The sequence below is a fragment of the Eschrichtius robustus genome, chromosome 3 (genome assembly GCF_028021215.1).
Source record: "Eschrichtius robustus isolate mEscRob2 chromosome 3, mEscRob2.pri, whole genome shotgun sequence".
In the NCBI taxonomy this organism is placed as follows: Eukaryota; Metazoa; Chordata; class Mammalia; order Artiodactyla; family Eschrichtiidae; genus Eschrichtius; species Eschrichtius robustus.
In genome coordinates this window covers 19,921,129-19,982,076 of record NC_090826.1, presented here as the reverse complement: position 1 = coordinate 19,982,076, position 60,948 = coordinate 19,921,129, and the positions used below count along the sequence as shown (strand labels likewise).

Here is a 60,948-nt window from a genome sequence, read left to right as displayed (position 1 = left end):
CTCTGTGCCATCATTGTCTCCCCGCCTCTGTCTCTCTTGGTTTCTGGGCCTCCGTTTCTCTCTCTCTCTCAACGTGGCATGAGCTGGAACCAAATTGGAATGTGTACTTGGGCAGCCTCTGTCCTGCGTGACCATATGCTGGCATGTCTTGGCACAGGTGCCCTGGCAGAGCCAAACAGATGAATAGGTAATTAAACAGAGTGTTTCTTTACTGATGCTCATTTCCCTGGTTCCAAATTTATTGCTTAATTAAAGGGCGTTCACAGCCAGCCAGAGATGCTAGCTCTTTCTTTCCTTGTGCCAATGGATAGTTCATATAATACCCCCTTTTGCCTTTAATTCCCTCTCTCTCTCTCACACACACAGACACACATACACACACACACACACACACACACACTCACGGAGTCTTAGATGAAATAAAAGCACTGGCTTTTGGTAATTTGAGATTACTCCCTGGATAAGACCTGGATATTCTTTGCCCCAGCACAAGGCAAGAAGACTAGCGCTAGCTCCTTCTTTCAATGGCCATTTAATGGGCTGGCAGTTGGGTCCAGGGAGAGAGGTGTCAAGGGGAGGTAGCCCAGACCACACTGTGGCTGGCAGGGCCGGTGGAGACACGGAGGACTCGACTTCCCGGAGGTTGCCCCCAGATCTGCATTGCCCCACTGGCTGCTCTCTGCTGCTGCCTTGGACGCCCTCCTGCCCCCGCCACACCCCCCAGTGCCCTCATTCCTTCTGCTGCCCCACGCAAGATGAGCCTGTGTGCTTTGGAACACAGCAGACTATTGTTCCAAAGACAATAAAAAAGATTGGGAAATGCAGTGGCTCCGCTGTGCCCCCAAGTTAGAATTCGACGTGTGTGTTCGAAATGCTGTGGCCATCTCGTGGGCCAAGGTAGGACAAACGAGAAGGAACAAGAGAGAAAAAGGAAAAAGGGCTGCAATCGGGCACCCCAAAAATAAGATGAAAAGAGGCAGCTGCTCCCTTAACCTCCTGTGACTGATTTAAAGCTTCAGTAGTGGCCCGCGTGGAGTTCTCGAACAGCGCCTGCCTCATCATCGTGGCCATTAAGTCGAGCGCAAATGACCCGGGAGGGCCCTCAACCCGTCAGGCCGCTGTCACCAGCGTGGTTTATGGCTTCTGAGCACCAGGTCCCCCATGGGCAACACGATCCCTTTTTCCCTCGCCGGTGAATCTGGACTTGTGAGCTCGTAAATTCAGCAGGGTTTCCCAGGGGCTGACGGACATCTCCGTGGTACAGGGTGAGGATTTACGGCTGAGTTACCGGGAGCCAGAGGTGACCAGTGGAAACACTGGAGGATGCTGAGTCACCTACCCAAGGCAGCAAAGGGCGCCCACACTGGTGGCTCCAAAAGAGTGATGCTTTGTCGGCGTGATTCATTACTGGGCCCAGTGGCAGCTGACATTTATGGAGGCGCTCAGCACCTCCAGTCAGGGGGTCGAGTCAGGATTCAACCTCAGCCTGACTCCCAGGCCTGCCTCTCCCCACTGGGGCGGATGGCTTGTCACCGCTCACCGTCGGCCCTTTCCCCGCTGCTTCACGCCCTGGGCTGCCTCTGCTCTGCCTGGGGCTGGCTTTGCCCATTTAGGACAACCTGGGGCTGAATGTATCAACACAGAGGTGGATGCCTAGGGTTCCTGATGGGCAGCTCACAGGCAGGGGCAGGGCATTGCCTCCTCTCCTCCCACCTAGATTGCTCCTGCTCTGTGTGAACGACCCCAGTGTCCCCTGAGTGGTCCCCATCTCCAGTCCTCTGAATTCCTATCTTTGCTTGTATTCATTTTCTGGAGCCACGCTTCGAGGTTCAAATCCTCTCTCTGTCCTTACCAGCTGCGTGAACTTGGATATATTACTTAACCTCTCTGGGCCTCAGTTTTTCATCTGTAAAATAGGAGTTTTTACAGAGTGCCTTCGTCGTAGGGTTGTTGGGAGAATTACAAGAGATAATCCCCACGTGTCTGGCCCATAGTCCATGGTTGATAAATGTTAGCTTTTTATTGATGTTCTCATCACCAACTCACCCAACACACACCTGCCAGACGTAGTGGTGAGACCACCTGCCTGGTGTCACTTTGAGTGTGTGTGTCTCATTCTTGGAAGCCCCTCGAAGACTGGATCCCACCTCTGTAGCCCTAGACAGGCCCCCCCCCCCCACCCCGTGTCAGAGGAACCACAGACAAACTTTGATTGCAGACTGACCAGGGCGGGGCCAGGTCCCTGAGTCTTGTATCCTGGGAGGTGTGTTGATCTGGCTTCTCAGGAGACTTGAGGCCACCTAGGAAACCTACGTCCTGATAGTGACTCCAGAGCTGTTTAGGGGGGAGGGCGTGGTGATCTGAAAGGCTTCTTTCCAGCCTGTCCTGGTGCTCTGGGGCCTCCCCAGTGCCAGTTCCCCAGGGTTGTCGTGCTGCCTGTTCCCCACCTCCGTGATTTCACCATCTGGACCCTGTGTACACCTGCCCCTCCTGTGTCTCCCGCTCCTCCCGGGCAGGGGGTGCCCACATGGCCCGGAGGTATGCCAAGCTCCCCTGCGGGGTGGGGTGGACCGCTTGTGCTTCCTGCCACCCCTCGCACACATTGTTGGTGTAGACAAAGGGAATGGAGTTTTGGTTTCAAGGTGTGATCCAGCCCGGCACATCCATCAGGCCCTGCTGTCGCCCTCTTTCTTTTTCTCCCCTTCTCATTTCCGCTTTGGGCTGTGGAGGGGAAATAGCAATTGTGAAAAGGCCACTTGTCAAGATAAAAATCACAGTGCTCGACAGTGCTGCTGCCCCGGGCCCCGGCAGCCCAGCCAAGTGCCAGGGGGCAGCGCTAAGGGTCGCCGCCCAAGGTGGAGGTGGAGCTGCCCCGCCTGGCTCGCAATCCCTGCCTCTTCCTGGCTGTGCCTCCTAATGGCTCTGTGCCTGTTTCCTCATCGGTCTAATGGGGATAATAATTCCTGTATCACAGGACTGGAAAGACTGGAAGGGAGAATTCAACGAGTCCCTTCATGTAAAGTCCCCGGAGCAGTGCCTGGCGAAGAGTAAGCTCTCCATACAGGAGGCTATTTTATCAGGAAGCAGAAAGAGGGCACAATTTTTGTGGGAAAGTCCAGCATCCACTGGGAGTTTGGTTGGGAGCATTTGCACCCGGGATGGATGCTTCCAAACCCAGCTGTTCATCAGGATCACCCAGGGAACTTTAAAAAATTCATCCCACCAGAGTGTCTACTATTTCATTCATGGGCATGATGTTTAGAAGCTCAGGCTCAGGGGGGTGACTGGCCTGGGTTCCACTTTGGGCTCCTACCACTCAGAGGCTGATCACTGGACAAGTAATCTGACTTCAATGAGACTCAGTTTGCTCATCTGCAAGATGGGTACCCTTGGGGCTGCAGCCAGGATCCAATGGGATGAGGTAGCTAATTCTGTGGTGACTCAGTTCTTCACTTGGTTCCTGGGCAAGGTGCTGGACTGCAACCGTGAGAGGCAAACCCCCGGACCCCCAGGACAGCAGACAGAACAGAGGCTGGGATGGTCGTGTTTCTCAGGAGGCCTAACTAGTCATGAGTTTAAAACATCTCATGGATGCCGGCACTCCTTTTGAGTTGCTGTGACCTGAAGACTGAAAGAAACTGAGGTCTTGGCACTTCCCCCTGGTGGCCTTGCATCTGTCACACGCCAGAGGCGCCACTTTGGCCTGTGTTGCTCATGGGCCCAGCAGCTCGAGGGCTGCGCTGGACGGCGGTGGAGGCCCGGCAGGCACTGCTCTGTTCCCTGCGCACTTCCCTTTGTTCCGCCACCAGACCAGATGCCGCAATGATTACAGAGAGCAAATCCTCCTTAGGTTCTGTATCACCCAAGCAGGGTCTGTGTCTGAGGAACAGGAAGGCTGGTTCCCTAATCCAAATTAGATCAGGGTGGGGAGGGGGGCTGGGCAGGGCTGGGTGCAGGCCCCGCGCCTGGGGGTCCTCGGCGCTATGGCTCAAAGATGGGTCCCAGGGACCACCTGCGGAAGGGGGCGTGTGAGTGCATGTGAGAGGGTGTGAGTGTGTGTGAGGGTGTGAGGGTACGAGGCCATGTGGGGCTGTGTGAGAGGGTGTGAGTGTGTGAGGGTGTGTGAGAAGGTGTGGAGGTGAGAGTGTGAGTGTGCTTTAGTGAGTGTGAGTGTATGAAAGAGTGTGGCTCCCTGTTTGTGCATGCGAGCTGTGTGATAAAATGTGTGAGTATGTGTGAGTGTGCACTGAGGGTGTGAGAGGGAGGAGGGGAGCTTGGTCAGAGCCCTCCATTGGGGATGGGGGCCAGAGAGGCCCTCTGTGGATTTTACCCACGATTCCTGCAGGTCCCCAGAGTTGCTCCCCTGCTCCCGCCGGCATCTGAGGTCTGGCAGCAGGGCTCCCTTTGTCCCCTCCTCCTGCCCCCTGCCCTGTAGGCTGGCGACGGAGCTTCTCACGCTAAGCTCTCAGGACCATCCCTCCTGTCCCCTCTAGGGGTGAAGTGTTACATCTGCTCCCACCTGCAGGGGCTCCTCATGGCCAACCTGTCACCTCTGCCCTCAGTGCCCACTGGTGAGTGGGTGAAGCCACCAGATCATTTTGCAAGTGGGTCAGGCAGTGGTGGTGTGGGTGCGTCTCTCTGGAATTCATCGGGGGGCCACCCCCAGGTAGACAAGGGAGAGGCAGGCGTGGTGCCTGGCGGGGGCCGGGAGAGCGGCGGAGCATCGGGACGTGGGGAATGTGCGGGGGTGGGTGTCTGGCTGAAGGGGAGCAACCAAGCCCCCCAGACTTCGGGCCTTGTGGATTGGTAAGGGCCACCTCTCTCAATCTTGGGACCATTTGGGGTGACAAACTTCTTATTTTGCCAGTTGAGGATGTTAAAACTGTGGCCAAAAATAGACCACCATTATCATATCATAAAAGGAAGGACATTTTAAAAAAGGGAAGTGACATAGTCTCATGTTAAAGAACAGTATTTTCCAAGAAAGAACAGTTAGTGACTTTCCTAGAACATGCTTTACCTTGGACCAATGAGAGACCAAGCGGGCAGAGAGTGGGGGGGAGGCAGGTTCTGGGACCCAGGGGGTGGAAACCACTGATGGGGTGAGTGCAACAATGAGGAGGGACCACCAGCCCTGCTCCTTCTGCCCTGGGTGCTGGGACATTGTGTGTAGCAGTGAGTCCGGGTCTGAGTCTATGGAACTAGGGGGCGAAAACAGGGTGGTGTGATACCTGCAACCACCTCAGGGGGTGGGGATGTCCAGCTTGAGGATGTTTTCCCTGCTCAAGTCCTATGCCATGACTTACTAGCTGTGTGACTTTGAGAAGTAACTAAACCTCTCTGGGCCCCCATTTTTTCATTTGCATGATGGAAGTGCCCATCTTCCATGGTTGTTGAAAGGATTAAATGAATTAATACACAGAGAGCCTCAGAATAGTCCCTGAGGTACAGAATTCAATCTGTGTCAGTTATGATTATTATTATTATTATTATTGGGGCTCATTCCACCTTTTTGGATGAATCTCATGTGCAGAAGGACCCAGACATTCTCTGTGTGGCTCTGGAGGACGAAGCCCACATGATTACATGCTGTGAGCCAGGCTATGTATCAGATAATTTTACCCATGATCTTACAGGGGGCTCTCAGTCCCATTTTTTGGGTGAGGAATCCGAGTCTCAGAGGGCGAACAACTTCCCAAGGTCACATAGCTAGGACGATGCAGAGCTGAGAGAGGGCCCAGGGTGGTCAGACTCCAAAGCCCCCGGTGTCATTTTGTAATGAGTGGTTGGAGCACACTTTAGGTTTCACCTTATCGGGAATCACCAATGTCCTGTTCAGGGCTGTCTGGTCAGCACCTTCCATAGTGCCTGGCACAGAGTGGGCACTCAGTCAATCTTCGGTGAATGAATGATGGGAGGTCATGAGTTCCCCAATGGCAGAAGTCTTCAAGCAAAGAGCTACCAAAGATGCCATACGTGCATTAGGGACCCGCTGGGCGTCCAGCCCTGGATTCTGTGAGTCTGTGGCCAGACACTCAGGGCATGAGGGCCTTTCTGAAGTGTGTGCACAGCCAGAAGCCCCCTCACTTAATATTCAGAGGTGCTCAATCCCTCCGAGGCCTCCAGGGAGTAGCTGACTAGCTCCTTGTTAGGGACCCCAACCTTAGCTCCACCTGTATTGCCACCTACATCCGTGTCTGATAGGTGGATTCAGTCACCCTCTCCTGCTACCCAGCTCTGGTCCCACATCCAACCATGGGGCCTTGGGTCACGTGGGGACTTTGTCTTCAGTGGCATCCTCCAGCTTCTGCCCAGTGGTGTGCTAGAGCTGGCCGGTACCAGATCGAGATCCACTCCTTAAATCATCAGGAATTTTATGAGCCAGCCATCATTATAAATTACATTATATAAGCTTACAATTAAATTATATTAAAAACAAGGACCAGAAGTATTCAAAACTCACCACCTCCTAATTATTTCCCTATATTTTGTTATTATCTATGGTCTTGAGGTTATTTACAGCTGTTGTATCTGTGGTGGAAACACTATACGATGCTACTGTGCATCTCTTCCCGAGCCTGTGCCCAAAGGCTTCACATTAGTAGTTTGATGTTGGCTGTGGTGAGAGTATTTATACCCCAGAAATCGGCGAACACTGCAACCAGGATGGTCCCACCCCAGGAGCCGGTTGTTAAGCACTTACCAGCACACCACTGCTTCTACCTGTACCAACAGGAATTTAGGGTTTAGGAATCTTATCGACAGTGGGGGTGGATGACTAGGCTCCAGAGAAGCGCTCAGGATTGGGAACCTACTGGGCTTTACCCAAACATTTTTATTTCTCGCTTCCTGGACACTATTTTATTGTGTTAAAATCATTTTTCCCCCTCCTTGCCTTCACTTAGAAATAAATTTGAGTTGGGCCTCTAGCAGGCAGCATGCCTTACATTCTGCACTCTGATTTCATTTCTAGCATTTTTAATTTTTCTACTTGTACTTCCTCTTTGCTTTGTCTCCCCTTCTCCTTTTACCAGTAAATTGTTTCACAGCTTTTTTGCGGTATAATTGACAGAGTGAGCCGCACGTATTTAAAGTGTACAGTTTGACTTCTAACATATGAATGCATCAGTTAAACCATCGCCACAATCAAGATACTGATTATATCCATCACCTCTGAAAGTTCCCTTGGTAATCCATCCCTCCCATTTGCCGGGTTACCACTGACTTGCTTTCTATTACTATTGATTAGTTTGCATTTTTAGAATTTTGTATAAGTGGAATCTATAGTATGTACTTTTTTTCTTTTTGAGTCTGATTTTTTTCACTTAGTATAATGTTTTTTTGAGATTTATCTATGTTGTTCATGTACCAGTAGTTTCTTGCTTCTTATTGCTGAGTAATATTCCATTGTAGGGATATACCACACTTTGTTTATCCATTTACCTGTTGATGGACATGTGAGTTTTTTCCAGTTGGGAGCTGTTATGAATAAAGCTACTATAAATATTTGGGTACAAGTCTTTACGTGGACATATGCTTTCATTTTTCTTGGGTAAATATCCAGGGGTAGGATGGCAGGGTTGTATGTTAAATGTCTGTTTAACTTTTAAGAAACTGTCAATTTCAGGTTTTTTTTTTTTTAATCATGCTGTGTGACCTTGGACAAGTGACTTAACCTCTCTGGGCCCCAACTTTGTTGTAGAACTCCATGATGCAATTCCTGTCCATTTCTACCTTCACAGAACTCTTTAGGACAGACACGACTGTCTTTCTGAAAATGCTTATAGGGCTCTCAGGAAGAAAAGTGAGCCTGAGAGAGCCAGGGTGTTACTTCCACCATCCTCAAACTCTCAGGACTCTTTAATTAGATTGCTCATCTCCCCTGTGGACCTGGAGGGGATGCTGGGTTGGGGTGGGGGGCACTTTAGATTCTTATCAAATTCAACACTGCCCAACTCTTCCCCCAGCCTCTGGGCAGTGTTGATGCTGTCATAGATCACAGACCTGTGAGCTGCCAGCTGAGAAGGCCCTGGTCAAGGTGATGGGTTCCTCCTGTGATGTGTGAAATGTCCTAACAGGTTTCTATACCCCCCAAGTCAGCTGGTGACCCTTGTCCTCAGACTCAACAGCCACGTTAAATTACGAAACACACCCTCCACCCAGCCTAACAAACTCCAACATCCAGACAACTTGGTTAGAGGGGGAGCACTTTTGCAGAGGACTTGGAAGGGTGCTGCGGGCCTGTGGCTGTGCTCTGAGGCCTTGTAGTGCTGACATTTCTGTGCTGTGCTTGATGGTGAGACTGTGTGTGTGTGTGTGTGTGTGTGTGTGTGTGTTGCAGGGGATGGGCAGTCAAGAGGACTTTCCTGTTTGGAGTGACCAAATACATCTGATTCGGACATGGTGGGGTTTCAGGAGAATGGGTCGGGAGGGAGTGGGGAGATGGGTGAGGATTCCGTGGGCAGGCTGGTTGAAGGAACTCCACTGCATGGCTCCAGCCCCTCGGGATGAGTGCGGGGACTACGGATTCTCCAACTCTGCTGAACCCTGAAGTGTGCGGTCCCTCCGGGTGCCTAACAAACAAGCCAGGGCCAGCGAACGCCCCCTCCTGCCCTTGACGTGTGATAACAGATGTGTGTTCCCGGAGACATGCAGACTCAGAAGGAAGCTGATTTTCAAGATGAGTCAGTTTGTCCAGTCTCCCTGCCTCTGCAACTGCAGCTTTTCATTTATGTGTTGGTGACTGGGGCAGAGGTGGGAGGTGAGGGAGGACACTGGGGAGGGAGGAATAATAGAAAAAAGAAGATTTGTGTCAGCAAATGAAAGAGCCAAGTTTTTCATGTGTTTCTGGGGAAATAGAATTTGCAGCGCTTATGCTTGACTGTAAATCAAGGCGGCTGCTTTGGGCAGCTGTTGGCGCTGGGTTTGCTCTGGGGGCTGGGATGTAGGTGGGGTACAGAGCCAGGCAGAGCACGTCCTGGCTGTAGATGTGAAAAACAGTCCCAGGTATGGGGTCTAAGAGAAAACAGAAGCTGGATAATGAAGGTCAGGTGGTGGGCAGTGGAGGGTGAGGGGCAAGGACATCTGTTAACCCACGGTGGTTCCCTGCTTGTTACCTCTCACACCACATCCAAACCCAAGTTCAAGTTCTTTGCTGTGGGCAGCAAATGTTTGAGCCCTCCTTTTGCCAGGTGATGTGGGAAGAGGTTGGAGAGATCCTGGGGGACAGATGGAATGAAAAGGGGAGCAGTTGTACAGAGTGTTGGTAGGGCCAGGGGAAATTTTGCAAGCAAAACTGGACTTCTGCAGGGCTAGCGAGTTTGGAAAATGTTTTTGCAGAACTGCTCCAGCTCAAAAGGCTCTCTGGGAACTAGACAGCATCTTGCTTAGTTTTCCAATTTGAGGAGTTATTTTGTAAAGTAGAACTGATGGAACTCTAGGCCCCCTCCTACCTGGAGAACCTCCTCTGGCTTGATCCAAACCCTGCCCATCCCATCCCTCAGAGGACGCCCCCCATTCCCATCTCAAGGATGTTTGTTGTCTATGTCAGGGCCTGCTTATTGTTATCTGAGTTTGACTTTCTTCACTGGGTTGGAAGGGCTCTGTGAGGAGTCCCAGCCCCTAGCCTGTTGAACAGACTCAATAGAAGTCATTTATCACATATGTGCTTGTGTCCAAAAGCTGAGGTACACCTTCTGTGTCTGTGTGTGTGTGTGTGTGTTTGTGTGTGCATGCGAGGGGGAGGGGGTAAGCTGTCTGTCACCTGGGGAGCTTGGGACACCTTGGCTGAGCACCTGGATGTCTCTTGGGACCCCTGAGACCTCTGCCAGAATTGGTGAAGGGATTGCCTTTGGAATTGCAGGTCAGGCCCCCAGAATGGTGGAAATGAGATTTTCAAACAAAGAGGGAAATTAGTTGGTAGGAGCACAGATTGGTACCACACTTATGGAGGGTCACTGGTAAGATGAATTAGAAGCCTTCATTTTGTCTGCCCTTCAGGCCCAGCCTTTCCACGTCCATGATTTTATCTTAAGGAGACAACCACAGATGTGTGTAAAAGTTAGTTACTTAATCTCTCAGGGCCTCAGATGCTTCATCTGTACAATGGGGATGCTCAGCTCTCAGATCCTCTCCGCAGAGGGCTGTCATGAGGATAACGTGCTTGGTGCCCAGTTAGCTGTTGGCTGTCACTAAGACTAAGGACAGAGAGCCTGAGTGCCTTGCTCTGGGACAGGGAGTCAACCCGCGGTGCCCAGGCAGTGGAGGATGGGGGTGGGGGAGCATCAGGAGTGCTGGGTGTGGAAAAGAGGCCAGGATGTCGGCCCACACACCTTCCCACAGTTTCTCAGTTTGCCAAATGAAGACAATGGTCCACCCCACTCCTCTGCCTGCTCAGGTAGGCAAGCAGAGGCTTTCAGGTTTGGGGTCTCTCAGGTGGTCCTGGAGCCTTCCAGAGCAGTAAGTAGTGGCAGGAGCCCTTGCCCATCCCCACCATATCCCTCAGCTCAGTTCCTCTGGGCACAGCACCAGGAGGCCTTGGGAAGCACACATACACACATCCATGTACACACACACTCACATACTTACACACACACACACACACTTACTTTCCCCCCTTCCCCGTCTCCATGAAACACATCTGTAACAGCGTGGTCGGCTGAGGTGAGTGGTTCCATTCCCGGGTCTGCCTCAGTAAGTGAAACTGACAGGTGAGGGAACGTGGCTGAGAGGCCCTAAGAGGCTGATGGAGAGCGAAAAGCTTTTTATTTGCTGGTTAGTTCTGAAATGCTGGCAGCACATTAGCTGGGGTGGGAATTAGTAGCTGGGTTACGGGCGAGAAGAGGTTCAGCAGAGCCTCCGTCCATGGGCAGAGATGCAGAGCCTGGCCTGGGCTGGAGCAGGAGGCCCTGGGGACCAGGCTGTGGCTCAGGCTGGGGGAGCCCTGCCCACACAAAGATCCCTTGTGGGGGCCGCTGGCCTGGAAGTTGCCCCCAGTAGAGCTGCCTTTGTGACCCTTAGGGGCCTATCAGGTTTTGAGGCTGTGTGACCGTGGCCAAAGCCACTTTACCTGGCTGGGCCTCAGTTTCCTCTTCTGTAAAAGGGAAAAATAAAATACCTACCTCATTTGGTGCCATGATGGTTTAATGAAACAGTGAAGGCCAAGGCTTACGTGGTGCCTGGAGCAGGTGAATATACTACAAATAAGTCCTGTGTGTGGACCCTTTGCCTTGAGCCAAATACCCTCACCAAGAACGCCATACCTGGGTAATCACCTTAAATCCTCACAACAACCCAGGAAGAAGGATATGATTATTATCGTCTACGTTTTACCCACGAGGAAAATGAGGCGCAGGGAGCTTGCCCAGCGAGCATGCGCTCCCGAGCCCTGGGCTTAGTCACCTGCTCCCCTGCCTCCCTGGTAGGTGGTGAGGGATGAAAACGATTCTTGTTGTTTTTAGGAAGGTGAGAGATGGAGAATCAGCTGGAATTGGCTCTTTGGCTTATGTAGCTGTTCATCTATCTTCCTCATGTCCCATTCTCATTAGATGGCATATTCGACCACCTTCTGGAAATGCAACGAGGGCCTGAGTCCTGACTCCTTCTGCATGTGAGCTCGGCTTGCAGAGGGAAGGGTGGGCAGTCAACCCATATTTTAAACCAAGAGATTGTGGTTTGATCTCAGCTGTGCCTAAAACTGTATAATGTTCCCATCCAGACCTTTCCACTCATGGCACATCCTTCAATAGACACTCCACTGTGGTTCATAAAAACGACTCCTTACATCCTGCTTTCATGCTGCAGACTGGGAAAAACAAATCTGTTCTAGAACTTCCCAAGACCAGTAAGGAAGCTGCCGCAGTGGAATGCTACGGTGAATCCAGATGCAGACAATTGAGCATTCGTGTCCCTGCAGACGACTCAGCCCCCAGGAACGAAGCGCCCTCCTCATACCAAGTGTGTATCTGCTTTGGGGAGCACCTGGCCCCTGCAGGTATTAGTCATCTGTCACCTGCCTTTTTCCTGCACAATTACCAAAGGACAGTAGTGACGTAATGAAGTCTTTCTTTTCTCAAATGATTTTTGTGGCCAAGCGGGGATCCCAAATGGTTAGGTATTATATTCTAAATATAATTTAGAAAACTATAGTGTCTAAATATTTCTAAAATTTATTTCTAATGTTTCTAAATATTCCAGGCTCGGTAAGGCTATCCTAGGATGAACAGGACTGACTCTCTTCTTGATGCTGAAGTGTCCTTTTGAACCCTGATTCAGAAGGAGAGGACCACATGCACCAGTGATTTACCCTGGAAGTTGTTTTTATAAAACAAGTAACAAGTAACCTTGTTCTCATAAGTGACGAGTAACATTTTGAGCCACAGAACACTGCTGCTTTTTGGTCAGTTGCCCCATTGAACCGAATGAAAAGCTGCTTTCCTTGGATGTTTGATCACCTTCATGAAAAGCTTTTGTTTTTCCCTATTGGAAACTTTTTTTAAAAAAATTTTATTTATTTATTTATTTATTTTTGGCTGTGTTGGGTCTTCGTTTCTGTGCGAGGGCTTTCTCTAGTTGTGGCGAGAGGGGGCCACTCTTCATCACGGTGCGCAGGCCTCTCACTATCGCGGCCTCTCTTGTTGCGGAGCACAAGCTCCAGATGCGCAGGCTCAGTAGTTGTGGCGCACGGGCCTAGTTGCTCCACGGCATGTGGGATCTTCCCAGACCAGGGCTCGAACCCGTGTCCCCTGCATTGGCAGGCAGATTCTCAACCACTGCGCCACCAGGGAAGCCCACCTATTGGAAACTTTTGATTTTTCTGACTTTCAGGACGTCGCTATTCTCGTGACATCTCCATCCCCACCAGCCCCTTCATCTTCCTTGTCCACCGTAGCCATCTCTCCTTCTTTAAACTTTTTGAGTGGGTGGGTTCCGGATGGGAAGAAGTGGTACACTGTGTTCCCTGGGCTCTCAGCTGCTGTGTTCACTGGACAACCTCTCAGCAGACGCAAAGCCAGGCCAAAATTTCCCCTACATTCTGGACAATTTTCAGTGCTCAGCTGAATTTAGAAATGAAAAATACCACCTTGCAGCTCTCTTGTGAAGACTGGAGATGATACACATAAAGCACACCTGGCATCTAATAACTGTACTAACGTTACTATTTTTTCCAGGCAAACTAGATGTTCAGAACAGCATTTTCTTCCCCTTTCAGTTTGATTGCGATGTAATTGGCATACAGCACTGTACAGATTTAAGATGTACTGCATAATGACTTGACTTACATATATAGTGAAATGATGACCACAATAAATTTAGTTAACATGAATCATCTCATATAGATACTTATAATAGCATTTATGTGCATATATTAATGGAATTAAAAGTCCTATATAGGACTGCCTGACAAATCAATTTCTCTTGAGTGAGCCAAGAGCTTTTTAAAAAAAAGTTTTTATTTTGAGATAATTATAGATTCACATGCAGTCGCAGGAAATAATACAAGAAGATCGCATATACTCCTCACCCGGTTTCCCCAAAGGGTAACATCTTGTATAACTATAGTATAATATCACAATCAGGAAATTAGCATTGATCCAATCCGTTGAAAATTAACATTAGTACAATTCATTGACCTTATTCAGATGTCACAAGTATTACATGCACTCATTTGTGTGTGTATTTAATTTGATTAGCATTTCTATTGTAAATAATGTCAAGATCTTATTGATCAAGGAGGCACTTTTTCACTTTCTAAAGAATGACTGGGTTATGATGGCTTATTGGTCTGTTTCCCCTAGTAGCCAAAGGGTTCTTTTGGGGAAAGCCTGTGTCTTCTGCATCTTTATGTTCCCATAGCCCAGTGAGGGCCTGCCTCAAGCAGATAACAATATAACAAACACTTATTGAGCCCCTACTATGTGCAAGCCTGTGTTCTGAGTACCTATCCAACAAGGCACGTTCCATTACTATTATTCCTACTTTACAGATGAGGAAACAGAGGGTAAGATGCTCAGTAAACACTTACTGAATGAGTGAGAGTCTGTGAGGGATCTGCCAGCATCAGTCATTGGGGGTGGCCCTTTTTCTTATGGCGGATCCTAAGCTCCATAGTGTCAGAAAAGAAATGTTGCTCATTCATTCTTTAAACACTTCCTCCTCTTCTGGAAACACCATGTAGGATTTAAGGGCACAGTTTCTGAGTCAAATTTTGTGAGTCCAAAGCTGGCTCTGCCACTTAGCTGTATGGCCTCAGGTGAGTTACTAAAACCCTTTGGGCCTCTGTCCTCTCATCTGTTAAATGGGATAGTGGTAGTACCTGCCGCAGAGGGTTGTTGTGAGGATTAAATAATAAGCATAAAGGGCTTAGAGTAGGGCCTGGCAGTATTCAGAGTAATGCATGTCAGGATCTATACTTTCTGTACTTTTAACACCACCAATGCTACTGAACTCCAGAAAGCTGACATACAGAGTATATGGTACCAATTTGTGGGTCGTTCCCCCATCATGATTAAAATTCCTATTTCCCTGCCCCCTCCTCACCCCCCATGCTTCCAGGCACTGGACTGGAAGACCCTGGGCTTAGGATTGAAGATTTGCTTGGTAATAATGACATTTATCTTGGGAGGACTGTTGCTACCAATGCTAGTGGCTCCTTCCTCCTTCTCTCCCTCACCCCTTCATCTTCCGTTTTAATTCCTTCCATAAGTAATTATTGTGAGCTTGTTAACTCCTGTATTAGGCAGATGGGGACACAGTAGTAAGCAGAAACTGGCCTGGTCCCTGCCCAGATGAAGCTTGCATTCCAGTGGGAGAGAGAGGGCCATTGCCTAAATGATGACACAAGGGCAGTGACATCACAGATGCAGTAAGTACGGCTACAAAGGACAGGTGTGAGGGCATGTGAGGTGCACAGCCTGAAAGTCAGCAGCAGTAGCCACTGATTAGCCAGGCCGCTCTTGAAGCTAGGCTGGGGAGAAGGTCCTGGTTTAAAAAGTAACAATCATAGCTGACACTTGCTATGTGCCCAAGCACTTTTCATATATTAATTCAAGCAATCCTTACATTAAGCCTATCAGCCCATTTTACAGATGAAGAAACTGAGGCCCAGATTCAGTAACTTGTGCGTGTGGAAGACGATCAATAAACAATGTACGCATGGTTGAATATCTAATTGGTTCCCACGGACAATGGACTTTCATAGGCATTTCATGCGCTCAACATCCAGAGGGCAGGTAGTGACTACAAAAGGTCAACTGTATCCCCTTAAATCTTTCCTCTTCTAGGAGACCTTTCCAATTAAAAAGAGCTCATAGATTATAAATGATGCCTGCTGTCATTTCCAACATTGTGCTGGGCCCTGCACTAGGAAATTTAATTCAGTATCTCATATAACGACACATATATGAGCTTTTTCAGTCCCAACAAAAGCTTGTTACCTTGTTTTGGCAAAACAAACAAGCAAAGAACAAACAAACCCAAATCAAATTAAGGTAGCAACCTTCATTACAAGTGACAGGTACCAGCTGCTCTCATCCTCTCTTTTTAAACAACTTTATGAGGCATAATTTACATTCCATAAAATTTACTCATTTTAAGTGTATAGTTCAATGCTTTTTAGTAAAGTCACTGAGTTGTGCATCCATCACCACAATTGAGTTTTAGACATTTTGCCACCTCAATAAGATCCCTAGTGCCCATTTACAGCTAATCCTTGCTCTACTTCTGAGCTCCAGGCAACCACTAATCTAATTTCTGTCTCTATAGATTTGCCTTTTCTGGACATTTCATATGTGTGGAATCATACACTATGTGGTCTTTTGTGTATACTTTTTTTCAGTTGGCATAATGATTTTGTGGATTATCCATGTCGTAGCAGGTCTCAGTTCTTCATTCTTTTTTATGGCGGAATAATACTCCACTGTGTGGATAGACCACACTCAGTTTATCCATTCATCTGCTGATGGGCATCTGGGTTGTTCCCAATTTTGTGGTATTACGAATGAAGCTGTTGTGATAATTTGTGCACAAGTCTTTGTGTGGACACCTGTTTTCATTCCTCTCGGGAGTGAAAAAAACCTAGGAGTGAACATTGCTGGGTCATACGGTAAGTGCACATTTAACTTTTTAGGAAACTGCCAAACTGTTTCCGCGGGGGCTGTACCATTTACATTCCCATCAGCGCGGGAGGAGGGCTCCAGTTTCTCCCCATCCTCACCAGTGCCGGTTCTCGTCTGTCCTTTCCAGCTTCTCTTCTTAGGGGAAGTGACGGCACCTGACATTGACGGAAGTCTCACCGTGCTGCGCCAGGCGCCGGGCGGGCTACTCCCCAGGCTTTGTCTCCATGACCCTACAAGCAGATGTCCTCGTCACGCCCCAGTTGAGGGGCCTGGGAAGTGGACACGTGAGGCGAGTGGCTCAGGCCACAGGTGAAGCAATCACAAAGCAGGATGGGAGCACGTGGGAGTTGGGCCCAAAGAGAGCAGAGGGGAGAGAAGCTGGGAGAAGGTGGGGTCCGAGGTGAGAGCACTGGGCCTGTCCCGCTGAGGCCTGTGGTCCAGAGGAGACTGGCAAGTACGGCTGGGAATGTTCCTTGTATGACAGGAGGGTCTCACTCCACCGAGGAATGGGCATGACTTGGAATGACCCGTACCCGAAGCCCAGCCCCTCCCGCGTTCCCGTTCCATGGAACAAAGAGGCCCTCGTGCCAATTCCCACCCTCCCCCTCCCCAGGCTTGGAGAGAAGCACAGAGTGTGTGTCCAAAAGAAGCAGCATCCTGTTCTCCCCAGGGACAGCCTCTCACGTGACACCTCGTTCCGGGCCCTCGGCCGTTAATCATGACAAGACTCAAGGAAGAAAGTTCCCGTCCAGCGGCCAGCAGGTAGGAGGCCGGCCTGGGCTCCGTGGGCCTCAGTAAATCACCCTGTTGAGTTGGCGTCTCACTGGATTGCAATTACAATCCTTCAGGCCTGACACAAAATCACTGGGCTGGTAAGAGGAGAGTACCTGGGTAATGTGTTTAACAGAAATTAACCTGGTTAAGCCCTGACTCTATTGAAAATGAGAAAGTGTGGATGGGCCTGATCAATGCATCCGCAGCCCAATTGACTCCAGAGCTGGCTTTGGATTTCAGTTAAGTGGACCGACCCGAAAACGGGGATACTCATTTTATTAAATTACCTCTTTGTCATAGAGTTCAGATCATGGTGGAGTTTGCTTTGTCAGCTGTGGGGGCTGGTGGCTGGAAGGGTCTTTGGTGCCCACGTGTGCACCCATCTGCAGCCCTGCAGACCCCCGGCCCGCACAGATGTGCACACAAACCTTGCCAGAGCAAGAAGGGTTAGTAAATATCTATCCCCCTCCTCAGGGAGTTGAGAGTATGGATTTGATCAAATACTCATTTACTCCCTGCCCACCATCGCTTCCCACCCCCTTGGCCTTTTGGCAGATAAATGATGTTATTTGAAGGTATTCTTGAAATTTCTGATGGAGACTGTTTCTTAAGTGCTTTTAGAGCAGGCCTATACTTTGTAATACTTGTCATATTCTGGCTAGTAAACTCCTGGCCTTTAAAAGCCGGAACCTTACTCTGTTTCCTGAATCCGAGGGAATAGGTCATTAACTGTGAATTTCAAATGAAGCAGATTTACAGTATATATCACAGAAATATGTTTATGAGAGACAGTGAATACCAAGGAATCCATGGAGCAGGAAAAAACCGAGAACCCAGAGACAGATCAGCTGATCTGGGGAGCAGGTTTTTTCTTTTCTTTTTCAGGTTTTTTTGGCTGATTTGGCCAAGTCCGGGTCTCTTGTTCCAAGTTCCTGATAGAAATATCTTTCTGGTTCTGTTCAGCTCCCATCCTAATACAGTACCCTACTGCGTGAGGCCCCTGGAGATCCTGACTGTGGAAATGCCACAGACTGGAAGTTAATTCTTTGAGATAAGGATGGGAAGTTGGGTTCGGCTGGGTTGGGGAAATAGGAGAGAGGTTAAGGGAAACACAGTTGAGGCTGGGTCAGCTGGGGTGATGGTCAATGTTATGTGTCAACTTGGCTAGGCTATAGTACCTAATTGTTTAATCAAACGCTAATCTAGGTGTTGCTCTGAAGGGATTGCAGTTGACACCTACAATCAGTTGCCTTTAAGTAAAGGAGGTTACCCTTGATACTGTGGGTGGGCCCCATCCAATCAATTGAAGGCCTTAAGAGCAAAAACTGAGGTTTCCAAGAGAAGAAATTCTACTTCAAGGCTGTTACATCAACTTCTGCCTGAGTTTCTAGCTGCTGGAAGATTCCAGCCTGCTGCTTACAGGATTTTGGAGTTGCTGGCCGTCACAGTTGTGTAAGCCAATTCCTTAAGATAAATCCATCCATCCACCCATCCATCCACTCACCCATCTATTCACCCATCCATCCATCCATCCCCCCATCCATCCACCCACCTACCCATCCATCCATCCATCCATCCATCCTATTGGTTCTGTTTCTCTGGAGAACCTTGATTGATATAGCTGGTTTCTGGCAGTAATTTTGGACCTTTTCTCCTCATCATTTCTGAAGAATTTCTTCACTTGCCACCATCTCGAAGAGGCAGGAGAGCCCCACGTAAGTGCTTTGAACAACACATGGCATGTGGGAGGGCGCAGTGAGCAGTAGCTAGTTCCCTTCCCCCCTCTTTCTCTCTCTTTCTTTCTCTCCCCCTTCCTTCCTCCCTCCCTTCCTTCTTCCTTCCCTTCTTTTCTTCTTTCCTTTCTTCCTTGCTTGAGTCAGCCTTAAAAGAAGGTAATAACCAACCAGTTTTTATCTATCTTTCATCCACCTCCCCCATCCGCACACCCATCCATCCATATTTATCTACCTATCCATTTTAGAAGGAATTTGGAAATAAAATACATTCACAGGACCTTAGTTTTGAGGGGCCTTTCTTGATGTCCAGACTCTTCATTTTACTGATGAAAAAAAGCCATGAGGCTCAGAGAGGAAGTGACTTGCCAAGAGTAACACAGCACATTATGATCAGTGTGGAGACTGGACCCCTCAGGTCTCCTGGTTCCCACCGCCTCTTCTGTGACTCTGATTGCATTTAATCTCAGCAAAGCTGGTGAGCCTGGGTGTGGGGCAGGGGGTCTATCTGGCAGGCAGGTGCTCTGTCCCTGGGTGCCCTCACCCCTCCTCCTATTTCAGCCCATGCGATGGCCTCTGGAGTAGATGAGTTGGTTGTTAGTGACAGCTCTCTAGTGGGTAGTTTCTGGGACATCACGGTTAGAAGAGCCACCTACTGCTGAATATTTACCACATGCCAGGCACTGCACTTGGCACCCTAGGGAGGTCACGATCTGCCCAAGATCCCAGCTACTAAGTGGTGCCGTTGGGAGGCCTCGCCCGGTGTCTTCGCTGTCAGACTGTCCCTCCTGGGGTGGAAACCTCCTGTGCTCCTGGAAGCTGGAGGGTCTGGACCCTCTGGCCAGCTGTGACTTCAGTACAATCGATTCCTTTTCCTGACCTGTCACAAGCATGCCAGTACCCACCATGCCTCCTTCACGGTGTGCTGAGCACTGTAAAGTGCCGTGCGCGTGGAAGATGCTGTGCTCCATGGCTTGACTTTTCTCCTGGGCACAGCAGTGCCAACCCGCTACTGTTGTGTCCTGCCTCAACCTCCTTCCTCCTATCCGAGGGGTGGAAAGTACCCCAAGAGAGCCACCCGGGACCAGGGCTGGGCTGAGTGCTGTGGGCGGCTAGCGGGGGTTTAGATGTCTCCTCTTTGATGTGGAGGCTGGAAGATCAGGCGAGGATCCTGCTCTGCAGGGCCAGGATGGTGCCTGAGACAGTCGCGTCTTTGTGTGAACCCTGCCCTGCGGCATCCGCTCACAGAAACCTGTTGGCTCAGAACTGTCTCTTGTGGGGTAAAGCAGCCTAGAGGGGATGGGGAAACATGAGCTTGTCCTGTTCAGGGCGGAGCTGGGGGCTGGGCCGGGGCTGGCACTATGTGATTTGGGAAGCAGACTCAGGAGCCCTGTTAGTGCTAGGGAGCAGACCTGACTTCTAGGCTGGCACAGGTGGGAGCCTCTGGAATGTGTGGGAAGGACGTTGTCTCCGGTGGCTGTGTGACTGAGTCCCCACCGACTTCTCTCATCCTGTGCCACCTTGTCCTTTGCTCCCTGCTCTCCAGCCCACACTGGCTATGCTTCATCCTGCCGCAGGCCCTTTGCACACGCAGAACCCTGGCCTGAGATTTAAAATTTTCAAATATGAAGAAAATTACAGAACATAATTAGGAAGATAAACTGGATACCCATCTCTGAACAGATTGTCACTTTTGCTTTAGAACACTCTATTTTTTAAATTGTGGTGAAGCCACATAGATTAAATTTGCCATCTTAACCATTTCTAAGTGTACAGTTCAGTAGTGTTAAGTATATTTACATTGTTGAGCAACAAATCTCTAGAACTTTTTCATCTTACAAAATTGAAACTCTGTGCACACTAAACACTAAAGAATATGGAACAGTTCATGAGTTTGTGTGTCATCCTTGCACTGGGCCAGGTTCATCTTCTCCATACCATTCTAATTTTAGTCTGTGCTGAAGCCAACACAGAACACTTTTTTTTGGCTGCACCAAGTGGCTTTCGGGATCTTAATTCCCTGACCAGGGATTGAACCCGCACCCCTGGCAGTGAAAGCACCGAGTCCTAACCACTGGACCACCAGGAAATTCCCAGAACACTCATTTTTTAACCATTCGTATCAAAATTCAAAAGGTAGAAAAAGTATGCTGTGTCCTCCTTTCCCTGTCCTCCAAGCACCTTGTTCCTCTCAGAGGCCTCTGGTGTTATTGGTTTCTAGAGTATGCTTTCTGAAATATTCAGTGCATGTGCAAACGTGTGTGTATTACACATGCATATGTATGTGTATATGATGGCACTAATATTTACTGTTCTGTCCCTTGCCTTTTTTTTTTAAATAAAGCTTTTAGTTTAGAATAGTTTTATTGATAGATTTACAGAAAAGTTGCAAGGATAGTACAAAGAGTTCCTGTATACCCTCCATTCAGTTTTCCCCAGTGTTAACATCTTACATTCGTGTGGTCCATGTTTCACTACTAAGGAACCAGCTCTGGTACACTACTATTTACTAAGCTCCATGGTTGACTCTAAGTTCCCCAGTTTCCCCCTAAGGTCTATTTCCTGTTTTCGCCCACCATCCAGGTCACCCCATTGTGTTCAGTTGTCAGGTCTCCTTGGCCTCCTCTGGTCTGTGATGGTTTCTCAGACTTTCCTTGTTTCTGATGACCTGGACAGTCCTTTTTAAAAAATATTTATTTATTTATTTGGCTGTGCTGGGTCTTAGTTGCAGCACGCGGGCTCTTTGTTGCCACGTGCGGGATCTTTGCTGTGGCATGCAGGGTCTTTACTTGTGGCATGCAGGCTCCTTTAGTTGCGGCATGCAGGATCTAGTTCCCTGACCAAGGACTGACCCCGGGCCCCCTGCACTGGGAGCTTGGAGTCCTAACCACCGGACCACCAGGGAAGTCTGAACTTGACAGTATTGAGGAGCATTCATTGGTCAGGTATTTTGTAGAATGTCCCTCAGTTAGGGATTATCTGATGTTTTCTCCATGCCTACACTGGGGTTATGGGTTTTGGGAGGAAGACTGCAGAGATGAAGTTGCTTTCTCATCACTTCACACGATGGGGGGGCACATGTCACCAATATGACTTCTCACTGTGATGTTCCCTTGATCCTTTGGTTAAGGTCATGTTTCCAGATTTCTCCACTGTAAAGTTGCTCCCTCCGACCCCTTTTGATATTCTATTCTTTGGAAGGAAGTCGTGATGTGCAGCCCATACTTAAGGAGAGGGGGGCTGAGCTCCACCTCTCTGAGGTGGGTGAGTGTCTACATAAATTCTTTGGAATTCTTTTGCATAGGAGACATATCTCTTCTCCACTAATTATTAATTTTTAATCCAATCACTTATTTGTATCAGTATGGACACATGGATATTATTTTATACTATGGGTTATAATCCAAAAGCTTATAGGGATTTTTATCTCTATAGGGTGAGAAGAAGAGGTTCAGGGAAGGAAGGTAGTACTTTTTTTTTTCTTTTAAATTAAGGCAAAATTCACATAATATAAAACCAATCATTTTAAAGCGAATGATTCAGTGGCATTTAGTTCATTTACAGTGTTATGCAAGCATCACTTCCACCTAGTTCCAGAACATTTTCATCATCCCCCAAGGAAATCTCGTGCCTATTAAACAGTCACTCTCCATTCCCCTTCCCCGCAGGCCCTAGCGACCACCAATCTGTTTTCTGTCTCTATAGATTTGCCTGTTCTGGACTCTTCATATAAATGGAACCATATAACATGTGGCCTTTTGTGTCTTCTTTGTTTCACTTAGCATTATGTTTGGTGGTTCACTCATGCTACAATGTGCTCCATTCCCTTTTATGGACGGATAATATGCCACTGTTTGTACATACTACAATTTGTGTATCTGTTCATCCTTTGTTGGACGTCAGATTGTTTTCCATATGTCCTTTGGCTCTTGTGAATAATGCTGCTATGAACATGTCTTTGCTTGCAATTCTTTTGGGTATATACCTAGGAGTGGAATTGATGGGCCATCTTGAGGAACTGCCAAACTGTTTTCCAAAATAGCTGTACCATTTTATATTCCCACCAGCAACACATGAGGTTTCCAATTTCTCCACATCCTTGTCATCACTTGTTATTTTCCATTAAAAAAATAGAGCCATTCTAGTGAGTGTGAAGAGGTACCTCAGTGTGGTTTTTTTTTTTTTTAATTCATTTTTATTTATTTATTTTTGGCTGTGTTGGGTCTTCGTTTCCGTGCGAGGGCTTTCTCTAGTTGCGGCAAGCAGGGGCCACTCTTCATCGCGGTGCGCGGGCCTCTCACTATCGCGGCCTCTCTTGTTGCGGAGCACAGGCTCCAGACGCGCAGGCTCAGTAGTTGTGGCTCATGGGCCTAGTTGCTCCGCGGCATGTGGGATCTTCCCAGACCAGGGCTCGAACCTGTGTCCCCTGCATTAGCAGGCAGATTCTCAACCACTGAGCCACCAGGGAAGCCCTCAGTGTGGTTTTGATTTGCATTTCCCTAAAGATTTGTGATGTTGAGCGTCTTGTCATGTGCTTATTGGCCACTTGTATATCTTCTTCATCATTTTTTTCCCAAACATGAGAAGGTTAAAATAAACTATTCATTCATTTATTTCAGCTTTGTTGAGGTATAACTGACATATATAATTGTAAGGTATATGAAGTGTACATCATGGTAATTTGATACACGTATACATTGTGAAAGGATTTTCCCCCATTTAGGTAATTAATACATCCATCGCCTTATTTATTTATTTATTTATTTATAGTGAAAACGTTTAAGCTCTACTCTCTTAGCAGATTTCAATTATACCATGCAGTGTTATCAACTAGAGTCACGATGTTTACATTAGATCCTCAGAACTTATTCATCTTACAGCTGAAAGTTTGTAGCTTTTTACCAACTTTTCCCTTTCCCCCACCCCTCAGCCCCTGGCAATCACTTTTCTACTCTCTGTTTCTGAGTTTGACATTTTTTAAAAAGATTTCACATATAAGTGATACCATGTAGTATTTATCTTTCTCTGTCTGGCTTATTTCACTCAGCATAAATGCCCTCAAGGGCCATCGATGTTGTCCCAAATGGCAGGATTTCCTTTTTTCTCATGGCTGAATAATATTCCACTATACACACACACACACACACACACACACACACACATATATGCCACATCTTCTTTTTTTAAAAAATATCTTTGTTGGAGTATAATTGCTTTACAATGGTGTGTTACTTTCTGCTTTAGAACAAAGTGAATCAGCTATAATATATATATATACATCTGCTCCTGCCTCTTGCGTCTCCCTCCCACCCTCCCTATCTCACCCCTCTAGGTGGACACAAAGCACCAAGCTGATCTCCCTGTGCTATGCGGCTGCTTCCCACTAGCTACCTATTTTACATTTGGTAGTGTATATATGTCCATGCCACTCTCTCACTTCAACCCAGCTTACCCTTCCCCCTCCCCGTGTCCTCAAGTCCATTCTCTACGTCTGCGTCTTTATTCCTGTCCTGCCCCTAGGTTCTTCAGAACCATTTTTTTTTTTTTTTTAGATTCCATATATATGTGTTAGCATACTGTATTTGTTTTTCTCTTTCTGACTTACTTCACTCTGTATGACAGACTCTAGGTCCATCCACCTCACTACAAATAACTCAATTTCATTTCCTTTTATGGCTGAGTAATATTCCATTGTATATATGTGCCACATCTTTTTTATCCATTTATTTTTTGATGGACACTTAGGTTGTTTCCATATCTTGGCTATTGTGAATAATGCTGGAATGAACATGGGAGTGTACATATCTCTTTTCTGTCCTGCTTTCATTTCCTTTGGATATATACCCAGAAGTGGGATTGCTGGATCATATGCTGGATCATAAAGTTCCATTTTTTAACTTTTTGGGGAACCGCCATACTGTGGTTTTCCATGGTGGCTGCACCAATTTATATTCCCAGCAACAGTGTACAAGGGTTCCCTTTTCTCCACATCCCCGCCAACACTTGTTATCTCTTGTCTTTTTGATGATAGCCACTCTAACAGGTTTGAAGTGATATCTTATTTTAGTTTTGATTTGCCTTTCCCTGATGATTAGTGATGTTGACCAGTTTTTCATGTGCCTACTGGCTATTCATAGGTCTTCTTTGGAAAAATCCATATTGTATATATTTTTAATAAATGTCTATTCAAGTACTTTGCCCATTTTTAAATTTGGGCTTTCTTTTTATTGTTGATTTGCAACAGTTCTTTATATATTCTGGATACTAGACCCTTATCAGATGTCTAATTTGCAAATATTTTATCCGATTCTGTAGGTTGCCTTTTCACCCTCTTGGTAATGTCCTTTGATGCACAAAGGTTTTAAATTTGATGAAGTCCACTTTATTTTTATTTTTGCTGCTTGTTCTTTTGGTGTCATGTCTAAGAATCCATTGCCAAATCTAAGGTCATGAAAATTCACTGCTATGTTACCTTCTAAAAGTTTATGATTTTAGCGCTTATATTTAAGTCATTGATCTATTTTGAATTAATTTTTGTATATGGTGTGAGGTAGGGGGCCAGCTTCATTCTACAGCATACAGATATCATATAAAATAAACTTCAATTTAAAAAATTTGAAAAACCTCAAAGTTGCAAGAATAGTACAAAAAAGCTTTTTCTTGTAATCATTTGAGAGTAGGCTGCCAATATGGTGCCCCATTATCCCCCTGATACTTTAGTGTGTATTTCCTACAAACAAGCTAGTTCTATAGAACCACAATACAACCATCAAAATCAGGAAAAAAACATTGACTTGTTACTACTGTCTAGTCTTCAGACTCCATTCAAGTTTTCCCAGTGGTCCCAACAATATCTTTTATAGTAAAGGATACAATTCGGAATCATTTAGTATCATGTCTTTTTTCTTTCATTCTGGAAAATTCCTCAGACTTTCCTTAACTTTCATGATCTTGACATTTTTGAAGATTGCAGGTCAGCTATTTTGTAGCCCACCTCTCAGTTTGGCTTTTTCTGGTGTTTCCTCAAGGTTAGACTCAGATTTTGCATATTTGGCTGGAATATCACAGAAGCAATGCTGGGGTTCTTCTCAGTGCATCCTGTCAGGTGGTGTGATTTGGATTTTTTCCATTACCAATGAAGTGCACTTTGAACCCTTGATTCAGGTGGTGTCAGCCACTTTTCTACTTCTCCACTGTCAGGTTATTCTTTTTCTCCTTGGAATTAATACGTATTTTTTTTAGGGGGGAGGTACTTGGAAACTGTAAATATCCCAATCCTTGTCAAAATTTCAATTTATTAATTTATATCATGATTTCCTATTTTATTTGATGGGTCATAATATGTTTTTATTTTTTAATATTTTTAGAGCACTTTCAGGTTCACAGCAAAATTGAGTGGAAGGTACAGAGATTTCCCATATGCCTCCTGTCCCCACATACACACATCCTCCCTGACTATCAACATCCTGCACCACAGTGGTGCATTTGTTACAGTTGATGAAGCTACACTGACATCATTATCACCCAAAGTCCATAATTTACATTGAGATTTACTCTTGGTGTTGTGCAGTCTATGGTTTCAACAAATGTATAATGACATATACCCACTATTGTAGTATCATACAGAATACAGAATAGTTTCACTATCCTAAAAATCTTCTGTGTTAAACCTATTCATCCACCTCTCCCCGCTAAGCCTTGGAAACCACTGATCCTTTTCCTGTCTCTGAAGTTTTGCCTTTTCTATGTCACATATTCCAAATGTCATATATTTGGAATCATACAGGATATAGCCTTCTCAGATTGGCTTCTTTCAGTTAGTAATACTAAAGGTTCCTCTATGTCTTTTCATGGCTTGATCATTTGTTTTTAGTGCTAATGGTCCATTGTCTGGATGTACCACAGTTTATTGAATCTTTCACTTACTGAAGAACATGTTGGTTGCTTCCAAGTTTCAGCAATTATGGATAAAGTTGCTATAAACATTTCTGTTCAGATTTTTGTGTGAATATAAGTCTTCAGTTCATTTGAGTAAATACCAAGGAGTGTGATTGCTGAATCATACGGTAAGAGCATGTTTAGTTTTGTAAGAAACTGCCAAACTGTCTTACAAAGTGGCGGCACCATTTTGCATTCTTACCAGCAATATATGGGAGTTCCTATTGCTCCACATCCTTGCCAGTATTTGGTGGTGTTAAGAGTTTTGGATTTTGGCCATTTGAATAGGTGTGTAGTGGTATCTTGTTGTTTTAATTTACATTTCCCTAATGACACATTATGTTGAGCATCTTTTCATGTGCTTATTTGCCATCTATAAATCTTCTTTGGTGAGATGTCTGTTTAGGTCTTTTGTCCAGTTTTAGTTAAGTCATTTGTTTTCTTATTATTTTTTTTTTATTATTGGGTTTCTTATTATTCTTTGTATATTTTGGGTAACAGTCCTTTATCAGATGTGTCTTTTGCAAATACTTTCTCCCAGTATGTGGCTTGTCTTCTTATTCTCTTGATAGTCTTTTCCAGAGCAGAAGTTTTTAATTTTAATGAGCTCCAGCTTGTCAATTATTTTTTTCATGGATCACGCTATGCCCAAGGTCAATTAGATTTTCTTCTATGTTATCTTCTAGGAGTTTTATAGTTTTGCATTTTACATTTAAGCCTATGATGCATTTTGAGTTAATTTTTGTGAAGGGTATAAAGTCTGTGTCTAGATTAATTTTTTTTGCAGATGGATGTTCAGTTGTTCTAGCACCATTTTAAAAAAATATTTATTTATTTATTTATTTTTGGCTGCGCTGAGTCTTCATTGCTGCACGCAGGCTTTCTTTAGTTGTGGTGAGCGGGGACTACTCTTCTTTGAAGTGTGTGGGCTTCTCATTGTGGTGGCTTCCCTTGTTGCGGAGCATGGGCTCTAGGCGCACGGGCTTCAGTAGTTGTGGCATGCGGGCTCAGTAGCTGTGGCTCACGAGCTCTAGAGCACAGGCTCAGTAGTTGTGGCGCACAGGCTTAGTTGCTCTGCGGCATGTGGGATCTTCCTGGACCAGGGCTCGAACTCGTGTCCCGTGCATTGGCAGGCAGACACTTAACCACTGCTCCACCAGGGAAGCCCCAGCACCACTTTTTAAGAAAACGAATCTGTTTAATTGCCTCCCCTACCAACAGTGAGGCCCTCGGGTGCACAGTTATTGTTTTATTCATGTAGTTCATATTTAATATTCAATGAATGTTTGTAGAATCAATGAATAAATCATTCACTGTTTCCATGTTCTTATTGTCTATTCTTATGTCTTCTTTTTTTGAAGTGATGCTTTTGTCTTTTAAAAATTGGATTAGTTGTCTTCTATTATTGAATTTTAGGAATTCTTTACATACTCTAGATAGACGTCCTTTGTCAGGTAGATGTTTTGCAAATATTTTCTCCCAGTCTGTAGCTTGCTTATGTATTTTCTTAATTGCAGCAACATTTGTTGAAAAGACTGTCATTGCTCCATCATTATTGCCTTTGCTCCATTGTCAACAATCACTTGACTACATTTATGTGGGTTTATCTCTGGACTCTATATCCTGTCCCATTGATCTATTTGTCTATCCCTTTGCCAATACCGCACTGCGTCTTGATTGCTGTAGCTTTACAGTAAGTCCTGAAGTCAGGTAGTGTCAGTCCTCCAACTTTATTCTCCTTCAAAATTATGTTGGCTATTCTGTGTCTTTCACTTCTCCACATAAACTTTAGAATCACTTTGTAGATATCCACAAAATAACTTGCTAGGATTTTGATTGGGATTACATTGAATCTATAGATCAAGTTGGGAAGAACTGATATCTTGACAATATTGGGTCTTACTACCTTCAATATTAAACAAACAGTATCTCTCTAATTATTTAGTTTTCTGATTCTTTTCAACAGAGTTTTGTAGTTTTTCTCCCACAGATACTGTTTATATTTTGTTATATTTAACCTATTTCATTTTGGGGGATGGTGCTAATGTAAATGGTATATTGCTTTTAATTTCAAATTGCACTTGTTCATTGCTGGTATATAGGAAAGTGATTAACTTTAGTATGTTAACCTTGTATCCTGCATTTTTGCTATAATTGCTTATAGTTCCAGGAGTTCGTTTGTTTGTTTGTTTGGCTGTGCCGCAGAGCTTGTGGGTTCTTAGTTACCTGACCAGGGATCAAACCCTGGCCCATGGCATTGAAAGCACCAAGTCCTAACCGCTGGTCTGCCAGGGAAGTCCCCAGGAATTTTTTTAAGACAATTTTTTGCTGTATACCTGAAACTAACACAACATTGTAAATCAACGGTACTCCAATAAAAATTTTAAAAAAAAGGAAACGCAAAAAAAGAAAAGACTCTAACAGATAAGTTAACATTGACTTTTCCATTCCCCACCCTCCCGCCCACCACCTGCCTTCTGGACTTTTGGTCGCCCCGGACTCTTCTATCTCTCTCACTTCCTCTGCATCTCTCTCCCAATTTTCCTCATCTCTGTCTCCCAACACACTTGGGGAAGGAAACATGTGACCCCTCTCCCCTCCTCTCAGTGGGGACTGACTTGCAACCCCTCCGACAATGAGCTAACATCGCCTCCTCTCTCCCTCCCCATCACCTACCACCCAGTTTAAGAAAAATAACTACCATTATTTTTGAAGTCCTTTGTGTGCCACCCTCTCAGTTTTATTCCTTCACCTCCCTCCTTGAGGTAGTTTAACAAGATGAATGTGTTTCTAAGAATGAATATTGTCTGCTTTTCACATTTTAAACTTCATGAAAATGGAATCTTGTATTCTTCTGTGACTTGCTTTTAGTACTCAACATTTTGTTCCCGAGATACAGCCATGTAGCTGCATGTACTCGTAATCCATTTATTTTCCCTGCCATACGGATACTCCACAGTTCATGCATTCTGCAGTTGATCGACTTTCTGGTTGTTTCCATATGATTAGACTTTTTGACTTTGTGAATATGGTAACACATTACAGTTTTAATCTGCATTTCCTGACTACCAATGAGGTTGGATGTCTATGTGTTTATTAGTCATTTGGTTTCTTCGTCTGTGAAATGCTTGCTTTAAACCTTTTGCCTATTAGTTTGTTTTGTCTTTTACTTCCTGGTTTGTAGGAGTTCTTTATGTGGTTCTGACTATGGATGGCTCTCTTCCTACTTTGTGGCTTGTTTTTTCACTCTCTTTATGATGTGCTTTGATGAAAAAAGTTCTTATTTTAATGTAATTAAGTTTACCGTTCTTTTCCTTTAGGGTAAGTTTTTATGTCTAGTTTACGAAGTCCTCCCCCTATCCCAAAGTCATAAAAAGTTATTCTTTTTTGTCTATTTAAAAGCTTTCTAGGTCTTTAATCTACCTGGGACTGATTTCAGTATATGGTGTGAGATTAGGATTCAATTTTATACCCCCACCTGTATGTTTAACCAAGTGACCCAGCAACAAGTATTGAAGAGTCCATCCTTTTCTCATCTACAATGCTAAGTTGGTTATAACTCATACGTCAATATATTTGTGTGTCTATATCTAGGCTTTCTATTCTTTCCATTGATCATTTTGTCTATTCCCATGCCAATACATCATTGTCGTAATAATGAATAGCTTTAAAATACTTTTTGATATCTTTAAAGACAAGCTCCCATTTTGTTCTTCTTTTGAAGTGTCATTGTGTTTTGTACTTCCACATATGTTTTATTTTTAAAATTTATTTATTTTTGGCTGTGTTGGGTCTTCGTTGCTGTGTGTGGGCTTTCTCTAGTTGCGGTGAGAGGGAGCTACTCTTCACTGCGGTGCGCAGGCTTCTCATTGCGGTGGCTTCTCTTGTTGCAGAGCATGGTCTCTAGGCGCACGGGCTTCAGTAGTTGTGGCTTGCGGGCCCTAGAGTGCAGGCTCAGTAGCTGTGGCGCACAGGCTTAGTTGCTCCGCGGCATGTGGGATCTTCCTGGACCAGGGCTCAAACCTGTGTCCCCCGCATTGGCAGGCGGATTCTTAACCACTGTGCCACCAGGGAAGCCCCACATATGTTTTAGAATCAGATCGTATGTTCCACAAGAAGAATTTTACTGAGGGTTTGATCAATTGAGGAAAAACTTATACACACACACACACACACACACACACACACACACACATATATTTAAATTGTGTCTTTCTATCCATGGTAGTATCTCTCTCCACTTATTTATACAAAGGGCCTTATCTAGCTCATGATCTTAAAGCAAATGCTTTCAGTGTTTCACCATTCAGTATGATATTTGATATAATGTGGGTTTATTTCTTCTCTTCCTCTTTTTCTTTCTCTCCCAGATACTCTTTAACAAACTGAGAAATTTCTCTTTTACTTATAGTTTGCTAACTTAAAAAAATGATAAATGGATGTTGAATCATATCAAATGATTTTTCTGTATTACTGAAATAACCATATTATTTTTCTTCTTTAATCTGTTAAAGTAATGAAGCATATTAAGTGATTTTCTAATGTTATACCAATCTTGGATTCCTGAAATAAATACAAGTTGATTCTGATGTATTTATTACCCTTTTTATTACTCATTGCTCATTCCTAGTATTTTTAAAAAAATATTTATTTATTTATTTTGGCTGCACCAGGTCTTAGTTGTGGCATGCAGGATCTTCGTTGCAGCATGCGGCCTTCTTCTTAGTTGCAGCATACGAACTCTTAGTTGCGGCATGCATTAGCGATCTAGTTCCCGACCAGGGATCGAACCCGGGCCGCCTGCATTGGGAGCATGGATTCTTACCCACTGGACCACCAGGGAAGTCCCTGGTTTGCTAGTATTTTATTTAGGATTTTTCATCTATGTTTATGAGTGACATTGGCATGTAATTTTTATTTCTCATACTGTCCTTAATGGGTTTTAGAGTCAAGGTTATGCATAATGAAATGAGTTGGGAAGTGTTCCTTCTTTTTCATTATTCTGGAATATAAATCCTTAAAAGTAGAAAATGTTTATTGACTGAGTCAGAGAGAGATGAGACGAAAGAAGAAAAAGGAGAGATTCAAAGCATGAGAGTGACTCAACCTGCTATTGCTGGCTTTGAAGGAAGACAGAGATATGAGCCAAAAAATGCAGGAAATGGTCCTAAGCTGGAAATGGAAGCTGACAGCTAGCAAGGCAACAGGGATCTCAGTCTTGCAACCACAGGGAACTAATTCTGCCAACAACCTGAATAAGCAAGAAAATGGACCCTTCCGTAGAGCCTCCAGAAAGGAATGCAGCCCTGCTGACACCTTGATTTTAGCCTGTTGAGACCCATATCAGAATACTGACTTACAGAATTGTAAAATAATAAATTTGTGTTGTTTTAAGCCACTAAGTTTGTGTTGATTTGTTACAGCAGCAGTAGAAAACTAATACACTCTTAAATTTCGATTTGTTTGATTGTTTCTTCATGATTAGATTCAGGCTTATTGGTCTTTTCAAATAATCAACTTTCGGGTTTATTGATCTTCTAAAATGTATGTTCTCTATTTCAGTAATTTCTACTCTGTATTGTTTCCTTCATTCTATTGTCTTTGATGTTATTTAAATAGAATATTTAACTCAGTTTTCATCCTTCATTCTTCATAATATAACCTTTAAAGGCTAAAAATCTGCTTCTTGGTATTGCTATAGCTGCATCCCACAAGTTTTAGTATGAAATATTTTCATTATCATTCAATTCTAAATATTTTCTAATTTCCATTGTGAGTCCTTTTTTTTGATCCATGAGTCATTTAGAAATGTTTTAAAATTTGGAGATATATGGGGTTTCTCCATTATGTGTTTGTTATTGATTTTCTAACTTATTTGCATTGTGCTTAGAGAATGTTATCTGTATGACACCCAGCCTTTGAAATATTCATGAAAATTGATTCATGTACTCTTGAAAGTATACTGAGTACAATGTTCTATATATGTCCATAAGATCAAGCTTATTAGTTGTGTCAGTCAAATTTTTCTATATGCTTACTGATTTTTTTTTGCTCTGTGTTGTCAATTACTGAGAAAAGTATGTTAAAATCTCTTCTATATGGTGGATTTGTCAATTTCTCCTGTAGCTCAGTCAATTTTTCCTTAAAATTTTTAATATTATTAGTTGCATACAGGTTTAGAATTGTTGTATCTTCTTGGTGAATTGGACCTTTTGTCATTAGTTTGTGACACTCTTTATTCCTAATAATACATTTTTCAGTAAAGTCTATTTTTCTGATGTTAATATAACTACCTTATCTTTCTCATTTAATTAGTGTTTGCCTAGAGTATCTTTTTTCATTCTTTCACTTTTAACCCTCTTGGGTACTTATGCTTTAGTTTTTACTTTCATAAATGATACTTACTTGGATTTTTTAAAAATCCACCCTGATAACTGGGATTTTAGGTAATCAATGATTTATTTAAAAAACTTTTTTTTTTTAAACTATTTTTTGCCTTTTCTGTTTTTCCCCCCTGTATTTTCTAACCATTTTGGGCAGATTTTTTTTTTTTTTTGCATTCCATCCTAATCCTCTGTTTGGAAGTTATATACTTTATTGCTATTCTTTTAGTCATTACTCTAGAAATATCAACATACCATTTACATAATGAAATACTAAAATTAATTACCATTATTCTTTTCACCCAAATGCAAGCTAAAACTCTACCACCACTCTTCTTTTTTTTAAAAAATTTTATTTATTTTTGGCTGCGTTGTGTCTTCATTGCTGTGCGCAGGCTTTCTCTAGTTGTGGAGAACAGAGGCTACTCTTTGCTATGGTGCACAGGCTTCTCATTGCAGTGGCTTCTCTTGTTGGGGAGCACGGGTTCTAGGTGCACAGGGCTTCAGTAGTTGTGGTGCATGGGGCTTCAGTAGTTGTGGCACACAGGCTCAGTAGTTGTGGCTCACAGGCTCAGTAGTTGTGGCTTGTGGGCCCTAGAGCGCAGGCTCAGTAGCTGTGGCGCATGGGCTTAGTTGCTCTGAGGAATGTGGGATCCTCCTGGACCAGGGATTGAACCCATGTCCCCTGCCTTGGTAGGCAGACTTTTAACCACTGCACCACCAGGGAAGTCCCCACCACCACTCTTCAATTCCACTGTTGTTACATATTTTAATTCTACTTTAGTTTTTAAATCTTGCATGGTATTAATGGTTTGGTCAATCTGTGTTGCTTAGAAATACCCACATATTCACTCACCATCTTCCTTGCTTTCCATTCCTTCTTGCTTCTCTAAGCTTCCATCTGGTATTACTTTTCTCCTGACTGAAGAAATCCTTTATCATTAAAAAAAACGAGGATCTGTTTATGGCAAACCTGTTTAGTTTTTATTTGTTTAAAAATGTCTTTATTTTAGTCTCATTTTTAAAGATATTTTCTCTAGACGTAAAATTCTAGTTATGTTTTTTGAGTACATTGAAGACATTACTCCACTGAATTTTGGCATCTCTTGTTGCGGTTGAGAAGTCAGCTGTCAGTCTAACTGTCATCGACTTAGAGGCCGTCTGTCATCGACTTAGAGGCCATTTGGCTGCTTTTTTGAACTTCTCTTTTTCTTTGGTGTTTTGCAGTTTCATTATAATGTGTTTAGGTGTTAGAGTTGCCAGAAAAAAAATATAGGATGCCCAGTTAAATTAAAATTTCAGGTAAACAACAAGTACATTAAAAAAAAAAAATTATTTATTTATTTATTTTGGCTGCTCTGGGTCTTAGTTGCAGCCTGAGGGATCTTTGTTGTGGCACGTGGGATCTTTAGTTGCGGCAGGCGTGTGGGATCTAGTTCCCAGACCAGGAATCAAACCCAGACTCCCTGCATTGGGAGCTCTCAGTCTTACCCACTGGACCACCAGGGAAGTCTCAACAAGTACATTTTTGGTATAAGTATGTTCCAAATATTGCATGGGACATGCTTATACTAAAAAAAAAAAAAAAAAATTCATTGTTTATCTGAAATTCAAACTTAACTAGGAGTCTTGTATTTTTACTTGCTAAATCTGGTAACACTATTAGGTGTTAATTCCTTTATTTACCCTGCTTGGGCTTTTTTAGATTCTTAAATCTGTGGCTATTTATCTTCATTATTTATAGAAACTTCTCAGAGATAATGATTGATTCAATGGCCATTATCTCTTCAAATATTGCCTCTGCCATATTCTTTCTCCGCCCTCATTCTGTAACCATGATTAGGTATATGTTACAACTTGTCATACTATTCTCCATGTATCTTAATCTCTCTTTGATTTTTTCAACTTCTATAATTTCTGTTTTATTCTTCTTCAACTGGTTCTAATTCACTGTTAAAGACAATTACTGAGTTTTAAATTTCAGTCATTATATTTTTCATTTCTAGAAGTTCTTTTTTAAATCTATGAAGTTGGGACTTCCCTGGTGGCAGTGGCTGAGAATCTGTCTGCCAGTGCAGGGGACATGGGTTCGATCCCTGGTCTAGGAAGATCCCACATGCCACAGAGCAACTAAGCCCGTGTGCCACAACTACTGAGCCTGCGCTCTAGAGCCTGTGAGCCACAGCTACTGAAGCCCACATACCTAGAGCTCATGCTCCGCAACAAGAGAAGTCACTGCAATGAGAAGGCCGTGCACTGCTATGAAGAGTAGCCCACTCTCACCACAACTAGAGAAAGCCGCACATAGCAACGAAGACCCAACGCAGCCAAAAATAAGTAAATAAATAAATCTATGTAGTCATTTTTATAGACACTCACTCTTTACTTATATTTTCAAATGCCCTTTTAAAAATGTCTTTAAATATGTTAAAATTATTTTAAATTCTATGTCTGATAATTCCAGTGTTTGAGGTCTTTGTGGGTCTGAGTCTACTACCTGTTGTTTCTGCTGAGTCTTGTTCAGGATGCTTGGTTTCCTTGTGTGTTTTGTGATTGCAACCATGAGCTCATATATCAGAATTTTACCTTTGGGTAATTTTTGGGACTGTGTTGGAGGTCGGTTCCTACAGGGGATGTGCATTGACTTCTGCCAGGAGCCTGTGGTCATTACCGGCTTGAGACCATTTTAAACTAAATTCTTGGCTTGGTATTTTTTGGACCACCCAAGTAGACTGAATTCAGGCTGCAAACCTTCTTATTGGTGTTGGCTTGTAGTTACGAATTTTGAGAGAGATTTTTTTCCCCCCTCTTCTACTCATTGCCAGTGTTCAGTATGAGCAATTTGCCTGTAGTCCCCAGGGAGTAGAGGGTAGGGTGGTTTTGGTCTAGTTCACCTTGATACCAATGTGTAACTTTTTGGGCTTTATGCTGAGGGGCTTTTCTCTTAGAGTCCTCACCTTGGGTGGGCTCTGGGTTTTGTCCCCAGTCTGTATCCCATGTAGCTTTGGAACAACATTAACCTCTCTGAGTTCCACTGTTCAGTTAGTTTTTGGTTCTGATAGGCATTACCTTTTGGAGACTTAATTGGTGCAGTTAAAGCTTTTTTTTTTTTTTTTTTTCTAGCTGGCATGTTTGGCTGGTTTTGGTTGGAGGGTCTAAAGAGTGTTTAGTGCAGCATCCTGCTGGAAACACAAGACCCTCATTTACCCTGCTAGCAATTTTTTTAAGTGAAAACCTGTGAAATCAGCTTCTGGTTGGTTTTCTCTTCCTAATATGTTATTGTTTTTGGACATGCAAGTAGAGAACATGGTCAGATGTAATAATCACAGCATTGAATTTTTAATGTGGGCTAGCATGTTTATTCATTCATTCACTAATCATATTTTTAAGCCTCTGTTAAAGGCCAGGCTTTTTTTTTTTTTTTAAAGAATGTACAGTCAAGGTACTTTTTTTTTTTATAGAATGAATTTAAATTTATTTATTTATTTATTTTTGGCTGTGTTGGGTCTTCGTTTCTGTGCGAGGGCTTTCTCTAGTTGTGGCAAGCAGGGGTCACTCCTCATCGCGGTGCGTGGGCCTCTCACTGTCGCGCCTCTCTTGTTGCGGAGCACAGGCTCCAGACGCGCAGGCTCAGTAGTTGTGGCTCACGGGCCTAGTTGCTCCGCAGCATGTGGGATCTTCCCAGACCAGGGCTCGAACCGGTGTCCCCTGCATTGGCAGGCAGATTCTCAACCACTGCACCACCAGGGAAGCCCAGGCCAGGCTTTTGGTTAGGTCCTGGGGATTCAGGCGGACAGGGCAGACTCAACCCCTGTCTGCTCTCACGAGGCTCACAGTTCAGTGACTTGAATTTACAGTACTGTGCTAAGCACTTTATGTACATTATTTCATTTAATCCTCATAACCACCCTGCGGGTTGTATACAACCATTTTATCGCTTAGGAAAAGAAGGCACAGAAAAATCATGTAAATTACCCAAGGTCAGACAGCTATTAAGAGGTGGATCAGGGACTTGAGCCCAGGTCTGCCTGGCTGCAAAGCCTTTGTCCTTAACATTATGCTCCTTGTTATGCCAAAAGAGGGCACTGTTGGGTATGCCCGGAAGAGAGGGCACTTTCTTTCTTACATGTGTGGAGGGATATGCAGGTAGAAGACATTGTTAGCTTTCTTAGGATGAATTTGGGTAATAGGTCAGGCTAATCCATGATCAGAGCTTAGAGTTCCAAGGAACAGGACCGAGCAGATGAAGGCGCATGTTCAGGACCTCCGAAGCCATTTGTATCACACAGTGCTGTTGTTGGATGTGGAAAACAACTAGGAAGATGAAATTAGTAGCATCCAGAGTAGGATCTTGGGGTTGTGGTGCTGCTATTGTCACTTACTTCTGGAAAATGCACCCTGCATAGCAGTGGTTTCAGAAGCCAAGTCTGTCCTTGGATGTGAGTCTAGCTGGTTCCCTGGATGGAAAATTAAGAGGCCTTGGGGACAAGACTCTTCCCCTCACTGGGCTTTAATATCCTTGTATATATAATAAGGATATTTGACTCCATCATCTCTAAGGGACCCTTCCATATCCAAAAGACTATGGTCCTGTGATTCTGTGAGATGCCCAGAGAGGGATCATTTTCTGTGCTGTGTCCAGGGAGGTGCAGGTGTAGAAAATTAAGGGGGCAGGAGACCTATTTTTCCTGCCCCCAACTGATGTCCCAGGTATGGGTACAGTGGGGTGAAATATAACCATGTGTCTCAACCTTACAATTCCATCCTTCCCAAACCTGTCTGGATGGCATCTCTTCTAAGTGGCCCTCCTTGATCTCCCTGCTGCCTGGACTTCTTCAATAACACCTGAGTTTCCTTGTTTGTTAGACTGTCAAGCTTCCTGAGGGTTGGGCCTGGGTCTTTCACACCCCTGAACCCCTGCAGCATCCAGAGTAATGCTAGCTGAATGCACAATGAAAGGAAATCAGCTCTTTTGGCCTCAAAAATTCTTTTTTTTTAAAAAATTTTTTAATTTTATTTTATTTATTTTTTTATACAGCAGGTTCTTATTAGTTATCCATTTTATACATATTAGTGTATATATGTCAATCCCAATGTCCCATGCCACACCCCTGCCACTTTCCCCTCTTGGTGGCCATACATTTGTTCTCTACATCTGTGTCTCTATTTCTGCCCTGCAAACCAGTTCACCTGTACCATTTTTCTAGGTTCCACATATGTGTTAATATACGATATTTGTTTTTCTCTTTCTGACTTACTTCACTCTGTATGACAGTCTCTAGATCCATCCACGTCTCTACAAATGACCCAATTTCATTCCTTTTTATGGCTGAGTAATATTCCATTGTATATACGTACCACATCTTCTGTATCCATTCGTCTGTCGATGGGCATTTAGGTTGCTTCCATGACCTGGCTATTGTAAATAGTGCTGCAATGAACATTGGGGTGCATGTGTCTTTTTGAATTATGGTTTTCTCTGGGTATATGCCCAGTAGTGGGATTGCTGGGTCATATAGTAATTCTATGTTTAGTTTTTTAAGGAACCTCCATGCTGTTCTCCATAGTGGCTGTATCATTTTACGTTCCCACCAACAGTGCAAGAGGGTTCCCTTTTCTCCACACCCTCTACAGCATTTGTTGTTTGTAGATTTTCTGATGATGTCCATTCTAACAGGCGTGAGATGGTACCTCATTGTAGTTTTGATTTGCATTTCTCTAATAATTAGTGATGTTGAGCAGGTTTTCATGTGCTTCTTGGCCATCTGTATGTCTTCTTTGGAGAAATGTCTATTTAGGTCTTCTGCCCATTTTTGGATTTGGTTTTTTGTTTTTTTAATATTGAGCTGCATGAGATGTTTATATATTTTGGAGGTTAATCTTCTGTACGTCGATTCATTTGCAAATATTTTCTCCCATTCTGAGGGTTGTCTTTTCGTCTTGTCTGTAGTTTCCTTTGCTTTGCAAAAGCTTTTATGTTTCATTAGGTCCCATTTGTTTATATTTGTTTTTATTTCCTTTACTCTAGGAGGTGGATCAAAAAAGATCTTGCTGTGATTTATGTCAAAGAGTGTTCTTCCTATGTTTTCCTCTAAGAGTTTTATAGTGTCCAGTCTTACATTTAGGTCTTGAATCCATTTTGAGTTTATTTTTGTGTATGGTGTTGGGGAGTGTTCTAATTTCATTCTTTTACATGGAGTTGTCCAGTTTTCCCAGCACCACTTATTGAAGAGACTCTCTTTTCTCCGTTGTATATCCTTGCCTCCTTTGTCATAGATTAGTTGACCATAGGTGCGTGGGTTTATCTCTGGGCTTTCTATCCTGTTCCATTGATCTATATTTCTGTTTTTGTGCCAGTACCATATTGTCTTGATTACTGTAGCTTTGTAGTATAGTCTGAAGTCAGGGAGTCTGATTCCTCCAGCTCCATTTTTTTTCCCTCAAGACTGCTTTGGTTATTCGGGGTCTTTTGTGTCTCCATACAAAGTTTAAGATTCTTTGTTCTAGTTCTGTAAAAAATGCCATTGGTAATTTGATAGGGATTGCATTAAATCTGTAGATTGCTTTGGGGAGTATAGTCATTTTCACAATATTGATTCTTCCAATCCAAGAACATGGTATATCTCTCCATCTGTTTGTATCATCTTTAATTTCTTTCATCAGTGTCTTATAATTTTCTGCATACAGGCCTTTTGTCTCCCTAGGTAGATTTATACCTTATTTATACCTTATTTAAAAGGTATTTTATTCTTTTTGTTGCAATGGTAAATGGGAGTGTTTCCTTAATTTCTCTTTCAGATTTTTCATCATTTGTGTATAGGAGTGCAAGAGATTTCTGTGCATTAATTTTGTGTCCTGCAACTTTACCAAATTCATTGATTAGCTCTAGTAGTTTTCTGGTGACATCTTTAGGATTCTCTATGTATAGTATCATGTCATCTGCAAACAGTGGCCATTTTACTTCTTCTTTTCCAACTTGTATTCCTTTTATTTCTTTTTCTTCTCTGATTGCCATGGCTAGGACTTCCAAAACTATGTTGAATAATAGTGGTGAGAGTGGACATCCTTGTCTTTTTCCTGATCTTAGAGGAAATGTTTTCAGTTTTTCACCATTGAGAATGATGTTTGCTGTGGGTTGGTCATACATGGCTTTTATTATGTTGAGGTAGTTTCCCTCTATGCCCACTTTCTGGAGAGTTTTTATCATAAATGGGTGTTGAATTTTTTTTTTTAATTAATTAATTAATTAATTTATTTTTGGCTGTGTTGGGTCTTCGTTTCTGTGCGAGGGCTTTCTCCAGTTGCGGCGAGCGGGGGCCACTCTTCATCGCGGCGCGCGGGCCTCTCACTGTTGCGGCCTCTCCCGTTGCGGAGCACAGGCTCCAGATGCGCAAGCTCAGTAGTTGTGGCTCACGGGCTTAGTTGCTCCGCGGCATGTGGGATCTTCCCAGACCAGGGCTCGAACCCGTGTTCCCTGCATTGGCAGGCAGATTCTTAACCACTGCGCCACCAGGGAAGCCCATGGGTGTTGAATTTTGTCAAAAGCTTTTTCTGCTTCTATTGAGATGATCATATGGTTTTTCTTCTTCAATTTGTTAATATGGTATATCGCATTGATTGATTTGTGTATATTGAAGAATCCCTGCATCCCTGGGATAAATCCCACTTGATCATGGTGTATGATCCTTTTAATGTGTTGTTGGATTCTGTTTGCTAGTATTTTGTTGAGGATTTTTGCATGTATATTCATCAGTGATATTTGTCTGTAATTTTCTTTTTTTGTAGTATCTTTGTCTGGTTTTGGTATCAGGGTGATGGTGGCCTCACAGAATGTGTTTGGGAGTGTTCCTTCCTCTGCAATTTTTTGGAAGAGTTTGAGAAGGATGGGTGTTAGCTCTTCTCTAAATGTTTGATAGAATTCACCGGTGAAGCCATCTGGTCCTGGACTTTTGTTTGTTGGAAGATTTTTAGTCACAGTTTCAATTTCATTACTTGTGATTGGTCTGTTCATATTTTCTATTTCTTCCTGGTTCAGTCTTGGAAGATTATACCTTTCTAAGAATTTGTCCATTTCTTCCAGGTTGTCCATTTTATTGGCATAGAGTTGCTGTAGTAGTCTCTTAGGATGCTTTGTATTTCTGTGGTGTCTGTTGTAACTTCTCCTTTTTCATTTCTAATTTTATTGATTTGAGTCCTCTCCCTCTTTTTCTTGATGAGTCTGGCTAATGGCTTATCAATTTTGTGTATCTTCTCAAAGAAGCAGCTTTCAGTTTTATTGATCTTTGCTATTGTTTTCTTTGTTTCTATTTCATTTATTTCTGCTGTGATCTGTATGATTTCTTTCCTTCTGCTAACTTTGGGTTTTGTTTGTTCTTCTTTCTCTAGTTCCTTTAGGTGTAAAGTTATATTGCTTATTTGAGATTTTTCTTGTTTCTTGAGGTAGGCTCGTATAGCTATAAACTTCCCTCTTAGAACTGCTTTTGTTGCATCCCATAGGTTTTGGATCATCGTGTTTTCGTTGTCATTTGCCTCTAGGTATTTTTTGATTTCCTCTTTGATTTCTTCAGTGATCTCTTGGTTATTTAGTAACATATTGTTTAGCCCCATGTGTTTGTGTTTTTTATGTTTTTTTTCCATGTAATTGATTTCTAATCTCATAGCATTGTGGTCAGAAAAGATGCTTGATATGATTTCAATTTTCTTATATTTACCGAGGCTTGATTTGTGACCCATGATGTGATCTATCCTGGAGAATGTTCCGTGCGCACTTGAGAAGAAAGTGTAATCTGCTGTTTTTGGATGGAATGTTCTATAAATATCAATTAAATCTATCTGGTCTATTGTGTCATTTAAAGCTTCTGTTTCCTTATTTATTTTCAGTTTGGATGATCTGTCCATTGGTGTAAGTGAGGTGTTAAAGTCCCCCACTATTATTGTGTTACTGTCGATTTCTTCTTTTATAGCTGTTAGCAGTTGCCTTATGTATTGAGGTGCTCCGATGTTGGGTGCATATATATTTATAATTGTTATATCTTCTTCTTGGATTGATCCCTTGATCATTATGTAGTGTCCTTCCTTGTCTCTTGTAACATTCTTTATTTTAAAGTCTATTTTATCTGATATGAATATTGCTACTCCAGCTTTCTTTTGATTTCCATTTGTATGGAATATCTTTTTCCATCCCCTCACTTTCATTCTGTATGTGTCCCTAGGTCTGAAGTGGGTCTCTTGTAGACAGCATATATATGGATCTTGTTTTTGTATCCATTCAGCAAGCCTATGTCTTTTGGTTTGAGCATTTAATCCATTCACGTTTAAGGTAATTATCGATATGTATGTTCCTATTACCATTTTCTTAATTGTTATGGGTTTGTTTTTGTAGGTCCTTTTCTTCTCTTGTGTTTCCCACTTAGAGAAGTTCCTTTAGCGTTTGTTGTCTAGCTGGTTTGGTGGTGCTGAATTCTCTCAGCTTTTGCTTGTCTGTAAAGCTTTTGATTTCTCCATCGAATCTGAATGAGATCCTTGCTGGGTAGAGTAATCTCGGTTCTAGGTTCTTCCCTTTCATCACTTTAAATATATCATGCCACTCCCTTCTGGCTTATAGCGTTTCTGCTGAGAAATCAGCTGTTAACCTTATGGGAGTTCCTTTGTATGTTATTTGTCGTTTTTCCCTTGCTGCTTTCAATAATTTTTCTTTGTCTTTAATTTTTGTCAACTTGATTACTATGTGTCTCGGCATGTTTCTCCTTGGGTCTATCCTGCCTGGGACTCTCTGCGCTTCCTGTACTTAGGTAGCTACTTCCTTTCCCATGTTAGGGAAGTTTTTGACTACAGTCTCTTCAAATATTTTCTCAGGTTCTTTCTTTCTCTCTTCTCCTTCTGGGACCCCTATAATGAGAATGTTGTTGCATTTAATGTTGTCCCAGAGGTCTCTTAGGCTGTCTTCATTTCTTTTTATTCTTTTTTCTTTATTCTGTTCTGCAGCATTGAATTCCACCATTCTGTCTTCCAGGTCACTTATCCGTTCTTCTGCTTCAGTTATTCTGCTATTGATTCCTTCTAGTTTATTTTTCATTTCAGTTATTATATTGTTCATCTCTGTTTGTTTGTTCTTTACTTCTTCTAGGTATTTGTTCTTTAATTCTTCTAGGTCTTTGTTAAACATTTCTTGCATCTTCTCGATCTTTGCCTCCATTCTTTTTCCGAGGTCCTCTATCATCTTCACTATCATTATTCTGAATTCTTTTTCTAGATGGTTGCCTATCTCCAATTCATTTAGTTGTTTTTCTGGGCTTTTATCTTGTTCCTTCATCTGGTGCATAGCCCTCTGCCTTTTCATCTTGTCTATTTTTCTGTGAATGTGGTTTTTGTTCCACAGGCTGCAGGATTGTAGTTCTCCTTGCTTCTGCTGTCTGCCCTCTGGTGGATGAGGCTATCTAAGAGGCTTGTGCAAGTTTCCTGATGGGAGGGACTGGTGGTGGGTAGAGCTGGCTGTTGCTCTGGTTGGAAGAGCTCAGTAAAACTTTAATCCACTTGTCTGCTGATGGGTGGGGCTGGGTTCCCTCCCTGTTGATTGTTTGGCCTGAGGCGACCCAACACTGGAGCCTACCCGGCTTTTTGGTGGGGCTAATGGCGGACTCTGGGAGGGCTCACACCAAGGAATACTTCCCAGAACTTCTGCTGCCAGTTTCCTTGTCCCCACAGTGAGCCACAGCCACCCCCTGCCTCTGCAGGAGACCCTCCAACACTAGCAGGAAGGTCTGGTTCAGTCTCCTATGGGGTCACGGCTCCTTCCCCTGGGTCCCGATGCACACACTACTTTGTGTGTGCCCTCCAAGAGTGGAGTCTCTGTTTCCCTCAGTCCTGTCAAAGTCCTGCGATCAAATCCCGCTAGCCTTCAAAGTCTGATTCTCTAGGAATTCCTCCTACTGTTGCTGGACCCCCAGGTTGGGAAGCCTGACGTGGCGTGGGGCTCAGAACCTTCACTCCAGTGGGTGGACTTCTGTGGTATAAGTGTTCTCCAGTTTGTGAGTCACCCACCCAGCAGTTATGGGATTTGATTTTATGGTGATTGCGCCCCTCCTACCGTCTCATTGTGGCTTCTGCTTTGTCTTTGGATGTGGTGTATCTTTTTTGGTGAGTTCCAGTGTCTTCCTGTCTATGATTGTTCAGCAGTTAGTTGTAATTCCGGCGCTCTTGCAAGAGGGAGTGAATGCACATCCTTCTACTCTGCCATCTTGAACCAATCTCCACCCTCAACAATTCTATTGAAAGGTTTTTTTTTTCTTTTTTTTTAAATGGTAGCTTTTCTATAGTGTATATAATGTAAAATCATTGTATATAGCATATAAACATAAAACAGTATTTCTGTGAGTTTTAAATGTTCATGGTAGAAATTTCATAAATGTTAGACGTATAATGAAGAAAAGACCATCTCCTGCAGTGCCCCCACACCCCAGGAAAGCCATTGCTAATATTTTGGTGGATTTCATTACAGTTTTTTTTCTACCTGTGACAATACTGTCATCCTGGTGCCTATATATTTGCTACTCTGTGCTTATCATTCAGGAGTCTTTGGGAGCCTTTCCCCATATCCTTAAATATTCTTCAAGAACACAATCTTGAATGGCTGTTGGATGTTTCAGACCTTTTGAGGTCCAAGCTGGGAAAAGCTGGACTGCACAGAGGACCTACCAAGGGGCTTGTGGAGTCTGGGAGGTTGGAAGTAGAGCATTTCCCTCTCTTCTGTGGCCATCACCGCTCATGGAGCACCCACTGTGTGCCCAGGCTCTGGGTGGCAGGCACCCACCCCCACCCCCATAGCTCTCTGAAGAAGGTTCCTTGGAAATAGAAACTCTGGAAGGTGCAGAGAGGTGAAGTGACTTGCTGAGAGTCAGACAGCTAGGAAACGGTGGATGAAGATGCCTATTTCCAAGCCTCCTGCAGTGATTTGTAACACCATCGCTGGCACTTGAAGGAGCTGCTGGACACACCAGGAAGAAGGAAATAATAGCATCTGAAGCAGTACCCCGAGAGCTCGCGGCCCAGCCCAACCCCCTGTGCTGCATGTTAGCTGTGAGGCTCAGTGGCTCCGGATCACAAGCTCATGGCTGGCTCTCTGCTCGGGGTGGCAGAGGAGACCCCGGTGGGAGCCAGGGAGAAAGGAGGAGGGAGGCTGTGGGGCCCCAGACAGAGAAACCTTTCTGATTACTCTTCTTCCTGAAAGAGTCTTTGGTGATTCATTAGCATGGAGAAGAGGATAATTAGCTGACTAATTATGAAGCGGGAAGGACTACCCCTCTCCCCGCCCCAGGAATCCAGTTACATCCAGGGACACAGAGTGCTGTCCTCCCCAAGACCTTTCCCACTATTGTTCTTCTCCAGAGACTGGGGGTTTCTCCCCTTTGTGATAAAGGCTCCTATCTGTGCCAATGGGGACACCATTTGTCACCCTCAAAAACTGCGCCGCCAAGAACACTTGGTGGGGGGGTATTGTGCGCGGTAACGGCTATTACATGAATCGGCATTCCTTTCCAGCCACAGGCTTAAAAACTTCCTGGTTATAATTGGAACCATTTCTAACTGTTCTGACACGTTCGGGGGGGCTGCCCAGAGCTCGCTGAGCTGCGGGGAGCAGAGCCAGAAAGGTGGGTTCTAATCCCGCCCTCAGCCACTGTGGCTATTAGCTCTGCTTCATTTAGAGTCTCATGGTTGGGAGTCCTTGGACCATGAAAGAGAGAGCTGCCCCCTCCCCGGTCACCCTCCCTTGCGTCCTGATTCCGTCTTTCAGGGCTTCCTCTCCCTTTCTGCTGGGGAGACGGGGGCTGGGGGAGGGGGGTGGTGTTGGAGGGTGTAGTGCCAGCCTGACTTCATAAGATGTTTGGATTATGATATATTTTCACATAAAAATGTTACATTTTTAGATGAAAGGATTTTAGCAATCATTTAATTGTGTGGTTTTCAACTCTTGGGGAGACTTTCAAAAAACACATGTGAACCAGTCTTCCAGCTCAGATGGGGGCTCTGAAAAGGGGTCTCAGGTGGTTTCTGTTTTTTAAATTAAACTCTTAATTTTGAGCTGTAGATTCACATGCATTTGCAAGAAATAAGACAGAGCCACTGTACCGTTCACCCAGTTTCCCCCAAAGGTAACAGCTTGTAAAACTGTACAGGCAGACCTCGCTTTAGTGTTCTTCACTTTATTGCGCTTTGCAGATATTTTGGTTTTTATAAATCAAAGGCTTGTGGCAACCCTGCATTGTCAGATGATGGGTAACATTTTTTAGCAATAATGTATCTTAAAATTAAGGTATGTACGTTGTTGTTTTAGACACAGTGTTATTGTGTGCTTAATAGAGTACAGTATAGTGTAAGTATCACTTTTATATGCACTGGGAAACCAGAATATTCGTGTGACTCGCCTTAGTGCGATATTTGCTTTATTGCGGTGCTCTGGAACCCAACCCGCAATCTCTCCGAAGTGTGCCTGTAGTCACAACCCAGATACTGGCATTAACACAGTTAAGATACAGAACATTTCCGTCCCCACAAGCCTACATCATGCTGCTCTTTTCTAGCCTCACTCACTTCCCTCCTCTCCCCACCCCCTCCTTAACTCCTCTCAACCACAAATCTGTTCTCCATGTCTATAGCTTTGTGGTTTCAAGAGTATTACATACATGGAATCATGCAGTATTTAACCTTTTGAGATTGATTTGTTTCGCTCAGCATAATTCTCTGGAGATTGATCCAGGTTGTCGTGTGTATCAATAATTCTTTTGTATCAATCGTTGTGTATACTATTGTGTATCAATATTTCCTTTTTACTGGTGTGTAGTATTCCATGGTATGAATATACTGAAGTTTGTTTAACTGTTTACCCATTAAAGGACATCTGGGTTGTTTCCAGTTTTTGGTTGTTACAAGTAAAAATGCTATAGACATTGAGGTACAGCTCTTTTGTGTGTGAGTATAAGTTTTCATTTCTCTGGGATAAATGCCCAGGAGTGCATTTGCTGGGTCATATGATAATTGCATGTTCAGTTCTTAAAGAAGCCGCCAAACTGTTTTCCACAGCAGCTGTACCATTTTACATTCCTACCAGCAATGTATGAGGGATCCAGTTCCTCTACATCCTCATCAGCATTTGGTGTTGTCACTTTTTAAAATTTTGGCCATTCGGATAGGTGTGTAGTGGTATCTCATTGTGGTTAGTAAGTTGCATTTCCCTAATGGTTAGTGATGTTGAAGATCTTTTCATGTGCTGATCTGCTGTCTGTTTATCCTCTTTGGTGAAATCCCAGGCAGGTTTTTTTTTTTTTTTTCAGGGGAGTGGCACCGCGTGGCATGCTGGATCTTAGTTCCCTGAACAGGGATCAAACCTGTGCCCCCTGAAGCACGGAGCCCTAACCTCTGGACCGTGAGGGAATTCCCATCCCAGGCAGTTTTGATGGGCAGTGCTGGTCACACAGCAGGCCTGGTCCACCCCACTGGGCTTAGTTCTCTGCCCAAGAGAGCAGTCTCTCTCTCTCTCTCTGGACAGTCCTGCTTAGGTCAAACTGATGCCTTGGGATCATACCCTCTGCCCATAGACACAAGTCCTTTTGTTTTTTGCAGCCTCTACAGTAACTTACACTATGCGGTGTAATATGACGACTGTGTCCATCAAGAGCACTCTGGCTGGTGCTGGTGTCTCTGGGCTCGTAGGCCCCATGGGACTGGGACCCAGGCCTCTGGGGGTGGGGGTGGGCACTGGCTGGCTAGTGTTGGAATCTGGGGGTGAGGTGGGGGCAATGAAGCGGTTCCGCAGTTGCTGGAAAAACTGCAAAGTGGATTCACCTTCTGCTGCAAGAAGCAATTGCTGCTGCCGGGGTGAAGGGACATTGCTAGGATGACCTCACAGGAGCAAAACCAATCTCCAAATTCCACCCTTGGGGATCTGTTTCCCGGGACCACTCCTGGTTCAGTCAAGTCCAGTCAGGAGACAGAAACCACATCACTTCTTTAAACAGACAGGGTTTAATATAAAGAATTGTTAACCAGGTATAAAGCTGTTAACTAAGAAACTGAAAAGGTCAAAATAGAACAGTGAGGTATTGCAGAAGGGATGGGAGAACAAAAGGAGGAAGTTGGAATTATGAAGACAGGAATTTAGAGGAGCAATTCTGTGGAGAGGAAACACAGACCTCTGAGGACGGGATGCAGCTCAGCTGGGGTTGGTGTTTCTGAGACCAGATGAGGGGCCTCGTGGGCCCGGGACCCAACTCTTAAGGAAGAGGTGCAATCAGGCTGGTTCTGGTGTCTCTGAGTGGGGCTGTGAAGGAGCAGGAAGAGAGTAGGGAGGAGAAGGTCCCTCCTTCCTCCTCCAGCCTTGCAGTCTCCCTTTACCCCCTTCATGGCAGAACCAGCTGGCAGAACCAGAGAAGATGCAGTGTGCTGAGTCCCCGCCCGCATCACAGAGTAGATAGAGAAGGCGGGGTTTGAGGTGAGAGACATTAGCTCCGTGACTGGCATCACAGCCAAGAATCCTGGCTCTGGAATCAGACTTGCCTGGGTTGCACTCCCAGCTCGCTCCAGCTGTGTAGCTTTGAGTGGTCACTTTACCTCGCTGAGGCTCAGTTGTCCTAGAGGTGAAATGAGGATAAAATGCCCACAATCAACTGTTCACAGGGCTTAAATGAAAGAATGTATGTGAAGCAGTTAGCACTATGCCTGGTACATAGAGTATTCAATAGATAAAACTTTGTAACTCATACCCTACTAATTGGCGCATACACATGAGTGGTCCTGTGGGATTGGAAGAGGGGCCTGTCACCATGGAAATGGTGGTGGCTAAGAGACCAGAGACTTGACTATAGTCTGCACTCTGGTTGCTTGCTGTGTGACCTTGGACAAATCACATACCCTCTCTGGGTCTCAGCTTCTTAGCTGTGAAGAGAGAGCTTAAATGCTCCAAGGCACCTTTCTGGTAGATCAGACATGGCCCCCTCTATCCAGTGTACACAAGTCACATTTGTAGCAAACCTTTATTTGCACAGGGGATGGAAAACGAACTGCTCAAGGACATTTAGTGGGTGTGAAACAAGACTAAGTGTACTCAGGGTTCACATGGTCAGAAGGTCTACTGGGAGTTCTTCTGGAGTAAAGCTCAAAATACTGATGAAAAAAAGGCTGGGAGGGAGGGAGGGAGAGACCCCTCCCCACTTTGGAATCCCAGGAGAGCCCACTCCTCCACTTGCTCAAGAAACAGCTGGTCTAGCCCAGTGGGTCCCAAACCTGGCTGACTATTGTCATCATCTGGACAGGTTGTAAAAATATACATTCCTAAAAAAAAAAAAAAAATATATATATATATATATATATATATATATATATATATATATATATATACATCCCTGGGCTCCACCTCCGAGACTCAAAGTCAGTAGGTCCAGGAGCAAGACCTGGGACTCTGTCTCTAACAAATGCCCCAGGGAGGTCCTCTGGAGGCTGTTTCACAGACCAGTGTTTGGGAATCTCAGCTTGATTCATAAAAGGCATTTTCCTCTGTCATTGCAAAGGATGCCTCTCCCTGGCCTATTTCCTTAATCATATTGACATTAATAAGAACAGACGATGTTTATTAAACACTTACTATATGCCAAGAGTTGTTCCAAGCATTTACACACTCACACATGCATCTATATAGCCATCTATGTAATCACATTATCTATAGTAATCTATATGAGTATATACACACACACTCCTTCCAACAGCCCCAGGGGTAGGTGATATTAACAGCCGCATTTTACAGATGAGGTAAAGCGAGCAATTAAAAGCTGCTTGTAGCTGGGTCACAAGGTACACAAAAGGTCAGGACGGGACCATAGTACAGGTACCAGCAGAGGGATCCGGGGGCTCAAGCAACACTTGTTCACAAATGTGGAATCAAGAAATCAAGGAAGACTGCGTGGGGGAGGCAGCCTTGACTAGCTCCTGTTGTCCTCGGACAGGAGAATACCTAACTTGTGATGACACTCTGCTTGCTACTGGCTTCCTTCCCTGTCTCTGAGACTTCTACTTTACCGACACGAGGCGTGTGGCAGCAGGGGCCAGAAGGCACCATCAGACCCAGGGGACCAAGCCCTGCTTCGGGCCAGCGGTCACTTCCTCCTGCTCTCTGTCCACGGGGACTTCCATGTTCCCAGGGCTCTGCTGGGCTTCAGCTCTGTGACTGGGGATGAGATAAATGTCACTCAGACCCCATCTGGGCTTGAGATGTGAGAAGAGGAGATGGGCTGACTTTGCCGCAGGCACGGTTTAGAGTTACACACAAGAGGCTTTCTGAGGTGGGTTTCAAGGGGAGAGGCTGGGGTGCCTTGGCAACTGCTTGGGCTCGGCGATCAGCCAGGCCCACAGTCAAGTCAAGGATCTGTGATCTCGGGCAAGTTACTCAGCCACTCTGTTCATTTCTCTGTCCTGGAGGTAGAGATAATGACAGCAACCCCTGGCTTATGGAGTTGTGTGCACTTAGCTGAGTCAGGGAGTGTAAAGCACCCTGCATGGGGCACAGCACATTAGAAGCACTTAATAAATATCTGTTTTGTTATTATTTAGAGACCTGTTAAGGCACATTCGATACCAATTTCTCATTATTTTCAGCCTCAAAAATTGAAGCAGTGGGCCACGCTATGGGAAATTAGCATTCATGTCTTTTTTTATCCACCGAATATTTATGAAGCATCTACTATTTGGGGCTCCATCTGGGAGATACAGCTGTGAAAAGGTGACCACGGTCCCTGCTGGCTGGGAACCTCCAGCCTAGTGGGGAGCCTCAGTGGCATGCCCTGGGCCGGGGTGGGTGGGCACAGGGAGTTTCCCAGGCACTTGGAGTCCATGCCTTTATAGGGTGGGGATGGTAAATGGCCTCCCTCGGACCTCCAGGAAGGATGGGAGCTGGGGAGCTAGCATCCGGGGTGGGAAGTGGGGTGAGGGAACGGTGTTCCAGGCCCAGGGAACAGCAGTTGCAAAGGCTGAGAAGGGAAAGTGCAGTGCATTCCAAGAACTGAAAGCGAGGAGGGAGATGAGGCTGGAGGAGCATCGACAGGAGGACCGGTAGGGAGAGACCGGCAACCTGGCTGAGAAGTGGAGGGGCCCAGGCCAAAGCTCTCCCTGGCTTGTGAGGCTCTGTGCCTGCATCTTTGCCTTCAGCCCCTTGTGGGGGAAACAAGCCCCTACCTGTATCCCGGCTTCCTTTGTGCGTGCTTAAGTCATTCTTTGTTGTCACCACTATTTTCTCTGGACTGTGTTTCTGTTCAGATTGTCCTTGGCTCCCTTCTCCCTACCCATCCCCCATTATGTAATTTAAAACCATTCATCCAATTAACATCTGTCCGGATGGTTTTGGTGTGGTTTTGCCTGGAAGGACTGGGCTACATTGGGCGACATCTTGGATTTTCTTCCAGCTCAAAGACTCCACCGTCAGGTTTTCACGTTTGTTTTGGCCCGAGAATGTTCCAAGGCAGAGATGAGACACCAGGAGTTTGGGAGCCTCTGTTGTCTCTGGGGCTGACCATTTCTGGCAGCAGGGCTGAATCTTTTGCCTCTGTCACTGCCATTTCTCCATCCAGAAAGGGGCCAGACCCGGATGCCCATCTGACCTAGGGAGGAGCATTGAAGGGGGCAGTGAATTTGTGATGCATTTGGCGTTAAATTTTCCAGCTCCCTTCCTCAGACACTGAGCCTCCTCTCCTTCTATGTCCCTGTTCCTGTCTTTTTCTTCCCCCTTAATATTCTTTTGCACTTTTGTGTTTCTCTACATCAATAAGGAGACATGGTAGGAATCAGTGAGGATCTCCGTCTTTACCTGGGTCCTTTGTGCTGTCCTCTTGCTGTGACTTGATCCTATTTGATCTTTTCTGAGCCTACATAAGGTGCCTTTATTCTCAAATTCAGTCTAAAGGCTGAACTCTGCTGTTGAATAAAAAGGGCCCAGAATGTAGAATCGGGAGATGTGTTTGCCTCCTGGACCCCTCATGTATCTGTGTGTCTCTTGAGAAACCATTTACCCTCTCTTGAACTTCAATTTCCTCATATGTAAAATGGAAAATAAAAAAAATAATAATATAGAACATTCGTTGTACTCACTTTCTTCCAGGCACTGTGATAAGCCTTTTGATCTCAGTAGAGCCTTACAGTAAACCTGTTGGCATTATCATTCGCATTTTACACACACAGAAACTGAAGCTTGGAGCGTATATGACTTGTCCAAGGTCACAGAGTGGCAGAGCCAGGACTAGAACCCAAGTCTACATGGTGCCAAGGCCCATATGATATTCTGCCCTATGGTTGTTGCAGGATGAAGGGGTCACAAGTGATTGAACCTACTTTGGCAAGTCTATAGTTAAAGGTCAGTGGAAGGGATTTGGAAGACTGGAGAAAGCAGTTCTGAGTCATGAGTCTCTGGCACTGCAGTACTCATGTCCTACAGCAGAGTGCAGTGTGGGCAGAGTTAATTAAGAGTATGAATGAGAGACCAGAAGAAGGAAGCAGGGAGGTCTGCAAAGTTGTACCCTGTGGTTGTTTTGCTGCAAGCTGTTGGGTTTGCCAGCCTTTGACATCATCTGTAATGTCAAAGCAGGGGTATTCTCTGCAAGCTAATGCAAAGGTTGGATTTATTCCATTTCAGGATGAGACTAATGGCAGATGATGGAAACATTTTCTGGAAATCAGATATTTGGATTTGTTCTTCTCTTTAGGGTCTCGGGAATGGGGAGGTAAAGGATAAACAGTCACTGGCAAGGCACTGTTGCTGGTAGCTCATTACGTCCTACACTGTGGAGACCCTGCCCTCAGGTCAGGAAGGCAAGCGGATGTGACTAGGAGACACGAGAGAAGCTCTATTGAGTAAAGAGGACCATTGAAACCGAGTCACTTTTCTGACCACAATTCTCTTCCGAAATACTGTGGTTCTTTCCTAAGACTGGCAGGTGCATGGAGCCCTGTCCAGGCCGCACTCCCTGCAGCCAACCCTGCGGGAAGAGAGAAGCCACGTGGAACCTCCTCAAATGTGTCTGTTGGGCAGGAAATAGTCACTCAGGAGGGAAGGAGGCCCGGCGTTAACTTGCTTGATCAGAGGGAACAAGAAGCCACCTTCTGGGTGGATGAAGGACGGGGTCAAGAGCGAGGTCTCGGCGCTGTGCCATCTTGCTTGGGGCTCAGGCTCCTCTTCTTGAAAGAGGGAAGGATGGGACCTGGTCCCTGAGCTTCCTTTGTCTCCAGGGGATCCCCCAAGGGATGACCGGTCAGATATTTGAGAAACTGGCCTGGGCTTGCTTTAGAGAGATCCATTCACTATATCCAGTGTGCTTTATAAACCGATGGCTGGCTCCGGATCCCCAGAGCCCCACGAACGGGTACAGATCAGGGAGAGCGGGAAGTAGTAAGGAGCGCAGCACCTGGCCGCATGGTGACCTGGGGGCCAATCCAGAAAATAAGGGCTGTGGAGACCAGGTCAGGGCTGGAGTACTTGGAGGATTTGGCAGTCTTTTTTAGAGGAGGTGAGACGTGAACTAGGTCAGGTAAGATGGGCAGACATCAGAATCCCCCAAAACACATTCCTTTAAAAATGTTCAGAGAGGGGGCTTCCCTGGTGGCGCAGTGGTTGAGAATCTGCCTGCCGATGCAGGGGACGCAGGTTCGAGCCCTGGTCTGGGAAGATCCCACATGCCGCGGAGCGGCTAGGCCCGTGCTCCACAACTACTGAGCCTGCGTGTCTGGAGCCTGTGCTCCGCAACAAGAGAGGCCGCGATAGTGAGAGGCCCGCGCACCGCGATGAAGAGTGGCCCCCGCTTGCCGCAACTGGAGAAAGCCCTCGCACAGAAACGAAGACCCAACACAGCCATAAAGAAATAAATGAACAAATAAATAAATAAATAAATAAATAAAAAATTAAAAAAAAAAATGTTCAGAGAAAACATTACCTCTTGTTTCTGTCCTCAATAAAGGGTACAAAAATATCCTTGGTGAAACAGAGGTGTCAGGTGTTCTCCAAGGACACCAAGACTGGCAGCCATGGGTCTTGCTCTCTAAGACTCCAGGGAAAGAAAGGGAGTTGGCCACCAGTGCTGACCCTCTTAGCATTTTGCCAGCCCAGGGGTACTGGAATCCCCTTCTGTAACAGTAATGAGATTCCGGGGTGGTGGATGGGCACTGGATCTCAGGTACCACAGAAGGATCCCCAGTGACGCCGGGCCAGCAGGGCCCAAACCTGGCTGCACCTCAGATTCACTCTGGGAGCCTTAAATTAGATTAGGGGACCCCTCTGCAGACCCGAAGAGTCAGAATCTCTGGGGGTGGGACCCTGGAGCCTGCAGCCAGGTGGTTTTGATACATGCCCAGGGGATCCCTCTTCTGGGCCATTTACCACACGAAGTGTTTGGCCCAGACCTTCTAAATTTCCCCTCCAGCCTGCCTGTCCCAGTGTGACCCTCTGATTGGGGTCTATGGCTATGATGTTGTAGGAAACCTGGGCGGCCCCTCTCACCACGTTTTTGTGGGGTCCCCAACACTGCATCTCAGCAGCTCTGGCCTACAGGGAAGCAGGCCCCCTGGATATTCCCCAAGCTCTTCTCTGAAGCAGGAACCACTTGGCATCCCCAGCGATCCTTTGTCCCAGTGGAGAGAGACCAGGACATGGATAAATGCAATTGTGAAAGCAATTTGCCTCGGACCAGGATCATAGAAGACAATTCCTCAGCATTCAAATTATTATAATGAGTCAAGTTCCACTTCAAAGGGGGCTAATTTAATAATAGGAAGAGCTGGGGCTCCAAGGGATTCTAATTAGATTTCTTTCCACACCGCCCCTTGAGTTTTTTTTCTGAAGAGCATCCAGGGCTGCTAGATTGTGTTATGTTTGGGTCCAGCGTGAAGAAACTTGGAAGCTGGGCCTGGCTGGGGAGGATCATCCATCTGACTCAAGCCTGACAGCCCAGGTCCTGCTCCCAGCAGGAGAGGGGCCTGGCTACCATGAACGTCAATAGGATTTGGGGTGGCAGGAGTGGGAAGGGGTGGGGGTGGATTTTGGGTAGCAGAGGGCTTCCTGTGCCAGTTTGGTGAAGTGGGAAGATGGGATGGGTTAGGAGAGTGAGATCTGGAGCCAGACTGCTCTTCCCTTTCCCAGCAATGTGACCTGAGTACGTGACATTACCTCTCTGCATCTCAGTCTCCTCATCTGTGAAATGGGGCTAATGATAGAGCCTACCCTATAAGGCAGATGGGAACATTGAATGCGCTAGGACACATACAGTGGCTAGTACAGTACCTGGCACAGAGTACAATTACTATTATGACTCTCTAATGTAAGGAAATCAGAAGATGGGAAAGGCTTCCCAAGGTCAGAGCTGACTTAATTTGGCATAAATCCATTGGGCTCAGAAGGTAGCTTGGAGGAAATACCCAGGAGAGGGTCTATCTCTGCTATTGTGACAAGATCAAAGAGACCACAGTTCAAGTCCTGGCTTTGCCACTTATTAGCTATGTGACCTTGGACAGATTGCTTTACCTCTCTATAGAGGAATGATAACAATAATAAACGAAAGAGATATGACACTAAGGGAAGATGTGTGCTAGGAGCACCTAGCATGGGGCCAGGCTCATACTGGGGCCTTAATAAATGTTATTACCAAAATCATCCATTCTATAAAAACAAACCTTTTCACATATTACACCTCAGGAATTTGGATGCATCTTACGATCGATGGTGTCTTTCAGTTGCTGTTGTCTGGGCAAACACCGAAAGCTTCAGTGTCAAGATTTGCAGAATGGGAGCAAGTGGCTTGGTAGATAATCCAGGGGGAAATTAGGAACACAATGGTTGTGGGAGAGGGTTGGGGGGATGGCAAATCCTCCGTGTTTAGCAGCGTTGCCCACAAGGGGTCAAAAGTGAACTAGTGCTGCTGAGGACTATGGTGAACACTTGACAGTTGGCGATCAGCCTTCAAACATGGGGTTGAGGCAGGATGGACGGCTGGGATGCCCAAGACCCAGAGACTCCTAAGGATCCGCTCCTGACCTGGGTGGAATATCGGGCCCACTGGCGATGTTTGTGTAGGAAGTTGTTCTATGGGGAGCATAGGCCTGGGAAATTTTTTGATCAAACAGCACTCAAGCTGTGTTGTTTCGAGTTTCGCCTGGTGCCAATTCCACGCAGGATGTGAAGCACGTTAGGGTTGGAAGGGCCTCTGAGGGTCTCCCATCCACTTTGGTTGGTTTGTGGAGGAGGAAACAGTTACATAACTGCTGCACATGGGTCTTTTCTCACTTCCCAGGTAAACCATAGGATCCTGGGGAGGAGAAGGGACCTGCTTGCTTCCCTTGGAGCCCTCACTGGGCTGAGCAAAGAGGCCCTGGCTGCTGCAGGTGGCCTTGACCTGCCCGAGACAACCACGAACATTTAACACACGTGGTTGATCTGAGGTTTCCTAGGAACCAGGCACTATGCTGAGTGCAAATACATTTTCTCTCTCCTCGTTATAGCAACAACAATAATAGCTCTGTTACTTGAGGGCTCACATGAGCCAGGCACAGTGCCAAGCCCTTGACAGGCCTCATTTCACTTGATGCAGATGTGGCATCTATGGCAGATGGGCTAAGACTAGGGCTTTTGCCCTCAGAGGACATGGGTTCAAATCTTGGCTTTGCTTCTTTCTTATAACCTTGGGAGGTCACCTAACCTAGTCAAGCCTCAGTTTCTCCCTCTGTAAGGTGGAGGTGATCACAGTGTCTCCAGCTGTTACAAAGATTAGAAATGCACATGATGCTCTTTCATAGCATACTTAGTGGGTATTCAACCAACACTAGTAATTGTCTGTATGGAAAAAACTGCCCAGCAGTCTGAAAAGTTAGGCATTACATATCCACCAAGATGAGGAAACAGACTTGCCTATGGTCACACAGTGGCAGGTGGCTCAGCCAGGATTCAAAGCCAGGACTGCCTGACACCCACCCTGTTCCCTTTACTCAGCGTTCTGCTGTCCTCCTCATGTGACAAGTCCTAGGGAAAGGTCTGCGGGGCAGTGTCCCCAGAGATCCCAGGCAGAGAGTGGGCGACAGTGTGGCAAAGTGGTTAAAGGTGTGGAATCTGGAGTCATTCTGCCACTCTGATACTCCCTGGCAGTGTGACTTTGGGCTAGTGACTTAACCTCTCTGGGCCTTTTTTCCTTATTGGTAAAATGAGGATGACGATGATAATGCGGATTAAATGCATTTAGAAATGTAAAGTGCTCAGCCTTGTGTGTCCAGAGCTCAGAGCTGAAGTTTCCTGGATGCAACGTGTTGTTGTTTTTGTGGTTATTATTATCACCCTGGGGTGGCCATCCACTTGAAGGTGGGCCCTCCACCCTCCTCCCTGGGAGCTTTCAGAGCCAGAGAGTGGCCCAGCAGGGCCTCCAGGGCCATGAGGCCTTTCAGACAGTGGCGTAGCTGTTGTTGTCCATTTCTCCAGCCAGGGCAGGGGTCCAGTTGGGCTGGCCGGCAGCCCTGGCTGCCCAAGTCAGGTTGGAGTTTCATCAGTAGGGGAGGTTGGATCCTGGCACCTGCACACCTGGCACCAGCAGGGAGCCAGGCTCCCAATGCTCATCTGGGGACATTGCTTAAAGGATTCCATCTTCAGGGCTTCCCTGGTGGCGCAGAGGTTAAGAATCCACCTGCCAATGCAGGGGACACAGGTTTGAGCCCTGGTCCGGGAAGATCCCACATGCCGTGGAGCAACTAAGCCCATGTGCCACAACTACTGAGCCTGCGAGCCACAACTACTGGAGCCCGCGTGCCACAACTACTGAAGCCCATGCGCCTAGAGCCTGTGCTCTGCAACAAGAGAAGCCACTGCAATGAGAAGCCTGCTCACCACAATGAAGAGTAGCCCCCGCTCGCCGCAACTAGAGAAAGCCCGTGTGCAGCAACGAAGACCCAAAGCAGCCAAAAATAAATAAATTAAATAAATACATTTATATATATATGAGAAAAAAGATTCCATCTTCAGATGCCTCGGCCCTCCCCCAGCGCTGACCACAAGCCATACGCTGCTGGGTTGCATTCTCCGGGCTCTCCAGCAACTCTATTCTCCAGGGAGGAAGAGGCGATGGATTTCTGAGCTGGGACAGAACCCAGAGTGGCTGGAGCAGACCAGAGCCTCTATACTCAGAGCCTGAAGACATCAGGCAGCAAATGAGAAACATTTTGAGGCTCTCTGCCTGATTTCTTTGAGGTTGAGGCCCAAGAAAATGCCTTCCCCACTTTAATTCTCCTCCCTTATTGTTCTAGACATAAAGAAAATTTAGATAATTCAGGTTAGCCCAAAGAAGAAAATAGAAGTCCTCCATAAACTTACAATCTGAGGATGATGCTTGTTAATGTTTGGTGAATATCCTTCCTGTCTCTTTTCTATGGGCAGATATACATATAGGCTTTTAAAAAAAAAAACAAAAAACCTGGAAAATAGAATCATTCTCTATGCAAAGTGCTTAGAACAGTACCCGACACATGGTAAGTGCTTGATAAGTGTAAACTGTTATTATCATTATTTCCATTTTATAGCCTGATTTTCTCTCTTAAATAGAATTTCAACTCCATGAGAATGAGAACCTTCTATGCCTTACTCATGTTGGTAATCTAGTGCTTAGCACATAGTAGGTGCTCAGTAAACATGTTTTGAATAAATAGATGAAGAGACATTTCTTCACCTCATTAGATTTTCATCTGTTACATTTAACAGCAGCATAATAATGCATTGCTGAATTTGTTTCTAAACTTGTGCCTGGTGCTTATTTTAAAAAATCGCTCCCAACCCCCTAACTCTCCACCTCAACCAATGTCCTGTCCTAGATCTCATTCCTATCTGCAAGAGGTGAGGGATGCTGGGTTCCCTGGAGCTTGGGGACCCAGCATCCCTTCAGAGAAGCCATAAGTCAGCCTGTGGGCTGTCAGCACCCTTTGGCTCACAAAACCACCAATCATCGACTTAAACCGTGTAGGTAGCACAGACAAGTAAAACCCCAACTCCTGCATTTTTGATGAAGTTGACGTTATACAAACGCTCAGGGCTTATTTGGTCAGACCCGGCAGCAAGGGGCTGAATCAATAATGAAACACTGGGAGGAATAAAACATTAAACAGGGAGTTCTGCAAGGCAAGCAGCTGGGCGGGGGTGGGGGTGGGGGGGTCAAGTCAGGTGACCCAGCATGGGCCGTGGCCAACGGTCCCTTTCCCCTGGCTGTCGGGCAGGGAGATGGCCCGGCACGCAGATTATCCTTGATTCCTACGAGTCTGGTAGGTGGTGTGACTTCCTGGGAAAACCTCTAGGCCAGAAGCTCAGACACATGGAAATAGTATTCATTTTGTGGCCTCAGCAGATTATATTTTGCCCGTCTGCCTCAGTTGGGAGAGTAGATCCTTGACAGCGATGCCTATGTCCTGCCCAGTTGTGAGAGTCAATGCACTCAGCATGAACTTGGGGATGGGATGGTCCAGACACACAGTTTGTTAAGAGCCACAAATGAGCAGGACTCAGGAAATCCAACAGTTGGGTCTGTTCTAGCTCTTTTTTCAAGATTCTCCCCGCTCTGAGATTCTTGTCTTTGGGGTCTTTGAGGAAGGACTTCCTCTGGCTTCTGCTCCATCCATGAGATATTTGAAGATAATGCACTGCAGTGAAGGGGACCCCAAGCCCCAGATTTCACCTTTCACTCCAGGTCACATCTTTGGCTCCTACTGTAAGACTCCAAACTTTGGGACAGGAATCTGCTCCCTCCCCAAAGAGGGGGAGCCTGGGAAAGGGAGGAGAGAGGATCCAAATGGGCAGAAGTGAATTGTGGCTGCAGCCGCCAGGTAGGCGGGCTGTCTCTGCATTTACTGCATCACATCCTACCTTTGCTGGCTTATTTGCTTTCTACAGCTTGAATCCTGGAAGCCTGGTCTGTGGAGCTGTGGCCTTGGCAATGCCTGAGCGTTGTTAGAAATGCAGCACCTGGGCCCCACAGAGCAGAATCTGCACTTCAACGCTCAAGTTTCAAGGTGGAGAAGCGGCCCCCCACATCCCCACCCCAGCCCCTGGCCGGCAGGGAGAGGTGGTAGAGGGACAGCTTTACTCTCAGAGAAGATGCTACAGTTTCACTGGAGGCGACACTTGGGAAACACCTTTCCTCTGAGGTGGTTTATCTATGCTTATTTTTGAAAGCAGATTGAGTCAAATGACACTTTCTTCTGTAGGTGTAAAGGCATTTCAAAGGATTTCCCCACTCTACTTTTTCTGTTGTGAGGGTAAAAACAATACATTCAACAAACATTCACTAGGTGCCTGTTATGGGCCACAGCCTGGGCCTGGGACTTACGGTCTGGAGAGGGGATCCCAGGCTTGAGTAAGATGCAATCAGGAAGCACCGAAGGATGCAAAGCGCACCAGGTCAATCCCCACACACGGCCTCTAACTATAGGAAGGGCCTCCTTAGACACCGGGTTTACCTCTCTTATCTGAATTCACAGTGGATCTTAATCCTAGCAGGATATCCTGGGGAATCTTTTTCAAAATGTGTTTGCCTGGGTCCCCCCTCAGTGTGTCTGACTCAGTAAGGCTGAATCAGAAAAAGCTTCCACATTAATTCTGCTTCTCAGTTTTGGTCCACTAAGAACTACTGCTTTGTAAGGTAGTCCAATTATTTCTGGTCCTTCAGGAGCTGAGATGGCTTATCTGCAATGATCAAAGCATCACTGGTCATCAAAGGTCATTCCCTGGGGCAGAGACTGCTAGCTGGGTGCTGAGATTCATTCCCTTCTTCCTGGGCACATAGCTGGACCGCAAGTGCCAGTCTCCTTTAGAGTTGAGAGGGGTCATGTGACTATATTCTAGCTCATAGAAAGTGATGCACACCTCTTTGGGGCTAAGCCTGGAGAGAGAGGCTGGGTCTTCTCTGTGAGCTCTCTCCAGCCAGCTGGGACCTCAGCCACGCAGATGACAACTTCCCAAAGGAT

The 60,948-nt window shown here is 45.1% G+C and overlaps 1 non-coding gene across 1 annotated transcript; it reads right to left on the bottom strand.

Annotated features, from left to right (window-relative positions):
* Positions 1–20,492: 20,492 nt before the first annotated feature.
* On the bottom strand, positions 20,493–20,595 carry LOC137763155 (U6 spliceosomal RNA). The gene has a single exon (XR_011073718.1). It is a non-coding gene; the product is annotated as a U6 spliceosomal RNA (small nuclear RNA).
* Between the last annotated feature and the right edge of the window lie 40,353 nt (positions 20,596–60,948).